General features: G+C 48.0%; 2 pseudogenes; one reads left to right on the forward strand and one right to left on the reverse strand.

Annotated features, from left to right (window-relative positions):
* LOC149299237 (alanine--tRNA ligase, cytoplasmic-like) overlaps positions 1-16 on the reverse strand; it is a 5,279-nt pseudogene extending 5,263 nt beyond the window's left edge.
* Positions 17-10,441: 10,425 nt separating this feature from the next.
* Positions 10,442-55,078, forward strand: LOC149299238 (neural-cadherin-like; annotated as a pseudogene).
* The last annotated feature ends 17,011 nt before the right edge of the window (positions 55,079-72,089 follow it).

The following is a 72,089-nucleotide window of genomic DNA, read 5'->3' on the forward strand; positions in this document are numbered from 1 at the left end:
GCATACCCAGGGCCATGCGTCCGGTGCACATAAATGCGCGCCGACCCGCTGCCCCTGCGCGCCTCCCCGCGGACCTGCTGCCCCTGCCCGCAGACCCGCTGCCATTGCGCGCCTGCCCGTGTACCCGCTGCCCCTGTGTGCCAACCTGCTGCCCATGGACCCGCTGCCCCGGTGCGCCAACCTGCTGCCCATGGACCCGCTGCCCCGGTGTGCCTACGCGCGGCCCCGCTGCGCCTACGCCGAGAGAGCTCAGCCTGGGACTGGATGGTGTTTGAGAACTGATAGGTCGCTCTGGGAAAGGAGGTTCAGGTGTTGGGTGGCATTCCCTTCGGCTTTTCCCCCCATCTGAAGCAGAGTGGAATAGAATGGGCGCCTGGTTAGCTCAGCACCCAGTGTCCCTCTCTTCCGTACCACGTGGTGTTCCGCATGGTCTGGAATCTGGGATGGATTCAAAGAGTTGTGAACGTTCTGTGGTGCACATTGCCGGTGGATCCATATGTGGCCGGTCGATCCTGGCTCATGTTTAATACAATCAAGTTACTAGTTTTGGAAACCCTTATGTGTCATTGCAGAGGACGTTACCGATTGTTATCTTGTTAGACGTTAGCCGCAGAATACACACAGCAGGGATCCTTATTTATGGGTAATGGTTTTTGCATACATATCTTTAAGTGCGATTGATGACATCATCTTTATGAGGCCAGCCCAAAAAATAATTGCAGATGATAGAGACAGATAAGAGCTACATAGTCATTCTACGTTCCAAGCCTCATGTTCTGGGTAGCAGAACGCCTTTGACGTGCATGTTAAATTTCACGCACTGTATTAACCTCTATAATTGGGATGTCTGTAGATACAAAGTTAGGGTTTTCCTTTTCTTGTTTGGGTGAATTTGTGACATTGCTGTCTGCGATTGGCCCTTCTTGGTGATTGCGCTGAAAGGTGGTGCTTCTTGGTGATTGCACTGGAAGGTGGCGCCTCTTGGTGATTACGCTGGAAGGTGGCGCTTCTTGGTGATTGCGCTGGAAGGTGGCGCTTCTTGGTGATTGCACTGGAAGGTGGCACTTGGTGATTCTGCTGAAAGGTGGCGCTTCTTGTTGATTACGCTGGAAGGTGGCGCTCCTTGGTGATTGCGCTCCTTGGTGATTGCGCCAGAAGGTGGGGATTTTTGGAGATTGCGCTTGCATGTGATTCTATAGCAGATGAATCCGAGATCCATTTCTCTTGGTTTCAGTATTTGCTGTATGTGAGCCTGAGCTGGTCCATCTCTGAAAGTATTTAGAGTAACATTTCACATCCCTTTCCCAAATGTAACAAGATAGTATGTCGCATAAATAACTGACGGGAAGACGGGGGTATCCAAGAGGGTCCTAAATTAAGCTACAGGCCATCCATGCGTTGATGATTGTCTCTGATGCTCTTCTCCCTGCTCGATAGTAAACTGTCTATGAGAGCCGTTTCTATTGACTTTAGGAGAGCCATTAAACAACAAACTATGTACTTGGCAGCAGTGGAACGCGCCTGCTTACTTCATGGATCATACTCCAATGATGCTCCAGCTCAAGGCCTGCTTCCCTGCTGCCCTCACCATAATAGATTAGCGACCTACTCGCATTTAAACGCGACAAACCCATGACTGCTTAAACCCATAGCAAGGTGAACAAACAAGAAGAACCAAATACCCCACCCAAACCCCAGAAATAATGATACTAGACACCATTGAGTGGGATAGGGCATTTGGCCACAGCTTTTATTAAACCATTCCCCAGGCCAGCGGAAACAAACATTACACCTGAAAACAACCTGCCAGCTGCTGAGCGCTAGGCCCAACAGGCAGTTAAATTACCACCGATTGTACCAAGAGTCCCAGCCCTGCGGGTGCCATGAGCCGCCCGCAGGACTCGCCTCCCCAAGCCCGCTATGGGCAAATGATCCAGGTTGCCTGAAATTACCGCGCTGCCCAGGGGACCCAGACCGCTGCTGTGACAATGAAGAAAACAAACAGGAAAGAAAAAACAAAGCAATACACATAATACAACACAATTATACATGACCAAAAAGGGGGCGGGCGGGAGGGGAACGTCTGGAAGCTGCTGTTGGTACAGGAAAAAGAGGTAAGAGTCACCTCTTCACCTTCCTATAAACCCTGATAGCTGCAACATTGTTGCAGCTACCCACCAATGAAAGGAAGCTTACTAAACCACCATGCATGGGCCAGCAGTCATGATCCCCCTTTCCTATAGGTCCAGGGGGCCCCCTTTCTCCACCCGTAATCATCAATTCCTCCTTAATGGTTCCCTGGCACTTTAAATGTAATTTTGGATTATTTTAGCCCCCTACCATCTCATTCCTCAGTTCACTTGAATATATGGGGATTTTTTATGTGCATTAGCCTTCTGCATGAAGTACAGAGCCTCACGGTGTATGCTCTGCGCCTTCTCTCTGAGTAGTATTAATGGCGTAAAGTTTACATTAATTTGTCCCCGTAGTAATAAAAGTCACTTTGTAGCAACGATACCCTGGGATACCAGCATATTTTTGGCTACGGCTTCCCTGTTCTATTTGCATAGTCTAATAGTTAAGATTATTTTTTTTATGTTCTCTCCGTCACAAAGAGAATAAGCACCGCGCACGTTATAAATGAACTCCTATTTCTCCCGCAATCTGTTGGCAATTGTGTAAGATTCATATAATGAGTTACAGAAATACTGCTTCGGTTTCAGAGATGCCCTCAGATGTGCAAAGTCAGAAACCCACTCCAAAAACAAAAAAATTGCCCAGGAGAACCGTTCATCAGCTTGTGTGATCTTAATGGTACAGAGCAAGAGCCAGTGTGATGGAACCTGTTGGCCGCTGGGGTTGTGATGATGTACAAAGAAAAATAGACAAACCCTACGGCTGCTGCGGATCTTCTTTGGAAGCTAAGTTGTCGATGGCAGCTGTAGGGTTCTAAAGGGTTCCTATTGTTCTGAAGCATTTATCCTGTTGGCTGGTGAGACTGTGTGAATGATGCAGACAAACCCTATGGGTGCTGTGGATCTTCTTTGGAAGCTAAGATGTTGATGGCAGCAAAAGGGTATATGTTGGGTTCTAAAGCATTTATCCTGTTGGCTGGTGAGATTATGTAAATGATGTAGACAAACCCTACAGCTGCTGCAGATCTTCTTTGGAAGCTAAGAGGTTGATGGCAGCAGTGGGCTACAAGTTTGGGTTCTTAAGGGTTCCTATTGTTCCACCGCATACATGTTGGGTTCTAAAGCATTTATCCTGCTGGCTGTTGAGTTTGTAATGATGTACCAGACAAACCCTACAGCTGCTGCAGATCTTCTGTGGAAGCTAAGATTTTGATGGCGGCAGTGGACTACAAGTTTGGGTTCTTAAGGGTTCCTATTGTTCCACCGCATACATGTTGGGTTCTAAAGCATTTATCCTGCTGGCTGTTGAGTTTGTAATGATGTACCAGACAAACCCTACAGCTGCTGCAGATCTTCTTTGGAAGCTAAGATGTTGATGGCGGCTGTGGACTACAAGTTGGGTTTCTCAGGATCTGCAGCAGTTAAGTAGGCCCCGGAGACACCACGAAATAGCAGGAGGGGCCCCATGATCCGGCCTTGATTATTGTAAGGGTCAGGCTTGACCTCAGATTGGCCCTAGGCAGATCAAGTGGGCGTGTGGCCACTTGGCTATTTAAGGAAGGCCAGGGGTCGTGGCCTTCCACTTTTTAAAATTTTGGAAGCAGTGAAGAAGTTTTTCTGTTTCCTATTACAAAAAAAAAAAAAAAACTAACAGGAGGCCTATTTTGTTATTACCTGCTCTCTCTTTTCAGTGCCATGGCTGACCTGGATGGGCTGCTGTCTCGGGTCCGGGATCCGGCGGTGCAGTTCGGGACGTCCTGGATCGAGGAGCGTTTGGCCCAGCTGGCGGCGGAAACGGCTCAGCTGTCGGCAGGAGCGACGCAGGATCCGGTGGTGCCGCAGGAGAGGTCTACGAGGACTCGGAGGACTCGTCCGCCGGTGAGGCTGAGCCCGGAGGTGTCGACTGGCCCGAGCAGACGACTTCGATCCCCGCCGTCGGCCGTCGCGGCGAGTGGTGAGCAGGCCTCATCTGAGGCGCGCGAGTCGGCGGTTGAGGTGGGGTCACGTGGCTGGCGTCGTGCCAGCGAGTCGGAGGGACAACGGGACGGCGGGCGTCGTCGGCGTTCGGCTTCGCCGGCGCCTGTGTTCCATGGGCGGCTTGATGCGGCGTCTACCGGTGGCCGGCGGGGGAGTGAACGGCCGGAGGATGTCCCGCGACGGCGGTCCCCGTCTCGGGGATCGCTTTCTTCTGCCGCGGCTTCTAGTCGGGCCCGGGGCCGGGCGCGTGGTCGGACCCCCTCCCCCCCCACCCTTCACGGCGGTCTCGCTCTCGGCGGGGTTCCACCCCCCGTTCTCGGACGGGCGACCGTTATTCCCGGGATCACGGCGATGCGGGCAGCGGTTCCAGACGGCGTAGTAGGGCGCGGTCGTCTCAGCGGTTGTCGGCTACTCCTGCTATCTTCTCTACACCTGCTGCTGGCGATGTGAGCGCGTCTGGAACGGCTGTGCACGGATCTCAAGGCCAGCTCGGTGAGTCTACAGGGGATACTGGTCCCGCAGGGTTATCTCAGGCTTCTCAGCAGTCCATTGCGCATGTGGCTGGGGCTGGGGCGGCTGCACAGGGTCCGGTGGTTCCTCCTGGGGATTGGGGATCTCTGGTTGCAGCTTTTAAAGCGGTTTTAGACAAGTTTCCGGCTGCTTCTGCTGCTGTTCCGTCTGCTACGCTTGGGAGCGTCGCGAGTCCTGAGCGGTGGACTTCGTCTTGAGGATGTGTGTGTGGGTGGTTTCTCATCCGAGGTATAGGAACCGTGTTTATTTGTCACGTTTTGTGGGCGTTTCCCACGGGCACGGTCCCAAGGGAATGAGGAGGCCGTTGTGCTTATGCCACGTGCTGGTGCGGTTTACGGCTCGTGGTTGGGGTGCACGGCAAAAGTTGGTGGCAGCTCCCGGCGGAGGTGGAGCTGTCTGGAAAGGATGTCGGTTTATCCTTAAGGGGTGTGGTAGTAACCTCCATGGGGTGAAGTGTGGTAGTAGGGGTGGAGGGACCCTAAGTCATGGAGGTTACAATGTTACAAAGTTGTGTACGTTTTAAAATTCAAATAAAGTTTTATGTGTCACAGTGATTTTACAATAAATAAAGCTGTGGCCTTTTTCAAAATCCATTTGGTTGTCCGTCTCATTTATTTTATGGTACAATACATTGTTTTAAACCCGTTAGCATGACCCACAAGCTGGCAAGTGCTCGGATCATGAGCTTTACAAAGAGGATGGTTAATGACGGACAGTTCTGCTTGAGTTTGCATGAGCTCTGAGGTCTTTATGGATACCCCACGTTGACCTCGCCGAGTATGATTGTAGATTTCATTGCCGTAGATATCATCGGATCTATTTGCACGCAGAGGAAAGATGAGGGTTATCTAAAGCCTGATTTGTGGTCTAAAAGCTGGCAGCCAATCTCAATGTGTAGCCCATTCGGAGAGGTAATAAACTGTAATGCACCTCAATAAATAGTACTTGAGAATAACCCCCCGGGGTATCATACACCAAAGACTGCATCGTACAAATGACATCGTAAGTGGCTTACGGCTCTACGAGTAAATACGTTTGCCACACATTATTTAGCCGAACGCTCACAGATCTTGCTAAGCTCCTATAGAAACAGATGGGCTTTGTCACTCTTCCTCGGAATCGGTCACACTGACAGTTTTAAGAGCCTGCCTCCAGATCTTTCCTTTGATAATTTTAATGGAAAAAATGTTGTGTCCATTAGGTTTCTGCGTAGAAATATCTGCTAATGTTTCCTAAGGTCACTTGAAGAATAAAAATGTTACTGGGGGGAAAGAATGGTCTTAAAGAAAAAAAAACTTGACGTGTAACATTTTAAAAACGTCCTAGAACGAAAGAAAACGTCTCAAGTTCCCTTTTTCACGTTACAGGCAGAAAAATATTATTTTTTTTGGATGGGTATTTTTTTTAGGTCTCCCCCCAAAATTTTTGATGACTTTCTGGTTTGAGGACGTGTGATAATATCACTGATACGCGTAAATATAGAGAAAGGGGGACATTCTCCGATTTAACCTTGTTAATCCAAGTGGCAAAAAGACCGGCGCTGGCACACCGAGAGTTAACACATCGTATATTGTCCCCAATGGAAAGCTCACTGATTTAATTACTGGATGAATCTCAATTCCGCCGTTCTTTGCCTTGTTCTACGGTAATTCTGAACGTTCTTCGTGCCCCGTCTCACGCATCGCTTAGTATATCAAAGGCTTGTTTTGGTAACTGAAATGCCCCCTCCTCTCCCTTCCCATCACATCCTAGCAGACCCCTTGATGTCTCTGCCACACACAGAGAGCAGGCTTGAAGGTCTCCTCCTCCACCCATAGGTGGTGCCCTAAATGCTTCCAACTTGACCAAATCTCTGGCTTTCTGCATCAAACTACCTTCAGCTCCAGGAGGATCGCAGATGTTGCTGGGTTTTGATACATTGTATCTTCTCGTTTCCATTGAATCCCCTTTTCCTAGCCTGCTGGGGGTGATGAGGACCCGGCTCAGGGGCTGCCTGCTCTGCATCCTCCTTTCCAGGTGGGCTCTGGTGTCTCTGGCCACCTGGACTGATGAAGGACCTAAACTCAGAAGACCTGTCTTCTCTGGGTCAGTGCACGAGAACTGGCCCATAGGGACTAAAGTGAATGGGTTAAACATCCCCCTGAACAGGATCAGCCCCCAGCCTTGGTGCTCCGGGGTAACAGGTCGCCGGCTGCATCTGGAGCTGCTCGGGGTATATTTCCCATTAACTGTGTAATTAAACCATTCACCTGGGTAATGCGGATTAGGAAGTTTATCTGATCTGTCTATCTCGTCACGCGCTGTTCTGTAATCGTAGTAATGAGGAGTACCGCTTCTCCCGAGAGACGGATCGCTAAATATACGTCGGGAAGGATGCAGAGCTGTCCGGTCGAGTCTGTGTAACGCACGGTATTGTCGAGTCGCATCGTAGCTGCTGTCTCCATTCCATCATTTTCAATTCATATCGATCTGATTCCGACTCGGGATTAATGAGTCCTGACGCGGTGAGACCCGACGCAGAGCTCTGATAACCCCGGGAGCTTTAATCCCTTTTGGGTGCAGAACACTAGGAGTGGGCACTAGGGCCGGGAACGAGGAGACGTTAACCCATGAAACGTGAATGTGGCTGAGGAGGGGATTAAAGGGACCCCATCTGAAAATTATAGCATCCTATATGAATGAGTTTTTAAACATATGGATTGTCGAAGTGTCTTGAGGTTGTGTCGGGTTCCGCGCGGGATATATCTGCTGGATGTTTCGGGCTCCGTGCGGAATATATCTGCTGGATGTGTCGGGCTCCGCGCGGAATATATCTGCTGGATGTGTCGGGGGGCCGCGCGTGATATATCTGCGGGTTGTGTCTGGGTCCGCGCGGGATATATCTGCAGGTTGTGTCGGGCTCCGCGCGGGATATATCTGCGGGTTGTGTCGGGGTCCGCACGGGATATATCTGCGGGTTGTGTCGGGGTCCGCGCGGCATATATCTGCGGGTTGTGTCGGGGTCCGCGCGGGATATATCTGCAGGTTGTGTCGGGGTCCGCGCGGGATATATCTGCGGGATGTGTCGGGGTCCGCGCGGGATATATCTGCGGGATGTGTCGGGGTCCGCGCGGGATATATCTGCGGGATGTGTCGGGGTCCGCGCGGGATATATCTGCGGGATGTGTCGGGGTCCGCGCGGGATATATCTGCGGGTTGTGTCGGGGTCCGCGCGGGATATATCTGCAGGTTGTGTCGGGGTCCGCGCGGGATATATCTGCGGGATGTGTCGGGGTCCGCTCGGGATATATCTGCGGGATGTCGGGGTCCGCGCGGGATACATCTGCGGGTTGTGTCGGGGTCCGCGCGGGATACATCTGCGGGATGTGTCGGGGTCCGCGCGGGATACATCTGCGGGATGTGTCGGGGTCCGCGCGGGATACATCTGCGGGATGTGTCGGGGTCCGCGCGGGATACATCTGCGGGATGTGTCGGGGTCCGCGCGGGATACATCTGCGGGATGTGTCGGGGTCCGCGCGGGATACATCTGCGGGATGTGTCGGGGTCCGCGCGGGATACATCTGCGGGATGTGTCGGGGTCCGCGCGGGATACATCTGCGGGATGTGTCGGGGTCCGCGCGGGATACATCTGCGGGATGTGTCGGGGTCCGCGCGGGATACATCTGCGGGATGTGTCGGGGTCCGCGCGGGATACATCTGCGGGATGTGTCGGGGTCCGCGCGGGATACATCTGCGGGATGTGTCGGGGTCCGCGCGGGATACATCTGCGGGATGTGTCGGGGTCCGCGCGGGATACATCTGCGGGATGTGTCGGGGTCCGCGCGGGATACATCTGCGGGATGTGTCGGGGTCCGCGCGGGATACATCTGCGGGATGTGTCGGGGTCCGCGCGGGATACATCTGCGGGATGTGTCGGGGTCCGCGCGGGATACATCTGCGGGATGTGTCGGGGTCCGCGCGGGATACATCTGCGGGATGTGTCGGGGTCCGCGCGGGATACATCTGCGGGATGTGTCGGGGTCCGCGCGGGATACATCTGCGGGATGTGTCGGGGTCCGCGCGGGATACATCTGCGGGATGTGTCGGGGTCCGCGCGGGATACATCTGCGGGATGTGTCGGGGTCCGCGCGGGATACATCTGCGGGATGTGTCGGGGTCCGCGCGGGATACATCTGCGGGATGTGTCGGGGTCCGCGCGGGATACATCTGCGGGATGTGTCGGGGTCCGCGCGGGATACATCTGCGGGATGTGTCGGGGTCCGCGCGGGATACATCTGCGGGATGTGTCGGGGTCCGCGCGGGATACATCTGCGGGATGTGTCGGGGTCCGCGCGGGATACATCTGCGGGATGTGTCGGGGTCCGCGCGGGATACATCTGCGGGATGTGTCGGGGTCCGCGCGGGATACATCTGCGGGATGTGTCGGGGTCCGCGCGGGATACATCTGCGGGATGTGTCGGGGTCCGCGCGGGATACATCTGCGGGATGTGTCGGGGTCCGCGCGGGATACATCTGCGGGATGTGTCGGGGTCCGCGCGGGATACATCTGCGGGATGTGTCGGGGTCCGCGCGGGATGTGTCGGGGTCCGCGCGGGATACATCTGCGGGATGTGTCGGGGTCCGCGCGGGATACATCTGCGGGATGTGTCGGGGTCCGCGCGGGATACATCTGCGGGATGTGTCGGGGTCCGCGCGGGATACATCTGCGGGATGTGTCGGGGTCCGCGCGGGATACATCTGCGGGATGTGTCGGGGTCCGCGCGGGATACATCTGCGGGATGTGTCGGGGTCCGCGCGGGATACATCTGCGGGATGTGTCGGGGTCCGCGCGGGATACATCTGCGGGATGTGTCGGGGTCCGCGCGGGATACATCTGCGGGATGTGTCGGGGTCCGCGCGGGATACATCTGCGGGATGTGTCGGGGTCCGCGCGGGATACATCTGCGGGATGTGTCGGGGTCCGCGCGGGATACATCTGCGGGATGTGTCGGGGTCCGCGCGGGATACATCTGCGGGATGTGTCGGGGTCCGCGCGGGATACATCTGCGGGATGTGTCGGGGTCCGCGCGGGATACATCTGCGGGATGTGTCGGGGTCCGCGCGGGATACATCTGCGGGATGTGTCGGGGTCCGCGCGGGATACATCTGCGGGATGTGTCGGGGTCCGCGCGGGATACATCTGCGGGATGTGTCGGGGTCCGCGCGGGATACATCTGCGGGATGTGTCGGGGTCCGCGCGGGATACATCTGCGGGATGTGTCGGGGTCCGCGCGGGATACATCTGCGGGATGTGTCGGGGTCCGCGCGGGATACATCTGCGGGATGTGTCGGGGTCCGCGCGGGATACATCTGCGGGATGTGTCGGGGTCCGCGCGGGATACATCTGCGGGATGTGTCGGGGTCCGCGCGGGATACATCTGCGGGATGTGTCGGGGTCCGCGCGGGATACATCTGCGGGATGTGTCGGGGTCCGCGCGGGATACATCTGCGGGATGTGTCGGGGTCCGCGCGGGATACATCTGCGGGATGTGTCGGGGTCCGCGCGGGATACATCTGCGGGATGTGTCGGGGTCCGCGCGGGATACATCTGCGGGATGTGTCGGGGTCCGCGCGGGATACATCTGCGGGATGTGTCGGGGTCCGCGCGGGATACATCTGCGGGATGTGTCGGGGTCCGCGCGGGATGTATCTGCGGGATGTGTCGGGGTCCGCGCGGGATGTATCTGCGGGATGTGTCGGGGTCCGCGCGGGATGTATCTGCGGGATGTGTCGGGGTCCGCGCGGGATGTATCTGCGGGATGTATCTGCGGGATGTATCTGCGGGATGTATCTGCGGGATGTATCTGCGGGATGTATCTGCGGGATGTATCTGCGGGATGTATCTGCGGGATGTATCTGCGGGATGTATCTGCGGGATGTATCTGCGGGATGTATCTGCGGGATGTGTCGGGGTCCGCGCGGGATACATCTGCGGGATGTGTCGGGGTCCGGGCTCATGCGGTATACGTCCGGGTTCATGCAGACCAGCATAAGACCTTGCTGAGAGAATGAAGATACTAACATGTTCTTTTATATGGTCGCTAGCAGCGTGTGTCTCGCGCAGGTAATTGTTCAGCTGACCGTCCTTTCTCAGGTTGGTGGAAGCAGATATCCTAACGAAGGCGAATCAAGAGAGGTCCGGAAACCCTCTAGGAAGAGATTCCCGGTGCATTGGCTTTTAGTCTCATGTTAGACCCTCACCCAGTTTATCAGATACTTCATACCATCCTCAACTATAACGTGTCGCGGGATCGCCCCAGACACAGAGACAGCACATTGTGTGGCCCTTGTCAGAGCGCCTAACCCCATGCATCAGATTGTGTGGCCCTTGTCAGAGCCCCTAACCCCATGCATCAGATTGTGTGGCCCTTGTCAGAGCCCCTAACCCCATGCATCAGATTGTGTGGCCCTTGTCAGAGCCCCTAACCCCCCGCATCAGATTGTGTGGCCCTTGTCAGAGCCCCTAACCCCCCGCATCGCCCGCGGTGTGATTTTCCGCTGGAGACGTTTGCGCAGAAATCGGCTAATTTAAAAGGGAAAGGACGGCTGGATCCGTAGCCCGAGGGCAATGTGATTTTCTAGATGCATGTAGCCGGAGCCATAGGCGGAAGGCGCCTGTCTGAGCGCAGCACGCCTCGGGCCCCCGCACACCGCTTGTCTGATCTCGTGAACAACAATAATAATAATTATTCTAGGAATAGTAGGAACTACACTGATGTTTTGTAACCAAATTCTTCCCTTCGGAACTCAGCCAGGAGCGGCTCTGTACCTCGTTCACCTGGACCTGACCGTAGTGGACGTTAATGACCAGAGCCCAGAGTGGACAATGGAGCCCTCGCCTTTCCTGGCTGCGGTGTTACCTTCTGCTGGCCCGGGAACACGCGTGTATAAGCTACATGCTATGGATAAAGACGAAGGCATGAGCGGAGAAGTGGAGTATTTCTTATTGGAAGGTAATAATTCCAGAAACAGCATACGAAATGCACAATGTATATGATCCCGATGCGTTCCTCTCTCAGATGTGTGCCATTTCTGGTGGGTATCCCAGAACCTTTTTTGCAAGCCCCCTGTAGGGCTTTTAACTTGGCATTGGGGCGAGAGTGTTCTTGCTTGAAGGTTTGCTCTCGATGTACAGTTTTATGACATCTGTTGGTTTTCCAGGTGGAGAAGACAGATTTGTCGTTGACCACAGCACAGGTTGGATACGGACAACTAACCAGAGTCTACAGGAAGGTCAGGAGTATCTGCTCAACGTGCAGGCCGCTGATAAGCTTGGGATGAGAGGTTCCCCGGCTGTCGTGTCTGTGATCGCCGGTGTCAGACCCCCACAATTTAAACAAGCTTCGTACACCGTACACGTTCCAGAAAGCGCTGCCCCGGGAAGCACGTAAGTCGCCATTCAACGGTCTCTTTGGTTGTGGAGCCGCTGCCCGCGATGGATTGACCTGTCCTCCGTGTTCTAGGTTGGTGACCGTATCCGCGATATCGCATTAAAGTAATCCCCTGAGCTACAGCATGGTCGCAGGTCCCCAAAGCTTGCTCTCCGTTGACCGGATCACTGGCCAGGTGCGCTCATCAGGGCTGTAGATTTTGAGAGTGACCCTCAACAGTTTCTACTGGGAGTTACCGCTACCGAAAAGCCGACGGACCTGAAGAGCACCGTGCAGGTAGCCCAACAGACGGCGGACAGGGTCTAGGAGTATTTCTCTGTATATGCCGCAATGTACGCTGTTGTGTTGCCCCATATCTCATACATTCATAGCCAGGTAGTCATTATGTTTTAATGAAGTACGAGATCAGGAAACAGAGCTCCTATAATGTTCTTCCATAATGTTCCTATATATTTTAATCAGGGGCGTACCTAGAGTATTTGGCACCTGGGGCGGATCCTGTATGTGGCACCCCCCCCACACACACACTTTAAAACTGCATAGCTTCTACCATTATATACCGGCGCAGACACTGAAGGTGATACAGCATAACACTTACTGTTATCATTATATACTGAGGCAGACATTGACGGTTGTACAGCATAACACCTACCACTATATACTGAGGCAGACAATGACGGTGGTACAACATAACGCCTATCACTATATACTGAGGCACACATTGACGGTGGTACAGCGTAATCCCTATCACTATACATTGAGCCAGACATTGACGATAGTGCAGCATAACTCCTATCACTATATACTAAGCCAAACATTGATGTGGTGTAGGCCTACCACTTCATTAGTAGTAGGGATGCACCGAAACAAATTCTGGACTGAAACCGAAAATGCAGCATTTACCTGGCCGAAACCGAATATGACCCCCCCACGCCATAAAAAAAAATCTAACACTTTTATTTTAAGTAAGTAACACACCAAAATAGAACAAAACAATTAAATAACAATATTAATATATATATATATATATATATATGATTGTTAACAGCAATCACATTCCTGTCATGCCCAGGCATATGCAGATTCCAGGATGTACTCGCAGAGTTGGCATGACTCCCTTTTGTCCTACCTACCCCGTCTCACTCCCTTCTCCCTATCTACCCCCTATCCCCCCGCCTCACTCTCTTCTCCCTATCTACCCCCTCCTAACAATCTACCCTCTCCCCCTTTGAAGTTCACTTACCTTTCAGGAGTCCTGCGGTGGGGGTGCAAGGCCTCTGTCTCCCAGCTCTGCCACTGTATAGAACAGTATAGAGTGATGGGAGTTATGATGTACTAGAGCATAATTATATAATGAAAAATACATTGGAAATGGTACAGCATAACACCCATCACTCTCACACACTTACCAATCCGCACACACACCAATCCACACACACACCAATCCACACACACACCAATCCACACACACACCAATCCACACACACACCAATCCACACACACACCAATCCACACACACACCAATCCACACATACACCAGTGCAGACATACACCAATCCACACACACACCAATCCACACATACACCAATCCACACATACACCAATCCACATATATACCAATCCACACATACCAATCCACACACACCAATCCACACACACCAATCCAGACATTTACCAATTCACACACATACCAATCCACACATATACTAATCCACACATATACTAATCCACATATATACCAATCCACACACATACCAATCCACACACATACCAATCCACACACATACCAATCCACACACATACCAATCCACACACATACCAATCCACACATACCAATCCACACATACACCAATCCACACATACACCAATCCACACATATACCAATCCACACACATACCAATCCACACACATACCAATCCACACACATACCAATCCACACACATACCAATCCACTCTCACTCACTGAATGCTTTCCTACCTTTCCTCTTTTCTCCTTACAGCTTCTTTTCCTCCTCTTCTTCGGTTCTTCTGTCTTCTTCCGGTTCAGTGGGCGCGGCTTCTGTGTTGTCCGCCGGGATCTGACAACAAATCCGGGCGCACAGCAGCTGTTGCCGCGCAGATCGCAAGGGAGCGATATCGGAGGTCTTTAACAGACCTCCGGCTCCCTTGAGTGATTTTAAGCCGGGTTCAAGGGTTGAACCCGGCTTAAAATCACTCAAGGGAGCCGGAGGTCTGTTAACCCCTTCGGTACCGGGACATACCTGGTACTTCCTGGTTAACAGTCACTGGTAGACCGGGACGTACCAGGTACGTCTCCTCCAAAAAACGCCCCCGCATCACCACAATCGCGGTGATCGTGGGGGCGCTGCTGCTGCTGTCTGCCCAGGACTCCTGGGCAGACAGCACAGCCTGTCTAAGACCGCCCCCAAGCCTACGATCGCTCCCACGGAGTGATTTTGTAGGCAGAGACAGCGATTGCAGAAAAATCTGCAATCGCGGTTTCAGCTGCCACAGGCAGCTTCAGGGAAGGGGGGGGTGTTGAATGGGTCCCCGCACAAGTGTGGGGACCTGATCCAACACCCCCCTGCTGCCTGATCGCCCCATGAGAGCGTCAGTGCAGCGTTAACCCCTTCAATGCCGCAATGGTTAATTCCCGTTTTGTAGGGGGCTCTGCTGCTGGTGGTCTGCCTGGAAGCCCAGGCAGACCAGCAACAGCAAAAACGACCCCCCAGAAGTCCTCTGATCAGTCCTGTAGGACTGATCAGAGAGACTCCTCCCCTACAATCTCCAGTCTATTGGAGATTGTGTCCCAGCTGCCAGAGGCAGCTTCAGGGACAGGGAGCCGGGTTCTTTGGTCTCATGTGGAGACCAGACCCCCCCACCCTTCCTCAGTTAACCCCTACCCCACCTCTTCCTCAATTAACCCCTTCAATGCTGCGATTGTGTATGACCCCCATCGCAGCATTGCAGGGGTTAATATTAGTCCCCACAAGCTTGTGGGGACTAAATATCAGTCAATGCTGTGCTTCAATGGAGCATCAGCATTGAAAGAGTTAAAAAAAAATGTAAAAAAAATTAATAATAATTAAAAAAAAAATGTAAAAAAATTAATAAAATAATAATAATAATAAAAAAAAAAAAAAATAACAGCACTGACCTGAAAGTCCAGGGTGCTTCCAGGTCAAATGCTGGGCTGATCAGATCGCTCCTGGCCAATAGGAGTGATCGGATCATTGTGGCAGCCCACGGATGACCCTGCTCTACAAAGAGAGAGGGGTCATCTAGGGTAATTATGAAAAAACACAAATTAATAAATGAAAAAATCATAATTATTACCTGATCACTTGTCGGTGACATTTTAAGTCGCTGATTATTGATCGGTCTCCCTGATTGATGTCAGCGGCCTAAACCTGTCACTTACAAGTAATCTGATGAAAAAAAATATTTAAAAAAATGTAAATGCACATGTTCCAGTTTTGCCCTGATAGCGTCCTCAAAAAGTGCATGAACCATGCATGTGAGGTCTTGTTGGAATCAGGGGATCTTGGTGAACAAAATGTGGTGTCTTCCACTGTTGCACTTATGGTGTGCAAGAAATTCAGTGCAACATTGAAATGTATGCGTTAAAAAAGCAGTAAAATAATTTCCCTTTGAAGTTTGGCAGACATAAGTGAAGAAATGGCTAGCTGAAAACTGTCAAAACTACCCTAGTTGAACACCTTGACTTGTCTACTGTTCATAAATATATACTTTTATGGGGTAATTTACAGTGGGGGGGCTTCCAAAATGTCCCAAATGGGATATGGGCCCAGGAAACCAATTTCTGAAAATTCCAAATGTGAAAATGAAAATGCGCATGTTCCAGTTTTGCCCTCATATGTTCCTCAAAAAATGCATGAACCATGCATGTGAGGCCTTGTTGGAACCGGGGGATGTTGGTGAACACAATTTGGTGTTGTTTTCTGCAGTTGCACATATTCTATACAAAATATAATAGGAAATCTAAAGCAACATTGCAACATATGCAAAAAAAACAAAAAAATATAAAAATACCTCAAAATTTGGCAGCAATTGGCGATAAAATCCCTGTTTGAAAAGTGTCAAAATGACCCTAGTTGTACACCTTGACTTATCTACTTTTCATAAACATATAATTTTGGGGGGATAATCAGTATCTGTGACAACTATTGCAGTTATTAGACTACCATGCCAAATTTGAAAAAAATTACATTTCAAAAACGTGATGCATGCTTTGCAATATTTGCCCTATACTGGTCAAAATAGATAAAAATCCTGGCCATGTTGGGTGGTTTCCAAATCAGGACAACTTAATGAATATATTTGGGATAATTTTTTCCCATTGGTTCAATGTGTGTACAATTTGTATGTATACAAAACTGTAAAAAAATGCGTTTTTTTTCATTTTTTCCCCACTTTTTCCAGTTTATTTCAAACAAAACAATGTACTACCCAGCTTAATATGGTTTCAAATGAAAGCCCTACTTGTGCTGAAAAAAACAATATATGATTTGTGTGGGTGCACCAATTGATAAGAGAGAAATTACAGTTGAAGAAAGACATGGCAAAAACACAAAAACGGCTCCGGTCCTTTAGCGACACGTTAGTATCAAAATCCCGGTCCTGAAGGGGTTAAAGACCTCCGATACCGCTCCCTTGCGAGCCTGCTCCTCCAGCGGCGGACATTACTGTCCGTCTCTGGAGGGGTGCCGGGTGCCGCAAGTTGGCACCCCCTGATGAGCGGCACCCGGTGCGGACCGCCCACCCCGCCCCCCGCCAGGTACGCTACTGATTTTAATTAAAGTGCTGCACAGAGAGGCTCGCTAATGCCTGCACAGATGGTGGGAGACTCTTTCTAGCCCAAAAGGAGATAAAATAGTGGAATTTATGCATCAGAAAGATGTCGGCTCGTGTGCCGGGACGTGCAGCGCTTACGCACGAGTTTGGGGAGAACGCACCCCGGCAGGAGTTGTTTAGTGGCTTGAGATGTCTTCGCGCGCATGATATATATTTGGATGCGTTGCTATGTTATGCAGATTGAATATTTTTCTCATTGAATATCTTGCAGGTGGCGGTTGGAATCACAGATGTTAATGACTGCAAGCCAGAATTTCAGCAGCGAATCTATAGCAAGGATAACGTACCTGAAACAGTGCCTGCGGCAGCCGCTCTCTTACAAGGTTAATGTGATAGTCCTTGCTGGCGTGGGGGTCTTATAGCTCTCTACCCGTACGCCCCACGAGATAGAATGCACTTTTCAGGTGATAACTCTCACTTCTTGGTATATTAGGAGATAGCGGCTGAGAAGAGGATCTATTTGTTAATTACTGAAGAGGTAGAATTTTAATTTTTTAAGACTTTGTCATATTTCTATAGTATAATATATAGTATAGTATATGGTATAATATATAGTATAATATAGCTTCCTGCATCAGTCTGAAAGATGTCACCCCTGCGGTGAGATACTCTGTGCTCTATTTCTATAATGCTCCTACTTCCAGAAGTGGAATTAGCAGAGTATGTATATATGTGTGTGTGTATATATATTTATGTATGTATGTGTGCATGTGTATGTATATATGGATGTATGTGTGTGTATGTATGTGTGTATATATTTATGTATGTATGTGTGTGTGTGTATAAGTGTATAAATGTATTGGGTAAAATGTAATTTTCCCTTTAAGCCTTCAAAATAATTTTCACTAGACTTGCGCATTCGTCTTCGGGCGAACATGAAAACGAGCACGAAGAGGCCGTTTTTTTGTTCGTTCCGAAGACACGCCGAAGAGAATACAGTGCCGGCAAACCGTAGGCGAAGACGAAGACTCACAATCACGAAGAATCGAAGATTCTTCGTGATCGTCTTCGTTTTTGCCGCGCAGTCGCCAAAATTTCAAACAGGAGTGAGCTGATCTCGTCTGTCCAATCAGCTCACTCTTGTGACGTCACGCTAAGGGTCTCGTCCAATGCCTGTGCTGCTGTTTTTTGAATTCTGAAGGCGCCTTTATAAGACCAGAGCTTGCCTGAGAGATCCATTCATTTTTCGCTGTGACTGCTTTGGCAACACTGCTGTGCTGCATCCGAGCGTTACAGAGAGATTGTTCTGTTCTGTGTGAGACTGGTAAGCCTTAGCCTGCCATTTCTCACAGTGTACTTCATCCTCACTTCAGTGCTACTTAATATAATTAATAATAATAATAATTTGATTAATTTAATTTTTTTTATTTAATTTGTCATCAACTGTAGTTTAAGTGCTGTTGAGTTGACAGTGCACCCAGTGCCTCAGTGGCACTGGGGTGCCCTTGCCCTGGGCTGGCAGTAGTGCCTATTGCCTGTCCTGCTTAAATAAATTAAATAGAATTTATAAATAATAATTTAATAGAATCTATAATTTAATAGTTCATTTATTATATATATATATATTTGTCAGTCATATATATATATATATTCTATAGTATACTAGTGTAGCGTGTACTGTAGACATTCATCTACTAGTGTCTAATTTAAAATCAGTAATATTAATTAATATAATTAATAATTGAATTCATTATAAACTTATATATATATTTGTCAGTTATAGTTAGTAATAGTATACTAGTGTAGAGTGTACTGTAGACATTCAAGACATCTACTAGTGTCTAATCTAAAATCAGTAATATCAATAATTCTATAATTCTTTCTTGTCTTAATAGTTAATTAAATTAGCTATAAATAAAAGTAATAATATTAATTAATTACTACTAGCGTATAGTTCAGCTAATCTTATTAGTACTGGTGCTGCAGCTCTATAGTTTGTGCTTTGTTTTAGCAACAGTAAGAGACCAAGTCAATTTTTCTTAATTAATCTTTCATTTTATTTCATTTGTTTTGCTCACCTCAGTCCATCAGTGAAGTGAACTTGTTGGGCTAGTGAGTGCAGCCGCATAAGTGCTGTGTTTTTTTTTGATCAGCAAGCAGTGACGTTAACTGTTTTGCAAAGATTTTCTCATTTATTTTACATTTTATTTCAATTTTATTAAAAGTACCCTTAGTGTTTTGCTCACCTCAGTCCATCAGTGAAGTGAACTTGTTGGGCTAGTGAGTGCAGCAAGCAGTGAAGCTAACTGTTTTGCTGTGACAGTTTATTTTATTTCTAATTCTTTTCAAGAAAAATTGACTGTGACGAGCTGTACTAAGCAAAGCTTCAAGCTACTAGCTGTAGTACTAAAATAATTCTAATCTTCTTTAATCTTAATCTATAATATATTATAAATAATAATATTCTAATTCATAATCTATAATATAAGTAATTCTAATTCTAAATTCTAATTCATAATCTATATTCTTCTATCTATAATACATAATATATAAGTAAATTAGTTCTAATCTATTAATATTAATTAATAAATCATATACTGAATCTGATTTAACCTCACTTTAGCTTAGTGGGTTTGAGAGCGTCTGCCTAGAGGTAGACTTATAGTAAGGAAATATAGCTTTAGGCTAGCATAGTAGTAGGCTAAGCTCTTAGGCCCGTGTAAATTCAAATTAAAAATAAAATACTGCTAGTTATTAAATAGTTAATCTTGAGTTAATAATTTAAATAACTTTAGGATTTTGGCAGATTGCACACAGCACAGTGCAGTAGTGCATAGTTTTACTTTTTAAGCAGTAGCACTGAAGAGAACTTCCTCTAATTTTTTTGTCTTTAATTCGTTTTTCCTTTTTTTTATTTTTATTTTTTTATTTTTTTTTTTTATAGTTTTTTAAACACTACACTATACTACACTACACTACACTACACACACAACACAAAATTTGAAATGGATCCTCCTTTTGGGACTAAGGAGGGACAAGCTCCATCTACCACCACCACCACCAGCACCACCACCAGCACCACCACCAGTTCTAAGATGCAGCCTTTGCGTCAGTCTAGTCGGCCAAGTAGGCCAAGCTCTCGCTTATCATTTGGGGAAGCATTGCTTGAAGGATCATCAAGTAAAGGAAAGGCACCAAAAGCAGGCAGTAGTAGTGCGGCTAGGCCCACAAGCTCTATGGTTTTTTACGGAAAGCCTAAAGCACCAGAAGCACGTTCAAAGTTAAAGGGTAGCACAAGTAGTACCAGCCCAGTGACTAAAAAGAAGTGCCTTTTGCCCCAAGCAGCATCTTCCCCATCCACCAGCAGCATGCAAGGTACCAAGCAGAGCCAAATTAGCAGCAAGACTCAGAGGGGTCCCAAACCAAAGCGATCTCATTCCTTTGTAGGGAAAACCACCACCACCACCCCCACCTCTACCGCCTCTACCACCACTAGTGCTGCGCCTACTGTTCCCACTGGTACCGCCACGCCATGTCCTCCTAGTACCTCTAGCAAGCCACCAAGTCCTTACAAAATTTTTGTAAAGACAGTTAGAGAGAGGGCTACACATAGTGGAACTCCACCTAGCGAGGTAGCAGAGGAGCCTGAGACTGAGAGGCCAAGTGCAGAGTCTATTCTTCCTGCTCGCACTACTACTAGTCACGAGTCTCACGACGATATCAGTCTTAGCTCCAGCCTAGCAGGAATTCCATTCGATCTGGCTAATGAAGAGCTAGACTATGAGCCAGAGGAAGTAGAGGAGATGAGTGGTCAGGAATCAGATTCCTCAGGGAGCAGTGTCCAAATGACTAGTGCACAATTTTCCCCTGAGCCTCCACCTTCTCCGCTACGATCATCACCATCACCACCACCAGCAGCAGCAGCAGCAAAACCTAGCAAATCTAAAGCAATTAGCAGTCCCACTATGGCCAGTACTGTTACCACCAGTCCCACCACCACTAGTTCTGCCTCTGTTCATCCACCCCGAGCAGTAAGAGCAGCACCCAAGGCACACTCCAAGGCTATGCACGCCCCAATTTGGGAGCACTTTGAAAATGTTGAAGAAGGGCGCTATGGAAAGTGCAAACATTGTGGGAAGCTAATAAGCAGAGGGAAAGTGTCTGGCCATTTTACCAGTGCTAGCATGAAGCATCACCTCAGCACTCAACACAACGCTGTGCTATTGGGGAAAGATGCAGAGGTAAAACTTAGTGCAGGCAGCATAGCTGGTGGCCGTGGAAAAACCCCAACAGCTTCTTCTTCTGAGCCAATAGCAGCAGCAGCAGCAGCAGCAGCAACTAGTGCTGGCAGCCAGAGACCAAGGCAGGTTGGAGCACTGCATGTCCAGCCCACCCTGGAACAATTTGTGGCATTCCAATCCAAAAGGTCAATGCCCAAACAGCAGTCCAATAAAGTAACGCGACTGATTGGTCAGTTCATTGCTGTTGGAGGGGCATCCTTCTCTATGATCGAAGGGGAGCCTTTCAAACAATTGATGGCGGCTGTGGCTCCACAATATACAGTTCCGTCACGTTCCACTTTCAGCAGGAACATTGTCCCCTCATTGTATCGGTCCTGTGTTGCAGCAGTGAAAGAGGAGCTTTCCAAGGCTGCTGGTCAGTCTGTTCATTTCACTACAGATTTGTGGAGTGCACCTAGCGGCCAGCATGCCTTTCTTTCTTTGACAGCACACTGGTGGCAGCCCGGTGTGTCTAAGGAAGCTGCTGCAGCAGGCTACCGATCTTTCCTTCTCCATGCAGAAGTGATGGATGAAAAGCACACTTCCCAAAACATTCTGCATGCGATGAGGAAAATGTTTAGCCTTTGAGTGGGAGCAGAGGCGGGCACCAATGTTGAAGTTGGTTTTGTGGTAACTGACGGAGGTGCCAATATGGTGAAAGTGCTGCGAGATGGTCATATTGTTGGTGTGCGCTGTGCAGCCCACATCATCCATCTTGTAGTGAAGGCAGCAATGTCAGAAGGAACTAATGTGGCAGCAGTAGTTCTGTCTCGCTGCAGAAAGATCGCTGGGCACTTTCACCATAGTGTTAAGGCTAGCCAACTTTTGAGGGAAGAGCAAGAGAGGTCAGGTCTTCCCGTACACTGCCTACGTCAGGATGTCAGTACACGGTGGAACTCCACGTTAGACATGCTCGAGAGGATTTTGGAGCAGCAGAGGGCAATCCATAATCTTGCCTCAGAGCACAATATTGGGATTACCTCTCCATTGAATAGGGAGGATTGGACAGTGATCGCCCAGCTAGTGGCAGTCCTTAAACCATTCAGGGATGCCACAGAAAATTTAAGCTCAAACACTGCCAGTCTGGCCCAGGTAATCCCAGTGTTCTCCCATCTAGGCAGCAAGATGGATGTGTTCCTTGGAAACCGTGAGGCTGTTCAAGGTGGCACTCTACATCCTGACGTAGCAGCCATAGTCAGGAAGCTGAAGGATCTGCTAAAAGTACACCTTCGCAAACGAATGGAAGAGAGTCCCGAAATGATGCTAGCGTGCCTTTGCGATCCAAGAATTAAGGGAAAGCTAGCTTTGAAATTTAATGTTCTCAGTAGCTACCGGGAGCAATTGGTCAACAAGGTGCGTGACTGGCAGCGTAAAATGGGAATGCTGTCCGAGGAGGGAGAGGTGCAGGAGGAGGAAGAGATGATGTGGTCTGCTACTCCTAGCAGCAGCATCAGCAGCAGTGCCACAAGCAGCACAACACAGCTGAGTGGAGCAGCTGCGTTTTGGGAAGAGGCACTTGGGAGTATAGTTGGACCATGTGACAGCGCTAGCAGCAGAAAGGAGAGTAGTGCTGCTGAAATGGTCAAACTTTACCTCTGTGAAGTTCCTTCTGTGCCTAATGTTGATCCTCTTAGCTACTGGGATGAAAAGAAGAGTGTGTGGCCTGCACTCTCATGGGTTGCGCAGCAGCTACTATCATGTCCGCCAACCACTGTTCAAAGTGAGCGCGTGTTTTCTATGACTGGAAACATACTGAGTCCACAGCGCTCACGCATGGCACCTCATCTGATGGAGCAGATTGCCTTCCTTAAATTCAATCTGCCCAAGTTGGGTTACCCAGCTCTTAGCTTGGAAAGTTAATTTTTGTTATCTGTAATGTTTAAGGTAGTTTCTCCCCCTGGTTGCACGTGTTTGCGGTGTGGCAACGTCTGCTACCTCCGCCGGTGTAGCCAATTTACGCTAGGGCCTAGTGTCTGAGTTCTGGAAGTCCACTCCCAAACGCCATGGACTGACAGACTTTCATGCTTTGCCCTGGGGTGAAACAGGTGAGCGGGTCGTCAATTGCCCACTCATTCACCTTTTTCCTTTTCCAACGGTGCTGCTGGTGGTGGTGCCAGCATCTTTTGCCAGTTCGCTTCCTGGCTGAAATCATGCCTCAAATGTCCCTAATGGAGAGGGTAGTTTCTCCCCCTGGTTGCACTTGCTGCGGTGTGGCAATGCCTGCTACCTCCGCCGGTGTAGCCAATTTACGCTAGGGCCTAGTGTCTGAGTTCTGGAAGTCTGCTCCCAAACGCCAAGGACTGACAGTCTTTGGATGCTTTGCCCTTGGGTGAAACAGGTGAGCGGGTCGTCAATTGCCCACTCATTTGCCTTTTCCAATGCTGCTGCTGCTGCTGCTGCTGGTGGTGGTGCCAGCGTCTCTTCTCTGCCAGTTCGCTTCCTGGCTAGTGTCATGCCTCAAATGTCCCTAATGGAGAGGGTAGTTTCTCCCCCCTGGTTGCACTTGCTGCGGTGTGGCAACGCCTGCTACCTCCGCCAATGTAGCCAGCTTAGGCTAGGGCCTTGTGTCTGAGTTCTGGAAGTCTGCTCCCAAACGCCAAGGACTGACAGTCTTTGGATGCTTTGCCCTGGGGTGGAACAGGTGAGCGGGTCGTCAATTGCCCACTCATTCGCCTTTCCCAATTCTGCTGCTGGTGGTGGTGCCAGCGTCTCTTCTCTGCCAGTTCGCTTCCTGGCTAGTGTCATGCCTGAAATGTCCCTAATGGAGAGGGTAGTTTCTCCCCCCTGGTTGCACTTGCTGCGGTGTGGCAACGCCTGCTACCTCCGCCGGTGTAGCCAGCTTACGCTAGGGCCTTGTGTCTGAGTTCTGGAAGTCCGCTCCCAAACGCCAAGGACTGACAGTGTTTGGATGCTTTGCTCTGGGGTGGAACAGGTGAGTGGGTCGTCAATTGCCCACTCATTCGCCTTTCCCAATTCTGCTGCTGCTGGTGGTGGTGCCAGCGTCTCTTCTCTGCCAGTTCGCTTCCTGGCTAGTGTCATGCCTCAAATGTCCCTAATGGTAAGGGCAGTTTCTCCCCCCTGGTTGCACTTGCTGCGGTGTGGCAACGCCTGCTACCTCCGCCAATGTAGCCAGCTTACGCTAGGGCCTTGTGTCTCAGCTCTGGAAGTCCGCTCCCAAACGCCAAGGACTGACAGTGTTTGGATGCTTTGCTCTGGGGTGGAACAGGTGAGTGGGTCGCCAATTGCCCACTCATTCGCCTTTCCCAATTCTTTTGCTGCTGGTGGTGGTGCCAGCGTCTCTTCTCTGCCAGTTCGCTTCCTGGCTAGTGTCATGCCTCAAATGTCCCTAATGGTAAGGGCAGTTTCTCCCCCCTGGTTGCACTTGCTGCGGTGTGGCAACGCCTGCTACCTCCGCCAATGTAGCCAGCTTACGCTAGGGCCTTGTGTCTCAGCTCTGGAAGTCCGCTCCCAAACGCCAAGGACTGACAGTGTTTGGATGCTTTGCTCTGGGGTGGAACAGGTGAGTGGGTCGCCAATTGCCCACTCATTCGCCTTTCCCAATTCTGCTGCTGCTGGTGGTGGTGCCAGCGTCTCTTCTCTGCCAGTTCGCTTCCTGGCTAGTGTCATGCCTCAAATGTCCCTAATGGTAAGGGCAGTTTCTCCCCCCTGGTTGCACTTGCTGCGGTGTGGCAACGCCTGCTACCTCCGCCAATGTAGCCAGCTTACGCTAGGGCCTTGTGTCTCAGCTCTGGAAGTCCGCTCCCAAACGCCAAGGACTGACAGTGTTTGGGTGCTTTGCTCTGGGGTGGAACAGGTGAGTGGGTTGCCAATTGCCCACTCATTCGCCTTTCCGAATTCTGCTGCTGCTGCTGGTGCCAGTGTCTCTTCAATGCCAGTTTGCTTCCTGGCTAGTGTCATGCCTCAATTGTCCCTAATGGTAAGGGCAGTTTCTCCCCCCTGGCTGCCTCTGTCTGCGGTGTGGCAACGCCTGCTACCTCCGCCGGAGTGGCCAGCTTACGCTAGGGCCTAGTGTCTGAGCTCTGGAAGTCTGCTGCCAAACGTCTAAGACTGACAGTGTTTGGGTGCTTTGCCCTGGGGTGAAACAGGTGAGTGGGTCGCCAATTGCCCACTCATTCGCCTTTCCCAATTCTGCTGCTGCTGGTGGTGGTGCCAGTGTCTCTTCGATGCCAGTTCGCTTCCTGGCTAGTGTCATGCCTCAAATGTCCCTAATGGTAAGGGCAGTTTCTCCCCCCTGGCTGCCTCTGTCTGCGGTGTGGCAACGCCTGCTACCTCCGCCGGAGTGGCCAGCTTACGCTAGGGCCTAGTGTCTGAGCTCTGGAAGTCTGCTGCCAAACGTCTAAGACTGACAGTGTTTGGGTGCTTTGCCCTGGGGTGAAACAGGTGAGTGGGTCGCCAATTGCCCACTCATTCGCCTTTCCCAATTCTGCTGCTGCTGCTGGTGGTAGTGCCAGTGTCTCTTCTCTGCCAGTTCGCTTCCTGGCTAGTGTCATGAATCAAATGTCCTTAATGGTAAGGGCAGTTTCTCCCCCCTGGCTGCCTCTGTCTGCGGTGTGGCAACGCCTGCTACCTCCGCCGGAGTGGCCAGCTTACGCTAGGGCCTAGTGTCTGAGCTCTGGAAGTCCGCTGCCAAACGTCTAGGACTGACAGTGTTTGGGTGGTTTGCCCTGGGGTGAAACAGGTGAGTGGGTCGCCAATTGCCCACTCATTCGCCTTTCCCAATTCTGCTGCTGCTGGTGGTGGTGCCAGTGTCTCTTCGATGCCAGTTCGCTTCCTGGCTAGCGTCATGAATCAAATGTCCCTAATGGTAAGGGCAGTTTCTCCCCCCTGGCTGCCTCTGTCTGCGGTGTGGCAACGCCTGCTACCTCCGCCGGAGTGGCCAGCTTACGCTAGGGCCTTGTGTCTGAGCTCTGGAAGTCTGCTGCCAAACGTCTAGGACTGACAGTGTTTGGGTGCTTTGCCCTGGGGTGAAACAGGTGAGTGGGTCGCCAATTGCCCACTCATTCGCCTTTCCCATTTTTCAATGCTGCTGCTGGTGGTGGTGGTGCCAGCATCTCTTCTCTGCCAGTTCGCTTCCTGGCTAGAGTCATGCCCAAAATGTCCCTGGTGGTAAGGGCAGTTTCTCCCCTCTGGCTGCGTCTGTTTGCGGTGTGGCAACGCCTGCTACCTCCGCCGGAGTGGCCAGCTTACGCTAGGGCCTTGTGTCTGAGCTCTGGAAGTCTGCTGCCAAACGTCTAAGACTGACAGTGTTTGGATGCTTTGCTCTGGGGTGAAACAGGTGAGTGGGTCGCCAATTGCCCACTCATTCGCCTTTTCCATTTCCTTTTCCATTTACATTTCATTATTTTCCTTCTGATACACAACCAACCAACCAAACATAACACACACAATAACACAAATAACACAGTGACATAACACATAACACACAACACATATAACACAGTGACATAACACATAACACACAACACATATAACACAGTGACAAGTGACAACACACATAACACACATAACACATACACGTACAATGCACAAATCACAAGGACCTTTCCTCTTGTTATTTGTCCTGGCCTTCATTTCTACACTCACTAGCATTAACGCTATAACTCACACTTCATACTATAACATTTTTCCATCCACATACCTGCCAACAGACCCAACTTTTTCAGGGACAGTCCTGCTTTTTTCCAGTCCTGTCCCATCTAATTTAGCTAAACTAGGTATGCAAATACATGTTGGTAGTTATAGCTCGGTAGGTAGCACTAGTATAAACATTAAATAAATATAATAAAGTACTAAATAATAAATCTAACTTTAAAATACATTTAAATAAACCCCTAATTTTTTTTTTAAAAACCATTAAAATTAAAATTAAATTATTATTTAGACATAATACATCTTTAACCAAAGCAGTGCACTGCTACTAATCTTAAACATAACCGTACATTAACCCTAAGCTATTTTTTAGTTCTTGTCCAACATTTTTCCATCCGCATACCTGCCAACACACCCAAGATTTTGGTGGACAGTCCTGCTTTTTTCCAGTCCTGTCCAGTAAAAGTTGGGTTGTTGCAAAGTATGCCATTGTAAATACCGTATTTGCTCGATTATAAGACGACCCTGATTATAAGACGACCCCCCAAATCTGAACATTAATTTAGGAAAAAAAGAAAAAGCCTGAATATAAGACGACCCTAAAGGAAAAAAGTTTTACCAGTAAATGTTAATTCATGTAAACTATTTTTTTTAATAAAAGCTATGATTGAGAAAAATATTTTTTTTGTTTTTATTTCTTGTATTTTCCAACCTGTCCCCCAGTTACGCACATCTGCCCCCAGGCTTGCCACTCCAATATGGCACTGTGGCCCATGATATGCCTTTTAACCCTCTATATGCCACTGTGCCCCATGGTATGCCTTTTGACCCCCTATGTGCCACTCTGCCTCCAGAAATGCCTTATACCCCTATATCCCATTCTGGCATTTAGGGGGTTAAAATGCATATTATGGGGCAGAGTGGCATATAGGGAGGTTTAAGGCATTTTAGGAGGCAGAGTGGCATTAAGGGAGTTAAAAGGCATTGTATAGAGCACTCTGCCTCCAGAAATGCCTTATATCCCTATATGCCACTCTGGCATTTAGGGGGTTAAAAGGCATATTATGGGGCAGAGTGGCATATAGGGAGGTATAAGGCATTTCAGGAGGCAGAGTGCCCCCTTAACGCCACTCCAGAAATGCCCTATGCCCCCATTTAACACACACACACACCCTATACCCCCATTTAACTAACACACACACACACACACACACCCTATACCCCCATTTAACTAACACCCACACACACACACACACACTCTCCCCCCCCTTCTCTCCCCTCTCAGCCCTCTCTTACCGGTGCTTCCAGCCGGGGCAGCGGGTTGACGTCGCCTTCCGCTGCAGCCGGAAGGAGGTGGAGTTGGCAGCGGGGGTTTGTATGCGTCCGTCGCGTATACTTTCCCCCGCTGTCAGAGATCAGAGTTCCCCGCACCTGTGCGGCACCGGTGCGGGGAACTCTGATCTCTGACAGTCGGGGAAGGTCTACGCGACGGACGCAGACAACCCCCGCTGCTAGCCACACCTCCTTCCGGCTGCAGCGGACGTTGTCTACGCTGATCGCGTAGACGTCAACCCGCTGCCCCGGCAATACAGCAGGAAGCACCGGTAAGTGTGTGTATGATGGGGGGGGGGGTGAGACAGGAGGATCCAGGTCCCCTGCAGCGGTGCGGGGGATCTGGATCTTAGTCTCCTACTCAGACTCTATTTGAGGTCTGATTAGAAGACGACCCCGATTAGAAGACGAGGGGTATTTTTCTGAAAAAAACCTCGTCTTATAATCGAGCAAATACGGTAGGTAGCAAATGTTAGGCATGTATTACAAGTGGTCCAAAATCAATTTAAAAATGTAAAATAATCCCTATTCTTTTATTAAACATCTATGGATGTGTGATTGTGTATGAAAAACGGAGGCCAAGTTCCTTGGAGCATTTGTCTCTAGGTCATTTTGTGTACAGTACACATCAGTACGTGTGTGCAACTCTATTGGTCGTTTCGGCAGGGGGCTGGCCTGCCATCAACGCATGAAGTGCGTTCTGCAATTCACTAGTTGATGCCAGACCAGCCCCCTGCCGAAACGACCAATAGAGTTGCACACACGTTCCTTCACGGCAGCTGCTGCTGCTCCGATGTGTTGTTAACCCCGTATTAACCCCTGCTAGGCAACCGGGAAGGAAACGAAGATTAAACGAGCACGAAGAATGTCCGCGAATATTCGCCCGAAGAGAAGACAGGAACGGGCGAATATTCGCGGAATACGAAGGTTTTTTTTCCCCCGAAGACGAGCACGAAGACGAACACGAAGAGCCCCCTGGTGCCCAAGTCTAATTTTCACCCAGTGATATCTGGGAAACAAAGAAAGTGAACGTCGAGCGATCAGCAGCAGGCTCAATTACAGCCGTAATCCCCAAGTCCCCACGATTGTCCTACTATAGGGCTGTTTCAGCTGCCAGCTGTATTGATGTGTAATGATATGGTATGATATGTATCAGAGCGCCACGCATGCTTATTGTTGTTATGTTTGCTTCTAACCAGTGACAGCCACCGACTGTGACTCCAGTTTGAATGGCGAGGTTTCCTATTATTCTTTGAGCCCCGATTTTGGCATCTCCGAGGAGGGCGTTATCAGCCCCGTCCGGGAGTTGGATTACGAGAGGCCCAACCATCTTTACGAGTTTGTGGTTCTGGCGATAGACCACGGAGAAGACCCAAACACCGGGACAGCCACCATCCGCATCCGTGTCTCCAACGTGAACGATGAAGCTCTGGAGTTCTCTCAAACCATGTAGGTGCAGCTCACGAGACTCTTCTTAGTTAGGGTAGTGCCGACATGTAGGTGGCAAACCTTTCCCCTTCACAGCGTGGAAGTAATGGATCCAAAACAGATTCAAACTTGAGAGTTTTGGGCAACCTTTCCCAAAGATTAATTGTCAAACTTTGGGCAATTTTCTAAGCTTCGCTTCCAAAGGGGAGGGCAATACAATGCTAGGTGATCATTTTAGAAGAGGGATAGTGTTGTCAGGTAATTAACAGCCACTCTGAATGTCATTCCCGTTCAGCAATGTGTGATCTATACTGCCCCCCGCAGGCCGGGGTAATGGTGCACGCGCTCCGCGAGGCGTATGAAATGCCGTTTCTGTTGTCCTGTATGTTGCACTCGCTCTACTCGGGGTGCCGTGTATAGCCCGGATTGTCAGAATGATTGCAGGGCCATTAGTCAGTTTATTGAGCGTGAGATGGTCGTTTAAAGAGAGGCGTCTCGAGGGGCCAAAGTTTGTTTTGTTTTGTCCATTAACGCATCTCGGTGTATTGCCGGAATCCTTTCTTCTCTCCCTTCTTCTCCCCCATCACAAACTTGCACCTTCTGTAACTGATACATTGTTGCCCTACTTTTATTCTTTAAAGCCTCCTTTGTCTTGCGAGACCTTCCCGCGAAATATTCCAAACTCCCATCTCTCTCCCCCTCGTCACTTTATAGCTTTAAAACTGTCAAAGCTAAAATCAATTTGCTCGTTAGACCGGAGGCAAAGACAGGGGCCTTGGGCTATAATTTGTTGCCGAGCGGCGTTAGCGTCCCTCCAGCTGGTGCATCAAACGAGGGATTCACAAATAATCTCCTCTCCAGGGGCCCCCCTGGACGGTTAGGAAGGGGGAACATGACTGCTGGCCCTTTGACCGGGGGGTCAGTAGTTCATGGTCCGGTCACAGGTGTGGGTAGTAACATTGTTGCTATAATGTTCTTTGGGGAATAAGGGTGGGCTTACCTGAGCAGAGTTTCAGTCAATCCTGACACTCTGTACGAGCTTCACCATGTCGTCTGAGCAATTGGAAATGGCCCTAGTGGCGTTTCTTCAGAAAAATGACAGACCCTCGCTGATGAGGCTTGTTGAAAAGGCTCAAGCTGCTCCGACTCACCTCCATCCAGTTCCTGTCCAGGCGGATGCTGCTGAAGGGAGAAGCAGGCGTTCCCGACCTCCTTCACGTTTAAGCCCTAGTCCTCTGAGGGGCGGAGGGCGAAGACCGGTACCTGCATCCCAGAATCCGAGGCCTGCACGACCCAGAAGACGACTGCAGCGTTCAACGCGACTCGAGCAGCGGCAGGAGACGTGTCGAACTTCCCCCGCCGCATTAGCTGATCCGGGTGACGGACCGTCTGGTGAGCGTAGCAGAAGCCCTCGCTCGCCGTCCAGCCGACGGGGAGGGACGGTGACAGCAGCGCCAGCGGTTCCGGTGCGTGGACGGCAGCGGCGGCACGATCGCGTCTCGGCCGGTCGACGGGAGATTGACATCGGCGTGACGACTCCTCGTGAAGGGGGGAGGCAGGCTCCTGCGGCAGCCTCTCGCAATCACCCTGCTCCTGCTGTAACACGAGATCGGAATGCAGCCAGAAGTCTGCGTGAGGACTCTCCAGCATCGACCGCGTCAGGGAGCCGATCCATCTCATCAGGATTCGATGATCTCCACCCCACTATTCCATCTGCGGACAGTGTTGATGGTGAGTGCTTGGGCCAGATGGTCTGGGGCACAGAGGTTGGGGGTTTACGGGACACACAGCATGTGAGGGAGGGTTCTGGGGCTGACCTGGCAAGGGTCCTCAAAGACTTACTGGGTAGACTTGATGATACTGGGGGTGCTACAGCCGACCCCTTCCCCAATGTTGGGAGGTCTCAGTTAGCTTCCGTTATGGGTTCTCCCCCTCTACCGGCTGTGCCTAATTTGTGTGAGGTTGCGCCGTTAAGCATGCACATTTCCTCGGAGGTTAGAGAAAAGATTTGTAGGTTAGAATTTGTGGATTTGTTGTCATTGGTCCCTGCGGACAAGGAGACCGTGGATAGGCCACGTAGGTCAGAGCAGAGTGATTCAGAAAAAGGAAAACAAATTCCGCGTACGTTTGGTAATTGGCTTCAAGGGTTTTCTGTTTTTGCCAGCATACTATGCGAGCGCTTTTCTGACAAAGGTCCATAATTTTTTGCTTATCTAGATCTTATCTGGGGTGCTTATAAAATCTATGGCGGTCAGTGTTGGTTTAAATATGATCAGCAGTTTCGTAAGAAGATGGCTGTACGTCCTAGCATGCGTTTTGATATGCAGGACGGCAATCTGTGGTTATTATTGATGACACCAAACAGACCCCTTCCCTTTCATGGGGGGGCCGCCGCATCAGCCCCTGGAGCGGCGGCAGGTGCAAAAAAGGGTGTCTGCTGGCTCTACAATGAGAGACATTGCAGGTGGTACAGCTCCTGCCGTTTCTGCCACGAGTGCTCCCATTGTGGAGGACCGCACCCTGCAGTTAAATGTTTTAGGAAGAACCGAGCCGGTGGAACCAAGTCTGGAGGGAAGGAGGACGCCAGCCGGGGCGAGGACGCCAGTGAGCGTTCAAAAGATGCTCCCCTGGTTAAAGCAGTACAGCAATAGACGTGAGGCCTTATTGCTCATGGATGGTTTTAGTAGAGGGTTCTGGATTCCTTTTGAATACTCGGATACTCCTTCCATGGCGAATAATCTTAAATCAGTGTCATTGAATGAGGATTTGGTTGCAGCTAAATTGCAGAAAGAGGTAGATTGTGGCCGTATGGTGGGCCCCTTTTCTTCCCCTCCTTTTCACAATCTGAGAGTATCCCCACTAGGTCTGGTTCCTAAGAAGGAGCCTGGCAGCTTCAGGATGATCCATCATCTCTCATATCCCGTAGGTTATTCCGTCAATGATGGCATTTCTCCTGAGGAGAGCCGGGTTCATTATACTTCGTTTGATAGGGCATTGAAGTTGGTTCGGATGGCGGGCCCCAACTGTTTGTTGGCTAAGGCTGATATCGTTTTCATCCCGAATGCTTTCATTTGCTCGGCTGCTTCTTTCAGGGATCATATTATGTTGATATGTGCTTGCCCATGGGCTGCGCGATTTCTTGTAGTTACTTTGAATCGTTTTCTTCCTTTCTGGAGTGGGTGGTTATTAAAGTATCTGGTCTCTCCACCTTACTTCATTATCTTGACAATTTTTTTTTTGTTGGCCCTGTTAATTCTGACTGCTGTTCCCTTTTGTTGAATGTTTTTCGGAAGATTTCTGGTGAATTTGGTGTTCCTTTGTCTGAAGAAAAAACGGTGGGTCCGGTTACGTGCTTGTCTTTTTTAGGAATCGAAATTGATTCTTCCGCCATGGTATTCCGTCTTCCTCAGGCTAAGTTGATGTCTTTGTCTCAGCAGCTTGATAGGGTTCGGTGTTCAAAAAAGGTTGATCTCAAGCAGGTTCAGGCTTTGTTGGGGCTGTTGGCCTTTGCTTTTCGGGTCATGCCGATGGGGCGTGCCTTTTCTAGAAGATTGTCTTTAGCTACGGCAGGCGTTCGAGTTCCATCTGATTTTGTGAGAATCACGCGGTCCATTCGCGCTGATCTTGAAGTCTGGGTGACCTTTCTCCACAAATATAATGGTCATACCTGCTGGCAGCAGGCCGAATGTTCTAATGTTGACCTTGAGTTGTTTACAGATTCGTCTGGTTCGGTAGGGATGGGTGCATATTTTGAAGGTGAATGGTGTTCTCAGCCTTGGCCTGATGATTGGTTAGGGTCTGACTTGTGTCGCAATCTCGTATTCTTGGTTTCAGTGGAGCTATGGGGTCCAAGCTTGACTGGTAAACGTGTAGTCTTCCGTACAGACAATATGGGCGTTGTTCACTTGATTAATCATTCAACCTCTCATTCCCCTCCTGTTTTGGCCTTGTTGAGGCACTTAGTCTTGCGTTGCTTGGAGTTTAACATCTGGGTTCGGGCGCAACATGTTCCTGGGGAGGCAAATGTAATCGCTGACGCATTATCTCGCCTACAGTTTCAGCGCTTCAGGGAGGCCGCGCCGGAGGCTGCAGTTACGGGTCTGCTTTTTCCACACTCTTTATGGAGCCTCGCATCTCCAACCTAGTGACTGCTCCGGAATTCATTGTCATCAAGTACGTGGAGAGCCTACATTCGGGTGTGGAGAGCCTGGCTTTCGCTGGCTGAAGTTGAGGGTGATCTTAGGTCTGAGGATTTCCGGAGTCGGGTAACGTTGTTGTATCTGTCAAGCTTAAGAGATTCCGGTGCTTCTGGTTCCACAGCGGAACGGAATATGACAGCCCTATCCTTTCTGTTTAAATTGATGGGCTGGCAGGAGCTGGGTGCCAAGTTTGTTGCTTCCAAAATTGTTAAAGGTTGGAAGAAACATGTGGTTCCTGATAAGAGGAATTGCATCGCATTTTGGATGTCCTGTCACAAATCTGTTTTGACAGGTATGAAACGCTGCTGTTTCGCGTGGCTTTCTCCTTATCCTTTTATGGTGCATTGCGGGTTGGTGAGGTTGTGGCTCCTAGGGCCGGTTCCGTTTCCCCTCTTACTGCTCAGGATATTGTTTTTCAGCCAGGGTTGGTTCAGGTGTTTATTCAGCGGTCCAAGACTGACCAGGTGGGTCGAGGTGCTATGGTCAGTATTCGTGCTACCGATTTGGATTGGTGCCCTGTTAGAATTATTCTTTCCTTCTCTGCTATACGTCCGTCTGGTTGGGTCTCCTTTCTAATTCATTCATCTGGCTCATCCTTGACGAGATTTCAGTTTTCTAAAATTTTTCGTTCCTGCTTACTTCGTTGTGGTGTGTGCCCACTTTACTTCTCCCCTCACTCTTTTAGGATTGGGGCCGCCACTGAGGCTGCTAGGGCCGACATCTGACATTTAACGCTTGGGTCGTTGGAAATCCAAGAGGTTTCGCTTATACATTTGTCCTCAGTTACTGTAATTATTCTTTCAGGTTCATCACCTACACTGGTCTGGATACTGGGTCACTCCTTTATCTTCTGGGCGGCTCGTCGGGCGGAGCGTCGGGTGTATGGCAGGAACTTGGGTTTTCCATACGACAAGGTCAGAATTCGTTGGCGTGGTATTTGTGGCCTACGCTGGGTTCAGATGTATCCGGAGTTTTGTTCATTAAGTAGGTTTGTTCCGTCTTCTATTATTTTGGTCGTACACGCGGGTGGCAACGATTTAGGCTCGGTTCTTACCATCGATCTTATTCACCGAATCAAGGGGGATCTTTTGCGTTGTTTTGCCCTTTTTAAAAGTGTTATTTTAATCTGGTCGGAAGTTGTTCCTCGACCTGTTTGGTCACTTGGGTCGGGTGCTAGAGCCTTAGAAAAATGTCGCAGAAAATTGAATGTTGCCGTGTCTCGCTTTGTTACCTCCCTGGGTGGTGTGGCTATACGGCATCGTGAGTTAGAGGGCGATAACAAGGATTTCGTTCGGCAAGACAGAGTACATTTAAATGACATTGGCCTCGATATTTTTAATCTTGGTTTGCAGTCCGGGATCGAAAAGACACTGGCCTTGGTGGGGGCGCAGCCATAGCTCAGGCGAGTCTGAGTTGGCTGCGGTGGCGGGAAGTCACGGCCAGCCCCTTTTATGTGAATATCCAGTGGATGGAGGAGGCTTGGGGAGACGAGTTCTGTGGAGGCTGACGGTACCCAGAACGAGAACTCTTGGTAAAGTGTTGGGTTATCTGCCTGTCGGTTAACACGACAGCTGGCAGGATGGTTATGTTTATGTATGGTTATGATGTGCTGGTTTATGACGTTAATAAAGCTGTGGCCAAAGCCCTTACCCACAATTGTTGTGTTGTGTATTTCTTGGGTAGGATGGGTTTTTTGTGCCATAAGTAGGCTCCGTTGTCTTGGTCTAGCAGTCACGTCTCCTTCAATTTGCAGCCGTATGATCCGGACAGAACGGACATCTCTGCGTAATGGCCGTTGGTAAACAGGCTAACTCATCAGGGTTTTCTCATTTCATATTTCTTCCGCTTGCACAAATTCATGCAATTTTTTTTTCTTTTTTAACCTATTATTAACGATGACATGTCTGTAACTGCCGCGATTCTTTGGAGCGCGATACGTTTTAAAGCCGGGCATAGAACGTCTATTACGTCTCTGCCGGGGAGAAGGTCACGGTTCGGTCTTTTTTCTTTATGGCGTAAAATATTGTAGCTTCACTCTCATAACCTAATACATTGTAATACATTGCGGTTCATCGGGTCTCTCCCAACGAAGGCTCGAGAGTTTGTCCCAATACGATCCATAAATGAAAGGCGACTGCATAGACTTCATTCTATAACTTCTTTGCCAGGGCCCGATGAGGCTGGGATGAGTTTTTAGGTTCAGAAGACCAGTAGGTTTGGTGTTGGCCGAGCCTCGGGGTAGGAGGTAGCACTGAATGGGTCTCTTGGCAGCATTTCTCTGCGGAGGAACTTGATTATGTACTCCGTTTTCCAGATACAGAACGTTTGTATCGGAGGAAGCTGCTCCCAACACCCTGGTTGCCACCGTACATGCCTTTGATCCAGATGGAGATCATGTGACTTACAGCATTTCGGAAGGAAATAAAGAAGGGAGCTTTATTATTGATTCCGAGAAAGGTACGTAGAGCTATATTTTGTATACATCCATAACTAACCCCCCCCCAATACCACCAATGCTTTTTACAAATACCTGACGATTTCTCGCATATTCTGCTACATAAAGAAGAAAATTAGTCATCGAGATGAAATTGAGTTCCTCACCAGAATTCCGTCACAGTAACTATAACTTGAAGTTCCTAAATAGTTGAGTAGGGGGTATCACTTACCCTGGGTTAAGGATTTGTAACAATGGGACTGATTTATCCTCAAACCATTTAACAGGAATAATCCGTTTTGGCTCTAACCTGCTTCCAAAGCATCATGGAGCCGAGTATGTTCTGTATGTGACCGCCACAGATGACAACGCTTCGGGGGGTCCTCACAGCCTCACCAGCACGACTACGGTTGTAGTGACAGTCGATGACATCAACCAGAACAAGCCTGTCTTCCATCAGGTACCTCATACATTAAGTCAAACTCCAGAAAACTGCTTAGGAGAATAATCCCTTACTGAACGCCAATGAACTAAAGCCGCGTTAGAACTGTCCTTGGCTCCAAGATGTAGCCAGATCCTAAAAGAAATGTGTGGATTTAACATTATTTCCAGTGTGCCCAGTACCGTCACCACACCGTAGTCCTGGAGAACCAGCCCCCAGGAACGTTTGTGCTGCAGGTGGAGGCAAAAGACGCAGACGCTGGTGTCAACTAGACTTGCGCATTCGTCTTCGGGCGAACATGAAAACGAGCACGAAGAGGCCGTTTTTTTGTTCGTTCCGAAGACTTCGCCGGCAAAACGTAGGCGAAGACAAAGACTCACAACCACGAAGAATCGAAGATTCTTCGTGATCGTCTTCGTTTTTGCCGCGCAGCCGCCAAAATTTCAAACAGGAGTGAGCTGATCTCGTCTGTCCAATCAGCTCACTCTTGTGACGTCATGCTAAGGGTCTCGTCCAATGCCTGTGCTGCTGTTTTTTTAATTCTGAAGGCGCCTTTATAAGACCAGAGCTTGCCTGAGAGATCCATTCATTTTTCGCTGTGACTGCTTTGGCAACACTGCTGTGCTGCATCCGAGCATTACAGAGGGATTGTTCTGTTCTGTGTGAGACTGGTAAGCCTTAGCCTGCCATTTCTCACAGTGAATTGAAGGGGTTAATTCCCGTTTTTTAGGGGGTTCTGCAAACCAGCAACAGCAAAAACGAGCCCCCAGAAGTCCTCTGATCAGTCCTGTAGGACTGATCAGAGAGACTCCTCCCCTACAATCTCCAGTCTATTGGAGATTGTGTCCCAGCTGCCAGAGGCAGCTTCAGGGACAGGGAGACAGGGTTCTTTGGTCTCCACATGAGTGTGGAGACCAGACCCCCCCACCCCCACCCTTCCTCAGTTAACCCCTACCCCCCTCTTCCTCAATTAACCCCTTCAATGCTGCGATTGTGTATGACCCCCATCGCAGCATTGCAGGGTTTAATATTAGTCCCCACAAGCTTGTGGGGACTAAATATCAATCAATGCTGTGCTTCAATGGAGCATCAGCATTGAAAGAGTTAAAAAAAAAATAATGTAAAAAATAATAATAATAAAAAAATTTTTTTAAAAAAAAATTAAATAAAAAAAATAATAATAATAATAATAATTAAAAAAAAATAACAGCACTGACCTGAAAGTCCAGGGTGCTTCCAGGTCAAATGCTGGGCTGATCAGATCGCTCCTGGCCAATAGGAGTGATCGGATCATTGTGGCAGCCCACGGATGACCCTGCTCTACAAAGAGAGAGGGGTCATCTAGGGTAATTATGAAAAAACACAAATTAATAAATGAAAAAATCATAATTATTACCTGATCACTTGTCGGTGACATTTTAAGTCGCTGATTATTGATCGGTCTCCCTGATTGATGTCAGCGGCCTAAACCTGTCACTTACAAGTAATCTGATGAAAAAAAATATTTAAAAAAATGTAAATGCACATGTTCCAGTTTTGCCCTCATAGCTTCCTCAAAAAATACATGAACCATGCATGTGAGGCCTTGTTCGAACCGGGGGTGTTGGTGAACAAAATGTGGTGGTTTTTTTCCAGTGTTACACATATGCTGTGCAAGAAGTAAATTGCAACATTGAAATGTATGCGTTAAAAACGCAATAAAATAATTTCCCTGTGAAGTTTGGCAGACATCAGTGAAGAAATGGCTGGCTGAAAACTGTCAAAACTACCCTAGTTGAACACCTTGACTCGTCTACTGTTCATAAATATATACTTTTATGGGGTAATTTACAGTGGGGGGCTTCCAAAATGTCCCAAATGGGATATGGGCCCAGGAAACCAATTTCTGAAAACTTGCGCATGTTCCAGTTATGGCCTCATGGCTTCCTCAAAAAATGCATGAACCATGCATGTGAGGCCTTGTTGGAACCGGGGGTGTTGGTGAACAAAATGTGGTGCTTTCTTTCACTGTTGCACATATGCTGTGCAAGAAATAAATTTTAACATTGAAATGTATTTGTTAAAAACGCAATAAAATAAATTTTCCGTGAACTTTGGCAGACATCAGTGAAGAAAAGGCTAGCTGAAAACTGTCAAAACTACCCTAGTTGAACACCTTGACTTGTCTACTGTTCATAAATATATACTTTTATGGGGTAATTTACAGCAGGGGGCTTCCAAAATGTCCCAAATGGGATATGGGCCCAGGAAACCAATTTCTGAAAATTCCAAATGTGAAAACGAAAATGCGCATGTTCCAGTTTTGCCCTCATAGCTTCCTCAAAAAATGCATGAACCATGCATGTGAGGCCTTGTTGGAACCGGGGGATGTTGGTGAACACAATTTGGTGTTTTCTTCTGCAGTTGCACATATTCTATACAAAATATAATATAAAATCTAAAGCAACATTGCAACATATGCAAAAAAACCCCAAAAAATATAAAAATACCTCAAAATTTGGCAGCAATTGGCGATAAAATCCCTGTTTGAAAAGTGTCAAAATGACCCTAGTTGTACACCTTGACTTATCTACTGTTCATAAACATATAATTCTGGGGGGGTAATCAGTATCTGTGACAACTATTGCAGTTATTAGACTACCATGCCAAATTTGAAAAAAATTACATTTCGAAAACGTGATGCATGCCTTGCAATATTTGCCCTATACTGGTCAAAATAGATAAAAATCCTGGCCATGTTGGGTGGTTTCCAAATCAGGACAAGTTAATGAATATATTTGGGATAATTTTTTCCCATTGGTTTAATGTGTGTACAATTTGTATGTATACAAAACTGTAAAAAAATGCGTTTTTTTTTCATTTTTTCCCCACTTTTTCCAGTTTTTTTCAAACAAAACAATGTACTACCCAGCTTACTACGGTTTCAAATGAAAGCCCTACTTGTGCTGAAAAAAACAATATATGATTTGTGTGGGTGCACCAATTGATAAGAGAGAAATTACAGTTGAAGAAAGACATGGCAAAAACACAAAAACGGCTCCGGTCCTTTAGCGACACGTTAGTATCAAAATCCCGGTCCTGAAGGGGTTAAGGTAGTTTCTCCCCCTGGTTGCACGTGTTTGTGGTGTGGCAACGTCTGCTACCTCCGCCGGTGTAGCCAATTTACGCTAGGGCCTAGTGTCTGAGTTCTGGAAGTCCGCTCCCAAACGCCAAGGACTGACAGTCTTCGGATGCTTTGCCCTGGGGTGAAACAGGTGAGCGGGTCGTCAATTGCCCACTCATTCACCTTTTTCCGTTTCCAACGCTGCTGCTGGTGGTGGTGCCAGTATCTTTTGCCAGTTCGCTTCCTGGCTGAAATCATGCCTCAAATGTCCCTAATGGAGAGGGTAGTTTCTCCCCCTGGTTGCACTTGCTGCGGTGTGGCAATGCCTGCTACCTCCGCCGGTGTAGCCAATTTACGCTAGGGCCTTGTGTCTGAGTTCTGGAAGTCTGCTCCCAAATGCCATGGACTGACAGACTTTCATGCTTTGCCCTGGGGTGAAACAGGTGAGCGGGTCGTCAATTGCCCACTCATTCACCTTTTTCCTTTTCCAACGCTGCTGCTGCTGGTGGTGGTGCCAGCATCTTTTGCCAGTTCGCTTCCTGGCTGAAATCATGCCTCAAATGTCCCTAATGGAGAGGGTAGTTTCTCCCCCTGGTTGCACTTGCTGCGGTGTGGCAATGCATTCTACCTCCGCCGGTGTAGCCAGCTTACGCTAGGGCCTTGTGTCTGAGTTCTGGAAGTCCGCTCCCAAACGCCAAGGACTGACAGTCTTTGGATGCTTTGCCCTTGGGTGAAACAGGTGAGCGGGTCGTCAATTGCCCACTCATTCGCCTTTTCCAATGCTGCTGCTGCTGGTGGTGCCAGCGTCTCTTCTCTGCCCGTTCGCTTCCTGGCTAGTGTCATGCCTTAAATGTCCCTAATGGAGAGGGTAGTTTCTCCCCCCTGGCTGCGTCTGTTTGCGGTGTGGCAACGCCTGCTACCTCCGCTGGTGTAGCCAGCTTACGCTAGGGCCTTGTGTCTGAGTTCTGGAAGTCCGCTCCCAAACGCCAAGGACTGACAGTGTTTGGATGCTTTGCCCTGGGGTGAAACAGGTGAGCGGGTCGTCAATTGCCCACTCATTCGCCTTTTCCAATGCTGCTGCTGCTGGTGGTGCCAGCTGGGTACCCCTGTTTGAGGGCTGAGGAATCACCAGTCAGTCCCTCATACGGATAGCACTCAGCTATCCACGGATCATCCAGACCACCATTCGTAGTAAACCAAGAAGAACTCTCTTTATTACAAACACACAGAACTTTATACAATCTCAATGCAATGTGTACCGAACCCAACCCCCAATCCCATCAGCCACATCCCATCACAAATCCCATCAGTATACAGGGGATGTATCAGGTGAGGGGATTACAGAATACAATGGGTTCCCCCACCTGTGTTATCCCCCCTGTAGTGCGGGTGCCGTCTGGGCAGACAGGGCTGTGTTGGCTGATTAAGAGCCCCAGCCAGATTATAGGATCGTCTCTTTGAAGGCTGGGGCTGAATCCACATCAGTCTCTGGGCCGGTTACACAATAATACACAATATAATATATTACCGGGTCACGGTATACAGAACCGGACACAAAAGTGCTCTGTGATCCGGCTAAACTTCATATGACACATGAGCCAGCTAGCCTGGCCCTGTCACAGATCTCCCCCTTGACCAACGGTCCGGCAGACCAGGCAGATCCTCACGGGTCTGCTGCAGGCTGTCCGAGTGGACAAAGTTCAAAGGTGCAGGCCTTAGTTCATGGCCCCCTTTGTCAGAATCATCCATTGAAGGTGGGCCAGGGCCCTGGTTGCCCAAAAGGATAGTCAGTAGTCCTCTGTGAATTGGAGGACGGTCCCAGCTCAGCCGGGGGCACATGGCTATCCCCCTCACCGGGGTAACAGGGGCACGTGGAGACTCTTGCTCCCTAGTCTTTGGAACTGAGTCTGGGGCAGCTGCCAGGCCAGGGTGGTTGCATGGAAGGAAAACCCTGCTGATCGGGCCGGGGGCACTCGGGGAACCAGGGAAACACGTAGGGGTAGTAAGAGGGGCCTCTACCGGGACACTGGAGTGACCTAGGGGACACTCTGGGACAGGAACGGGTGTCCTTATGGGGTTATTGGGCGAGCTAAGCAGCTCTGCGGCGTACTCAGGGGACCCAGGGGAATACTCCGGGGCAGGGACAGGTGCCAATACTGGACCACCGGGAGGGTTAAGCAGACCCTCGATCTTCCTCTCTGGGACAGGTGCCTCTGCCTGGGCACGGAGAGAGTCAGAGGAACACTCTGGGACAGTGACCTGAGCTTCTAGTAGACTTGTGCATTCGTCTTCGGGCGAACATGAAAACGAACACGAAGAGTGCGTTTTCGTGTTCGTTCCGAAGACATGAAGAAGAGAAGACAGTGCAGGTAAAACGTAGGCGAAGACGAAGACTCACACACGAAGAATCTTCGCCTTCGTCTACTAATCTACCCGGTCCCTCCCCCATCTAATTTACCTTATCTTCACAGCATCGCGGGAGTTGACTGAAGTGGAAATCAGAAGGTTCGTCGTCAGGGGTTACAGGGCAGTGTGAGTGAGCCTATTGGTCACCTGCAGGGTCTTCCTCTGGCATCAAACAATTGGTTGATGCCAGAGGAAGACCCTGCAGGTGACCAATAGGCTCACTTGCACAGCCTTTTTAATTCCTGATTTCCGCTCCCGTTAACCCCTGCAATGCTGCGTTGGATAATGGGAGCAGAAATCTGTAGGGTAAAGGGCTGTGCAAGCGACCAATAGGCTCACTCGCACGGCCCCTTACCACTAGTTGCTAGGCAGAAAAAAAAAGCAACCTGGGACCCTGCTGCACCAGTTAACTTAAAAGTCCGTGCCAGTGACCAACAAAGTCACTGGTACGGACATTTAACTGACACAGCAGGGACACCAGTGGTCTCCCCACTGTGTCAGTTAAATGTCAGTGCCAGCGACCAACAAAGTCGCCGGTACGGACATTTAACTTAGTATAAATAGCTTACTATAACTTCGGACAGAATGCTGCCCTCTGTTGGTTTTACATTAAGTAGCATATGCTTGAAATCCAAAGTTATTCTGCTACTCAACGTAAAACCAACAGAGGGCAGCATTCTGTCCGAAGATATATTAGCCATATGTGGCAATGTGTTCATTTTCATTTATTAATTATTTAAATAAAATATATTTCCATGATCCGCTGGTCTCCCCGCTGCAACAGTTAAATGTCCGCACTTGCGGACATTAATTTTGTCGAACTTCCAAACTCTTTTTTTCTATTTATTTTGGGTTTTTTTTGTATTAAACTGTTAGACGAAAGGATCATGGGAATAAATGCAAATGAGCACACGGCCCCATATGGCTTATATATCTTTGGACAGAATGCTGCCCTCTGTTGGTTTTACATTAAGTAGCATATGTTTGAAATCCAAAGTTATTCTGCTACTCGACGTAAAACCAACAGAGGGCAGCATTCTGTCCAAAGATATATTAGCCATAGTCTAACAGTTTAATACAAAAAAACCCCTAAATAAATAGAAAAAAAGAGTTTGGAAGTTCGACAAAATTAATGTCCGCAAGTGCGGACATTTAACTGTTGCAGCGGGGAGACCAGCGGATCATGGAAATATATTTTATTTAAATAATTAATAAATGAAAATGAACACATTGCCACATATGGCTAATATATCTTCGGACAGAATGCTGCCCTCTGTTGGTTTTACGTTGAGTAGCAGAATAACTTTGGATTTCAAACATATGCTACTTAATGTAAAACCAACAGAGGGCAGCATTCTGTCCAAAGATATATAAGCCATATGGGGCCGTGTGCTCATTTGCATTTATTCCCATGATCCTTTCGTCTAACAGTTTAATACAAAAAAACCCAAAATAAATAGAAAAAAAGAGTTTGTAAATTCGACAAAATTAATGTCCGTGAGTGCGGACATTTAACTGTTGCAGTGGGGAGACCAGCGGATCATGGAAATATATTTTATTTAAATAATTAATAAATGAAAATTAACACACTGCCACATATGGCTAATATAGCATCGGACAGAATGCTGCCCTCTGTTGGTTTTACACTGAGTAGCAGAATATTCTGCCCGAGAATATATTAGCTATATATGGTACTGTGATCATTGGTCGACAGCAGGAGGCCCCCTGCTGGCGACCAATGGAGTTGCTGATACACACATTTAAAGTACTGGCGCCAGAGCTGCGTTAACCCCGTATTAACCCCTTAACCGGAAAAACGAAGAAAAAACGAATATTCGCCCGAAGAGAAGACAGGAACGGGCGAATATTCGCGGAATACGAAGATTTTTTTTTCCCCGAAGACGAGCACGAAGACGAACACGAAGAGCCCCCTGGTGCCCAAGTCTAGCTTCTAGGAGGACACGTGGGGAACCAGGGATCACTTCGGAGAACACAGGGATAGGAACCAGGGCCTGCGCCAGGCTACTGAGAGGACCCAGGGAACTCGGCAGCCCCTCTGGCGTCCTCGCTAGGTTAGGGAATGGTGCCTCTACTGGGTCACCGGGGACTTCGGTGGGAACCTCTGGGGCAGTGACCCGGGCTTCTCCCAGGACACTCGGGAAATCAGGGGGCCAGTCTGGGGCACTGGCTTCTACGGGAATAGCTAGGGGTTTGGTGAGGGGGATTGTGCCACTTACTCGGGCGGTGGGGACAGTCATCTCTTCTGCCGGGGTAGAGCAGCCAGGGTTGTTGGTGAGGACTTGGGTCGGAGCTTTTGGCTTCCTCCTCCGCTTCTTCTTGCTGGCGAGGACCTCGGTTCTTCTCGCCAGGGCAGGGGCCGCGGAGTAGGTGAAGAGGACCTCGGTCCCACTCCTGCAAGTAGTAGTACCATGCTCCGAGTCTCCTTGTAACTCCTGGAGCTCCACTCTCCGCAGAAATTCTTTATAGTCCCTCTCGAGCTGCCATTCCTCTTGGACCAGGCAATCCATAACAGCCTCCAGCTCGGGGGGAATAGCATAAACCAGGACTTCTGCACGGTTGCCCCAGATTGTATCCCTGCGGTACTGGCACGGGCTTCCGAAGGACGAGTCAAATTGGAAGGCATCATATATCAGTCCTGGGTCGACGGGGCTATACAGCATCAGAGGGTCGCTGTGGTCTTCACCTGCTAACTGCTGGGAGAATCCCTGGTAGCGGCTCTGGAGGTCGAGCTCTGCATATATGAGACCCCTCAATTCGTCTTCCCACTCCGGTAACGGGTTCTCCCCCAGGAGTGGAACTCGTAGATCCCACATTGTCCAGTACTGTCCCCAGTACGTTTCAAAGTGGGGATGGGAGAAATCATCCCTCCAGTCTGCAGGCGCCGACTCTAACTGCCATTGCTGGTGTTCCAGCTCACACACCTCGGCTGTAACCCGGTCTGTCTCATCCTCGGGTTCTCGGAAGGATTGGATATCCTGGTGCAATATTTTGGTGTTCTGTTCCCCTAGTCTGGGAGATACAGACCCACTCTGGCTCAGTTCCTGGTGACACATTTCAATCACCGTCATCACTTGCTCCGATGTAGCCCCTCCTGGGTACAGGGATAAGTGCCATAGAATGTTCTTTTGTAGAGCACTCAGTCCGAGGCTCTCCTCTGGGGCATCCTGGTGCCGGTCCATCTCTCTGCAGTCCGCAGTCAGAGTAGCCTTTCCTTTGCTACAAACCTCCAGGAGCTCTCTTGGTGTCTCTCGTCTGCAATCCCAGTTGGTGGTTTGGATTTCACCCAAGTTGTGGGATTCTTCCCACCGCTGCCAACCAATGTTACAGGGTCACCGTACCCAAGGCTGGGTACCCCTGTTTGAGGGCTGAGGAATCACCAGTCAGTCCCTCATACGGATAGCACTCAGCTATCCACGGATCATCCAGACCACCATTCGTAGTAAACCAAGAAGAACTCTCTTTATTACAAACACACAGAACTTTATACAATCTCAATGCAATGTGTACCGAACCCAACCCCCAATCCCATCAGCCACATCCCATCACAAATCCCATCAGTATACAGGGGATGTATCAGGTGAGGGGATTACAGAATACAATGGGTTCCCCCACCTGTGTTATCCCCCCTGTAGTGCGGGTGCCGTCTGGGCAGACAGGGCTGTGTTGGCTGATTAAGAGCCCCAGCCAGATTATAGGATCGTCTCTTTGAAGGCTGGGGCTGAATCCACATCAGTCTCTGGGCCGGTTACACAATAATACACAATATAATATATTACCGGGTCACGGTATACAGAACCGGACACAAAAGTGCTCCGTGACCCGGCTAAACTTCATATGACACATGAGCCAGCTAGCCTGGCCCTGTCACACCAGCGTCTCTTCTCTGCCAGTTCGCTTCCTGGCTAGTGTCATGCCTTAAATGTCCCTAATGGAGAGGGTAGTTTCTCCCCCCTGGTTGCACTTGCTGCGGTGTGGCAATGCCCGCTACCTCCGCCAATGTAGCCAGCTTACGCTAGGGCCTTGTGTCTGAGTTCTGGAAGTCTTCTGCCAAACGTCTAAGACTGACAGTGTTTGGGTGCTTTGCCCTGGGGTGAAACAGGTGAGTGGGTCGCCAATTGCCCACTCATTCGCCTTTCCCAATTCTGCTGCTGCTGCTGGTGGTGCCAGCGTCTCTTCAATGCCAGTTCGCTTCCTGGCTAGTGTCATGCCTCAAATGTCCCTAATGGTAAGGGCAGTTTCTCCCCCCTGGTTGCACTTGCTGCGGTGTGGCAACGCCTGCTACCTCCGCCAATGTAGCCAGCTTACGCTAGGGCCTTGTGTCTGAGTTCTGGAAGTCTGCTGCCAAACGTCTAAGACTGACAGTGTTTGGGTGCTTTGCCCTGGGGTGAAACAGGTGAGTGGGTCGCCAATTGCCCACTCATTTGCCTTTCCCATTTTTCAATGCTGCTGCTGGTGGTGGTGGTGGTTGTGGTGGTGGTGCCAGCATCTCTTCTGTGCCAGTTCGCTTCCTGGCTAGAGTCATGCCCAAAATGTCCCTAATGGTAAGGGCAGTTTCTCCCCCCTGGCTGCGTCTGTTTGCGGTGTGGCAACGCCTGCTACGTCCGCCAGAGTGGCCAGCTTACGCTAGGGCCTTGTGTCTGAGCTCTGGAAGTCTGCTGCCAAACGTCTAGGACTGACAGTGTTTGGATGCTTTGCTCTGGGGTGAAACAGGTGAGTGGGTCGCCAATTGCCCACTCATTCGCCTTTTCCATTTCCTTTTCCATTTCCATTTCATTATTTTCCTTCTGATACACAACCAACCAACCAAACATAACACACACAATAACACAAATAACACAGTGACATAACACATAACACACAACACATATAACACACAGTGACAACACACATAACACACATAACACATACACGTACAATGCACAAATCACAAGGACCTTTCCTCTTGTTATTTGTCCTGGCCTTCACTTCTACACTCACTAGCATTAACGCTATAACTCACACTTCATACTATAACATTTTTCCATCCACATACCTGCCAACAGACCCAACTTTTTCAGGGACAGTCCTGCTTTTTTCCAGTCCTGTCCCATCTAATTTAGCTAAACTAGGTATGCAAATACATGTTGGTAGTTATAGCTCGGTAGGTAGCACTAGTATAAACATTAAATAAATATAATAAAGTACTAAATAATAAATCTAACTTTAAAATACATTTAAATAAACCCCTAATTTTTTTTTTAAAACCCATTAAAATTTAAATGAAATTATTATTTAGACATAATACACCTTTAACCAAACCAGTGCACTGCTACTAATCTTAAACATAACCGTACATTAACCCTAAGCTATTTTTTAGTTCTTGTCCAACATTTTTCCATCCGCATACCTGCCAACACACCCAAGATTTTGGTGGACAGTCCTGCTTTTTTCCAGTCCTGTCCAGTAAAAGTTGGGTTGTTGCAAAGTATGCCATTGTGAATAGGTAGCAAATGTTAGGCATGTATTACAAGTGGTCCAAAATCAATTTAAAAATGTAAAATAATCCCTATTCTTTTATTAAACATCTATGGATGTGTGATTGTGTATGATAAACGGAGGCCACGTTCCTTGGAGCATTTGTCTCTAGGTCATTTTGTGTACAGTACACCTCAGTACGTGTGTGCAACTCTATTGGTCGTTTCGGCAGGGGGCTGGCCTGCCATCAACGAATGAAGTGCGTTCTGCAATTCACTCGTTGATGCCAGACCAGCCCCCTGCCGAAACGACCAATAGAGTTGCACACACGTTCCTTCACGGCAGCTGCTGCTGCTCCGATGTGTTGTTAACCCCGTATTAAACCCTGCTAGGCAACCGGGAAGGAAACGAAGATTAAACGAGCACGAAGAATGTCCGCGAATATTCGCCCGAAGAGAAGACAGGAACGGGCGAATATTCGCGGAATACGAAGGTTTTTTTTCCCCCGAAGACGAGCACGAAGACGAACACGAAGAGCCCCCTGGTGCCCAAGTCTAGTGTCAACGGTCAAGTGAAGTACGGGATCGTTCATCGCGAGGGCTCTCTTCCTGCATTCAGCATCCATCCGGACACAGGTGCCACCGCCTCCTATACCTTAAAGCCCTTTAAACATTGTATGGAGAGACGGGCTGCGGCACGGTGACCGAGGACACACTTTCTAGTATTTGTGTTCTAGGTTTTTAATATGCTTTTTGCTGGATTGGTGTATACACTTCTACCCTTCTACCCCAGAGTCAACAGCCAGAGGTGACATCATGGAGCTTCATTTGATTCTGTTAAAACCAGTGGGTCAGATAGGCTCGGTGATGCAGGTTTTAACCATGGTTGTAGGTCAGGTTAATCAGCCAAGCTTTTTTTCTCAAAAGCTTATGAGAAAATGTTCTTCACGTGTTATAGCAGGAATTGCAAGTCACATCGCCTCCGTGCTTTCTTTAACACGTTTCCCACGCAGGAGTCCTGACAACCCTTCAGAGCTTTGAACGGGAGAAGCAGAAAGAGTTCCCCGTCACCATCAAAGCCACAGACCAGACGGCCGAGCCTCTCATAGGGCTGTGCCAGATCAACATACAGATCCAGGACCAAAATGACAACGACCCCAGCTTTGAGAACAACCACTACGTATGTAATTGAGTCTCCGTGGGTAAAGTTGAGATCTCTACAAGCACCAAGTCCCCATCATGTTCTTCTGTCCTCTTCTAATTATAGCTTTAAGTGGAATTCAGCGTTAAGAGTCTTCCTAGATCTGCTGGTCCACAAGAGCTTGGCCAGCTCACCCTTGGGGTATTTGGGACCCCAGTGGACAACATAGAATTCAAATGTTTTCATTCTTGTCCCAGATTTCCTGAGAGAAGATGCTGCCGTGGGAACCAGCTTCCTCCGCGTTGCGGCCCGTGATGACGATTATGGCATGAATGGAACGATCACGTACTCCGTGTCTGGAGAGGAACCAGTGGCCTTCAGCATTAACACTTCTACGGGGTGGCTTTATGTTCGCCAGCCAATATCTCGGGTAACGTAGCAAGCGTTTACATGCCTTGTTTAGAGAACCAACTTACATTTCAACAAGTGATAGTACTCTTAAATGAAAATATCGCGGGGTCACCTTCTGACCCCAGACCCCTTTATACAATATGACTTATAGTAGGATTGTAAGCCACTATATATATAATGCAATAATAAGATATGGCGCACTTGTATCTCTCTTTTGTTCCTAATATTAAGTAACCGGTTTAATGTACATATTGCAAAACTACAATGTATCTCTTATGACAGCGAGTAGCTTTGTGTTTGGATATTTCAACTTTATGCTTTGCAAACACAGCTGGTGGCTTTTTAAATGGGGACGTAATGGGGCTTTTTGGATAGTTTTAAGGCATTGTCAAGCTGTCATGTTTGCTTTTTCTGAAATCAAAAGTCTCTACGGCCAGACGATGACATCTGGACACTGATTGGAAGGCCCCCGTGTGAGTCCCCGAGGTTACCGCTAAATGAGACTCTCCATTGCAGAATGCCAGCTGTTTGCTGGGAATCGTCCACTGTCTTTTTTTTTTTCTTGTTTGTTTGTTTTTTTTTTGATACGTGCCTCTGGGTAGCTCTGTAATTGGAAATCGGTTGGGCGATAGAATGAAAAACCCTCTAGGACAAGTACCATACAACTAATTAACGCTTTGAGTGCCAGAGTATGTGAGTGGTGCATGAAACTCCTCAACCATCTGTCACTCACAGCTTTTAAATCAATTGGGAGAGCATTTTTGGGTTTGTTTTTTTTGTCGGGGAGGTTGCTGAATGGAGAAGGTTTAAGTGAATGTAATTAATTTTTTTGTCTTAACCTTTTTTCCCCATCAGAAACCATTAATAACACTAGAGGCCGCGGACGGAGGAAATAGAAGCACGCAGGTGGAAGTAGCCGTTCGAATCACAGATGCTCAGAATCAGCCTCCGGTCTGGGAAAAAGAAAGATATGACCTGGTGATTCCGGAAAATACCATGAGAGATGCGCCTGTTGTGGTATGACTTGACCTCTGACCTGGAAACCAGTGGAATTTTTCCACCCGTCGGTGGGAACTGTACAATGCTTCCAGCCATTGGTTAGGCACCTTACAATGCTTCCAGCCATTGGTAGGAGTCATAGAAGGATTTCGCCCATTGGTGTATGATCTCATCTGAATATGGATTTCTTCTTCATGCCTGGCTACCAGGGATCGTACCCATCTAGACATCTGCTTCCGGTTAGGCCTGATATGAAACTAGTGAGAGGGAACGAGGTATGGAGACATCACCGCCTTAATCACCCTTCTAATGTCTGTCATTTCCGAGTGGACTTCCTGCTGTTGAGGGCTTCTTTTTACTGTAATTTACTGTTAATTACACAATGTTCTGCCATTCCTACAGACCGTTAAAGCTTCCTCACTGCTGGGAGACCCTCGTGTGACGTACAATTTAGAGGAAGGATTGGTCCCGGAGACTAACATGCCCGTTCGTTTCTACCCGACGGTAAATCGAGAAGAAGGCTCTGCCTCCGTTCTTGTAGCTGAACCTTTAGATTATGAAATAACCAGGACTTTTATCCTGAAGATCCGAGCTCAGACCGTTGCTGCTGTGCCATTGGCTGCCTTCACTACGGTGTACATTAACATTACAGGTAGAATCTCCGGATATCAATTCTGTGCCTGCGCTGCTAGAACAGCAAATGTGAAGCAGGACTTGTTTATATTGCAGATGTGAATGACAATGTGCCATTCTTTACGTCCTCCATATATGAGGCCACCGTTACAGAAGGCCTTGAATTGGGAACATTTGTGCTCCAGGTGTCTGCATCTGACCAAGATCTCGGACTGAATAGAGAGGTGAGTTCATACGTGAAACCTCATCACACGCACACTCTGACTCCTATAGCTCTGTGTTCCTAGGTATACTAAATGCGGTACCAACTTATAAAATCTGCACCCATTGACGCATGTTCTTCAGATATCCCTGGTCCTTCTAGCCATAGCATATATTCCTGTAATTTGCACATGTAAAACAAAGTGCTTTATGACCATATCAATCCGTAGGACAGGGCCATACCAATCCGTAGGACAGGGCCATACCAATCCGTAGGACAGGGCCATACCAAGCCGTAGGACAGGGCCATACCAAGCCGTAGGACAGGGCCATACCAAGCCGTAGGACAGGGCCATACCAAGCCGTAGGACAGGGCCATACCAAGCCGTAGGACAGTGCCATACCAATCCGTAGGACAGGGCCATACCAATCCGTAGGACAGGGGCATACCAATCCGTAGGACAGGGGCATACCAATCCGTAGGACAGGGGCATACCAATCCGTAAAACAGGGGCATATCTATCCGTAAAACAGGGCCATACCAATCCGTAAAACAGGGCCATACCAATCCTTAAAACAGGGCCATACCAATCTGTAGGACAGGGGCATATCAATCTGTAAGGCAGGGCCATACCAATCTGTAAAACAGGACCATACCAATCCGTAGGACAGGGCCATACCAATCCGTATGACAGGGCCATACCAATCCGTAGGACAGGGGCATATCAATCCGTAGGACAGGGGCATATCAATCCGTAGGACAGGGGCATATCAATCCGTAGGACAGGGGCATACCAATCTGTAAAACAGGGCCATACCAATCCGTAAAACAGGGCCATACCAATCCGTAAAACAGGGCCATACCAATCTGTAGGACAGGGACATATCAATCTGTAAGACAGGGCCATATCAATCTGTAAGACAGGGCCATACCAATCCGTAAAACAGGACCATACCAGTCTGTAAGACAGGGCCATACCAATCTGTAGGACAGGGCCATACCAATCTGTAGGACAGGGCCATACCAATCTGTAGGACAGGGCCATACCAATCTGTAGGACAGGGCTATACCAATCAGCAGGACAGGGCCATACCGATCCATGGGACAAGGCCATACCAGTTCATAGGACAGGACCATAACATTTCATAGCATAGGGCCATACCTATCAAGAGGACAGGGGTGCATACCAGTTTGTAGCACAGGGCAATACTGATTCATAGGATAGGGCCATACTGGTTCAAAGGACAGGGGTGTATACCAATTCATAGCACAGGACCATACCGATCCATAGGAGAGGGGTGTATACCAGTTCATAGTACAGGGCCATACTGATCCGTGGGACACGGCCATACCAATATCTACACTAGACAAGGGGGTCAGCACGTTAATTAGAGTTACTGATGCCACATAGGGGGGTTTTCTCGCCTGATAACACTGTCTGGTATTAGGGCCAGATTGTTGATTGTTGAGGGGTCACGTGTCAGTTAAAGCCGCAAATAAATAATAAAGAGAAATTAAATTGGTTCGCGGCAGAGCAGACAGACCTTTTGCTCATCGGATCGCAGCATTTCCTGCGCACCGGCATTACTGTTGCGTTAATAATATATGTAGTCCTGGCAGAACATGTTCAGTAAAAGCTTCCAGGCCTTTGTAACAAAGAGCATTAGTGATTTTCCATCAGTTCCACCTTATATCAGCAAAGTGTTTTCAGGCCAGCCTGCGCTAACTGTGGTCTGATTGTCTTGCTCCAGATCACCTATTCTATTTTAGAAGATCGCAGCGGAGACCATGCTCTGTTCCACATCGATCCCCAGACGGGAGTCATTTACACAGCTGCCGTGTTTGACCGGGAGACCAAGGGCTCGTATCTCCTAGAAGTTATGTCGTCAGATGAATCAGAGTCTGCTCGACCTGGAAAACATGGGCAACCCAATTCAGGTGAGGATAATATGGGGTTTATTTTGGGACAGTGGCCTTACTGCTCAACCAAAATGCAGCATACATCCCAAGATCTATTCCTAAATAGTTTCCCACAACCCTCCCCACCCCAAGGTCCTGCCGAGATACCCATTGCCCTCCCTACCCCAAGGTCTGATCCTGCTGAGATACCCATGCCACTCCGTACCCCAAGGTCTGTTCCTGCTAAGTTGCCCACAAACCACCCCAATGTATGTTCACAAAGCAGTGCCCATAGCCCATAAAACCCCAATGTCTGATCCTGCTGAGATGCCCATAGCCCTCCATACCCCAACGTCTGATCCTGCTGAGATACCCATACCCCTCCATACCCCAAGGTCTGATACGGCTGAGATACCCATACCCCTCCATACCCCAAGGTCTGATCCTGCTGAGATACCCATGCCCCTCTTTACCCCAACATCTGATCCTGCTGAGATACCCATACCCCTCCACACCCCAACATCTGATCCTGCTAAAATACCCCAAAGTCTGATCCTGCTGCAGTGCCAGAGGGAGGGTCAATTGTTACGTTGGTAACTCTCAGCCCTGTTACCTCCTCACCTTTTAAATATTTAGGGTTGGGCACACCTGTCAACATGTAAAGAAACCCAGGGATTAACTCATGCAGTTCTGTTCGTATAAAATGACTTTAAGCTGCCAGAAGCTTATGCAAATCATGTAACTTTTTGTGTATTTAAATTAAGTTATGCACAAAAAATGAAATGTATTCTTTTATGCAATGCTAATGAAAACTATTCTAGAAGCAGCTTCAGGCTTCACAAACGGCTTAATATCGTGAATTTATAATGGTGTTCAGAAGGATCTACGTCCTAACGCTCCTCTGAAGAGCAGCGCGGTTTGCAAATGAGAACAAATTAACCCCAATAAAATGCGTTATTGGGGCAATTGGGCCAGAAATAAAAATTTTTTTAAATGAGCCATTGACATGGGGCATCAGTTATACTCGTGTTATCCATTGAAACAAATTCCCGTCCACATTCATCTCATCTTCAAGAGCTTTGGAATAACGCGGCTGTATTAATTGTTTCCGAGCCGCAGGGTCTGTCCGCGGATTGTCTGCATATTAGTTTTCCGTGAAGAGACAGACACTTACTTTCTTCTTATTGAAGTTGAAGATGGCAGAGGAATGAGTTCCACCGGTACGGCAACTATTCATGTTCTAGATATCAACGATCACGCTCCGGTGCTACCGTCTGGGAGACAAGTGAAATCAACTCTAACGTCCTTCAGGTGGTGGCAGTAGATGAAGATGACGGAGAAAACGCTTTATTGTCATTTAGCATCGTTGGAGGAGACCCAGGCCACGCATTCACTATTGAAAGCAACCAAAAGGAGAAACACGCGATAATTAAACTTAATAAGAAGCTGGATTATGAGATCCCTCAGGAACGGAGATTTAACCTTACCATCGAGGTCCGGGACTGTGATTTTTCTTCAGTTTCCCACTGCCTGATCGAGTTACAGGACTGCAACGACCACGCTCCAGTTTTCATTCCATCTGTTTTGCAAGTGCCCCCTTTCTTGGAAAATATAACCGTGGGCTCTACCGTTATGCATGTCACAGCTTCTGACGCCGACTCCGAATTAAATGGACAGTTTGCTTATGGCATTCACGTGGAGTCTGATATCTTCGGTCAGTTTTATGTTGACCAAAAAGGGGCTGTCAAAGTGGTGAAAGCCCTAGACCGGGAGGTGACTTCCCAATACCACCTGGTCATTGTAGCCTCAGACCGGGGTATCCCAGTTCAAACAGGAAGCGCAACTGTCATTCTAGACCTTTCTGGATGTTAACGACAACGGGCCAGCATTGGCTGCTCCGTCAACGAGACATCGGATGTTTTGTATGCTGTGAATCTTGATATTGCAGAGAACGGAGCCCCGTTTACTTTTACTTTGCCAAATGACCATCAGAATTCTTCAACATTCATGCTGATTGACCACAGAAACAGCACGGCCTCTGTTGAGACTCTGAGGCCCTTCGATCGAGAGATAGAGAGGGCTTTTTTATCTTCCAGTTATAATTACGGATAGCGGAAACCCGCCTTGGGCCACCACAAGCATAACTATTGGTGATCAAAATGATAACCCTGTTAGGGATATTAATGAGACAAAATAGGCAAAACCAATATTTTATCACACACGCAAAATAACGACGCTACCAAATATTGTAGGACCACATCCACAATAATAATTTAAGGAGATACCCTATATTTTGTCTCCGATCGTAAATCCTTTCAGATCGCCGAAAATTATAATTCAAATTAGATATATATTATCACAATAATCAATCAAAAATATTATTTATTGTAAACACAATTTATAAAATATATATATGAGTCATACAGTGCATGATATAAAACAGAAAATTCTTAAAACATGTCAAATTGAATCAGTTCCAAATACAGTATATAATCGAAAGTATCAATATGAATTACTACTTTATGAGTCTAACACACACAATTAATTTCCAGTCCACTCAGCAACGAACAATGATAATCAGGGCGGTAATAAAAATATCACTTACTCACTTTATATATTAGTTCAACTAATATGACATAATAGGAGTATTAGTGAAGTTCTTAATAGATGCAAATGATGTCAAACTTCATCTACAGGTAAAAATACCTTTTCATTATTGTCATTATCACGGGTTATAAGCTGCAGTCTCACAAGCCGTCGTATACGCTTATAATGCAATATATTATTTCCCAGAAACAGGGAATTCTATACGAAGAAGACAAAATTCATCTCTATTAGAATAATAAAACAATTATATTTACCACCACTTGTTGCTGTTGTCCAACTGGTCCTTGCAGAAGTTAATCCAGGTTCAGTGGCAAGAAATTAAGTGGGCAGAAATATAACTTTCTAAAAGTTATATAGGTTAGGACTCAAAATAAAAAATAAATGCTGATCGTATATTGTACAGTTCCTGACAGCAGAATGTAGGACAAATGATTAAAAATACAGATGGGCACGAATGCAGACGTACTTATGAATGTCTTACCATTTTTTTCTTGTTTAAAACAGCCGGGTGGTCATCAGCAGAGATTGGGAAGGTCGCTGTGCTGGATGAAGATGAATGGGATACAAAACACTATTCCGCCGTCTCTCAAATACCCAGGTGAGTTCCATGGCTCGAATAACACACGCATTTCATGGTCATTAATGCACTTCACTATTGACACGCAATGGGTTATAGGTTGACCATGTCGGCCGGTGGCTGACCAGTTGCTTAAAGAGGTCTCAGAGAAGTTGATGGATATTTATTCATCAATCCAGAGGTAAATTGGAATACTCTATGTCATGACAAGTGTTTGAGATGTCAGACTTTGATCATTCAGGTGGATCACTGCTAAGGTAGGACGATCTTTAGTGCCGTTCTATAAGGTGTATGAAGGAATTGGATGACAAGTCTGGTGTATGAAGGATTGAGCAGACGTGTCTGGTGTATGAGGGAGATAGATGTGTCTGATAAATGACGGAGTGAGAGGACATGTTGTATAAGAGAGGAAGTAGACGTGTCTGGTGTATAAGAGAGGGAGAAGACGTGTCTGGTGTATGAGGGAGAGAAAAGACGTGTCTGGTGTATGAGGGAGAGAAAAGATGTGTCTGGTGTATGAGGGAGAGAGAAGACATCTCTGGTGTATGAGGGAATGGGATGACATGTCTGGTGTATGACGGAGCAAGAAGACATGTCTAGTGTATGAGGGAGAGAGAAGACACGTCTGGTGTATGAGGGAGATAGATGTGTCTGATGAATGACAGAGTGAGAGGACATGTCAGTTGTATAAGAGAGGTAGTTGACGTGTGGTGTATAAGAGAGGGAGAAGACATGTCTGGTGTATGAGGGAGAGAAGAGATGTGTCTGGTGTATGAGGGAGAGAAGAGATGTGTCTGGTGTATGAGGGAGAGAGAAGACGTGTATGAGGGAGAGAGAAGACATGTCTGGTGTATGAGGGAGAGAGACACGAAGTGTCTGTTGTATGAGGACGAGAGAAGATGTGTCTGGTGTATGAGGGAAGATGTGTCTGGTGTATGAGAGAAGACGTGTCTGGTGTATGAGGAAGCAAGAAGACATGTCTGGTGTATTAGGGTGAGAGAAGACGTGTCTTTTGTATGATAAAGAGAGAAGATGTGTCTGGTGTATGAGAGAAGATGTGTCTGGTGTATGAGGGAACAAACAGACGTGTCTGGTGTATGAGGGAGAGAGACGACATGTCAGGTGTATGAGGGAGTGAGCAGACGTGTCTCTTGTATAAGAGAGGGAGAATACATGTCTGATATATGAGGGAGAGAGAAGACGTGTCTGGTGTATGAGGGAGAGAGAAGACGTGTCTGGTGTATGAGTGAACGAACAGACGTGTCTGGTGTATTAGTGAACGAACAGACGTGTCTGGTGTATGAGTGAACGAACAGACGTGTCTGGTGTATGAGGGAACAAACAGACATGTCTGGTGCATGAGGGAGAGAGACGACATGTCTGGTGTAGGAGGGAGAGAGACAACATGTCTGGTGTATGAGGGAGTGAGCAGACATGTCTGTTGTATAAGAGAGGGAGAATACATGTCTGATATATGAGGGAGAGAGCTGAAGTGTCTGGTGTATGCAGAGCCGGCCTTAGGTATTCTGGCGCCCTGTACAGACTACTCTTCTAGCGCCACCCCCATCCCCTTCTCACTGCCCCTCCCCCCATTCTGCCCCTTCTCACTGACCCCCCCCTCTTCCCCTTCTCACTGCCCCCTCCTCTGCCCCTTCTCCCTATCTTTAGTTACCTCGTTGCCGAAGTCCGTCTTCCCGATCTGCCGCTGAGTGCCGGAATATTAAGAGTGAGGGGCGCCGAGCGGTCGCTGAAAACGTCACGAGCGACCGCTCGGCGCCCCTGCCCGGGACTTAAATTGAAACATCGGGGTTTTTTTGTTTGTTTTAAGTTTATATAACATCATCCATGTTAAATAAAGTTAAAAAATACTTTATTTAACATGGAGGTGTGACAGGGCCAGGCTAGCTGGCTCATGTGTCATATGAAGTTTAGCCGGGTCATGGAGCACTTTTGTGTCCGGTTCTGTATACCGTGACCCGGTAATATATTATATTGTGTTTATTGTGTAACCGGCCCAGAGACTGATGTGGATTCAGCCCCAGCCTTCAAAGAGACGATCCTATAATCTGGCTGGGGCTCTTAATCAGCCAACACAGCCCTGTCTGCCCAGACGGCACCCGCACTACAGGGGGGATAACACAGGTGGGGGAACCCATTCTATTCTGTAATCCCCTCACCTGATACATCCCCTGTATACTGATGGGATTTGTGATGGGATGTGGCTGATGGGATTGGGGGTTGGGTTCGGTACACATTGCATTGAGATTGTATATAAGTTCTGTGTGTTTGTAATAAAGAGAGTTCTTCTTGGTTTACTGCGAATGGTGGTCTGGATGATCCGTGGATAGCTGAGTGCTATCCGTATGAGGGACTGACTGGTGATTCCTCAGCCCTCAAACAGGGGTACCCAGCCTTGGGTACGGTGACCCTGTAACAGGAGGATGTTAAATAAAGAAAAAAAAAAAAAAAAAAAACAGAAAAACGATGCTTTAATTTAAGTCCCGGGCAGGCCCCCCTGTCGCACACCCCTAAGGCCGGCCCTGGGTGTATGAAGGAGAGAGAAGACGTGTCTGGTGTATGAGGGACACAGAAGACGTGTCTGGTGTATGAGGGAGAGAGAAGACGTGTCTGGTGTATGTGGGAGTTAGAAGGCGTGTCTGAGGAAGATAACATTGCATTGACAGTTTGTTTTCTGTAGGTATCTTTGGTTGAACCAAAACAACGCGACAATCCTAATGACCGAGAGACCTCCGCAGGGAACGTACGACCTCAATATTACGGTTTCTGATGGTGTGTGGCCAGATACCTTCTCTACTATCAAAATTTATGTACAAGAGATTGGAAGCGACGCCTTCCGCAGCTCGGTGTCTCTGAGACTCACAAGTAAGTCGTGCGGAGCGGTCTCAGGTAGATTCTTGTAGGACTCCGCTGGGACATTTGATGGGAAGAATGCCTGGTTTGACCATCATAGAGTTTGCACTAGATAAAGAAGTGATGTACAGGTCACCCTAGCTACATATATATGTAACCATTTCCCTGGACTCCTGTACATTGTACCATAAAGACATTAAAATGATGTAGTATCCCTGCATAGGGATAGAAGGAAATGGTGGGACAGGAACGCTCTTGGCATTAAGTGACCCCTGTTCTACTCAGTGCGTAACCCCAATTCCCTTCCCCGCTCCTATCTGGGTAAATACGTTACTATCTCTGCTTCTCAGTCACAACTTTTTAACCCGCATTTTAGGCATTACAGCAGAGGAATTCATAGAGAAGGATGAGTTGGGAGTCAGCAGACGTGACCAGCTCCAGGTCGTCCTGGCAGACGTGGCAGCTGCCCATCCCAGCCATATCCACATCTTCAGTGTGGTGAATGCAGAGGATAACGCGACCGACGTGACATTTTCAGTATGCGGAGCTGCCTCCTGCCACAAACCCGAGATCTTACAGAGCTTATTGACAGCCCAGAGAGAGAAGGTATGGACAGAGTGTTTATGGCGTTATTACTGAGTAAGAATAACGCTGGCTGTCTCTTAAAATTAATGATATTACAAAACGTAGAATATTTATCAGTCTCATGATATCTAGATGTATCCTGTTTGTCTTTCAGAGTGTTGTGGAAATAATTCCCTTGATTTTGAATCTCTGAGGGTACAGCTGGGGGTTTATTACTTTATAGAAAAAGTAACGATCTAAGAGCTATGCGTTTTAATCATCTTTATCTGCATTTGTTGTGGGAGGGAGCTGGTCCTGGGGTGCCTAATGGCAACAGAACTGTGATGGTGTCTAGATAAGTTTTTGATGCCGTCTTAACTGAGTTTTTTTGTATTCTTCTCAATGACAGATCCGATCAGTTCTGAAGGAAAGGAATTCCCAAGTATCCATGGCGCAGTCAGCAGTTCCACACCTCTCGTGGATGGAGGTAGCGCATCTTTAGTCTCAATTCCCCAAGTCGGAAACGTATCCAGCAGAGGTCCGGTACAGAAAATTTTTTACCAGAACTGTTATTCTCTGCCCCAAAACCCTTGCCTGAATGGTGGGACTTGCATGTCGACTCTCACCGGCTACAGGTAGGCAGATTCTCTGTACTATGTTCCCGTGTGACTTATCCCTTACATCACCAACGTCAGACAGTCTACCTTTGAAACTAAAATATTTCCGTTTGTCTTTCTAGGTGTCACTGTTTGACTTCGTTCCTTGGGCCATGCTGCCAGCAGACTCAGAACATTTCACAGTAACGGCTATGCATGGATTCATCCTATCGGCCACTGCTCGGACAGCCATCTATCGCTGGAGTTCGTAAGCGACAGAACAGATGGATTATATTACTACACAGCTGAGCGGCAAGAGACAGTAAGAACTTCATCGCAGTTGGTGAGTATCAGGAATGAGCATAGGGTGGAGGCGCATCGGGTGGAGAGCAGAGGCAGAGCTCCTTCTCTCCTTTATATTATATATGGTTATTAAATAGTTATTATATACCCTCTATGGTTCCCTTTGAGCTTCTTCAGGAGTTTATCTTGTATGTTTCTTTCTGTGCTTTAATTGATTCAAACTGAGAAGAAATTGAGAACTAAACCACTTTTATTGAATGTCTACACAGTACAATACAGAGAGTCAAATCACAAGTACAATGCAAAGAGTAACAAATCACAAGTAACAAGTCAGAGTAACAAGTACAGTGCAATGAGTTACAAATCACAATGCAAAGAATCACAAGTACAGTACAATGAGTTACAAGTCACAAAGCATAGAGTTACAGATACAATTATGAAGTCATGAGTAACATGAAATGAAAGTAATAGTAAGTCTACATTGACAATAATCACAGTTGAATTACATTCTTAGTCTGCTCCGGGTCCAGCCGCACTGCTGTTAATGGGGTTTTGTTTCCATTCCCAAAGAGATTACGAGGGGCCGGCTCCTTCTCCTCTTCAGACAAGACCTGACCACGCTGAGGCTTGGCTATCCAGAGCAGGTGAACGTTACAGACGGAGAACAGCATCGGATAGACCTGCGCGTAAAAGACAAAGTTAATTATCACATCGTGAGCCAGACATGTAATTAATGCAGCCACAGGAAAGCTTAAATATTCTCCTTTACTCACAGAAGTAGAATGAAGGTGAATCTCTAAGAGCAGACACAGAGCTGTATTATACTCAACTAAATGACCCTCAGCTAACTCTACATGGAACATATAACCAAGACAAGTCACGCCAAATACACAACGACTCGAGTCGCATGCAGTCAAATTTACTTAAGGAAAATGTCAACGTCGGGCAGTCAGGGAAGATGAATTACTGACTTCATTTACTTCGGTGCAGGGAGTCAGCCTGACTCTGGATCGCTGCCACACGGCTTTGATAAATGAGACAGAGGGGATCGGAGGAAAGCTACTTACAGAGGATCGAACGAGTTGTGAAGTCCACGGAGTCATCATGCAGGACAGAAAGTACGGAGCACACGGAGGGCTTGGGCTGGAGATCATGGCTGACTTTACTGCAGTCACAAACGATAAGCTGGGATTAATGCCTAAGGGCTGCTCCACTGGGTTTGCAGTCTGCGTGGATGAAGAGAAAGGAAGTGTTGAAGAGCCATGACAATTTTTATGCATGTTTATTATCTGCAGTAGTAAAGCCCCACACCACGTGTTACTGTGACCTGTGTCTGATATGCATGCCATTCTCTGCAGGTTTTGGGAGCCGGATACCGTTCTGCAGCTCGGAGGTGTTAAGCAGTCATCTACTCGTTCCCACAATCTCCTTCCGCACAAACCCTTTAAAGGCCGTCTCCGCAACGTCGTTCTTAATAAGCAGGTAATGACTTTCTATCACGCAGAGTATCGCTTACCTCTTACTGCAGATGGCCGCTCTGTAGTGGACGTGGCAGCTGCGGATGCATCCGGTAAACTGGATCAGCTCCGGTACTTTGGGGGTCTCTGAGCAGAGGGACGCAGTATAACCAGGTGGGTTAGCAGGATAGTCGTGGCCGGTATCACGTAGGACAGAGGTTGGTAATGATTCCTATAAGACATGAATAAATTAGAAAGCTCTTTGATTAGTAATGTGTATTAACATTCAGTAGCAGATGGGGGGCTCCTTCTGGTTGGACGCGGTAGAATTTGACAACTTGAATTCAACAACCATCTCGACAAATGCGATGAAGAGCAATAAAAAAAAACTCGCAGATATGCAGCCAAACTATGAGGAGCCGGCTCAATAGACATTCTAAGGGTAACAAAGGGTAACTGAACCGTAAGAACGTAACCGGTAGCGGGGTCCGTATCAAAGCTTTCCCCCCCGAGTTATCCGAGCTACTTTGTGCTGATCCTGCAGAATGATATCTAATTTTCGTTATGGGGTGTGTGTTTCCTTTAACAGGTGTATGATATAGCAGCCCCGCTGGAGGCCGTTAATAGCTCCCCAGGCTGTGCAAGGAAGGGTACAGCTTGCTCATCACCCGTACCCTGCGACTCTCCTTGCATCAGTGACCCCCGGACCCCCAGCTGTGATTGCCCACCCGCTCACCAGGACTGCGGAAAAGGTACAGGCTTGGCTTACACCGATGCGCTCACCGGTAATAACTCTACAAGAACATTAAAAAGAGACAAACATGAATGAATGGTTCCACCACCTCGCTGATCAGAATGTCTCCCAATATACAAATGTGTTTTATATTAAGCCATTTAGAAGAAGTGCTATTTTTCATGCCAATATTTGTTATATTAAAGAGACTCACCTGAACCGGGACATCTTTGTGAATGCCCAGAGTATAGTGTAGATTATTGGAAAATGGGGAGTCGAGGTGCGATCATCAAGGAATCCATTCAAATGTTTGTGGCCAAAGCTCCGCCAGAAAGGACTCTTCATACATCACATCTGAACGCTCTGCCACCGCCTGGTGCTCTGCTGGGCGATCATTTCTGTATCATAGTGAATAGCGTAATCTGCATTATATACTCATCCTTTTGCAGCTGTCCACGAACACTTCTTCCATCCTGGAGGCCACATCCGGTACCTGCTCCCTCATGCTCTCCATCCGTAGCGGACATTTTCAGGAAACGTTAAGAACACGCAACGCCGACAGCATCATCCTGCGTTTGTCTTCTAAGGACCGGAGCGAATCCATCCACCTGCAGGTACCAAACACAGCATGAAGTCCATACCGTGACACGCGCCATGCTGCACGTTGGGTAGAGTCGCGTCCACATCTGAAGCTCCCGATTCAGAGCAGCCTGTAGATGGGACAGCTTTAGGGTCATTGTATTTCAGCGTTCCCTGCGAGAGCCCACAGTGCTCCACTGTTAGGTGGTCTGGGTCCGCAGCAATGGCGAGCAGCCTGTAGATCATAGCAAAGCTTCGGCACGATGGTTCAGCATGACCCGGGGATCTAATGGCACTGTTTGTTTTGTCGAGGTGAGGCATGGGCTTCTAACCGTCTCCTACAATCTCGGAGTGGAACAAAGTTGGCTTGAAAAGGATGCAGAATGAGTTCACGCTTCGCTTTAATGGAGGAGGGGAGCACAGAGAGAGACGACAGCAGCTCACGGGACCTACAAAGAAATTAAAGTCGTTCCGAGATGCGCGACTCTGGGAAGCATCAACCAATCGAGTTATCAAGGTAAAAAAGAATTGTTACAGATAGTAAGCGTTTACGCTTTCACAATGGGCTTTAATAAAACTGTAAAAGCATTTCTAGTGAATGTAAGATTAGAAGCCATCTGTATATCCATGGGGTATAAAGACTCTCCCTGCCCGTCATTACCTGGAATACACCGTACGATGCTGAATTCTCACTGTCCCCATCATGGGCTGATCTCCAATTCCTTCTGTGTAATCAGGATGCATAAAGAACGCGAGACTGAACGGCTACCGCCTGCCCATGGAGTACACGACGGCCTCACCGGTGTCCGATATAAGCCGGGAAGGAGTGACCGAAGGCTGCGTCTAAGACGTCTGTAGCAGCAGCCCCTGCAGCCACGGCTTTGTCTGCGTTGATCTATGGATGAGCCACGAATGCAGGTATCACCCAACGCGTGCTGGGGTCACAAGACTTCAGAAGAGATTAGAGCTTTGGGGTCTTACCTTGTGCTTTCTAAGCATTCCCAGTTAAGCTGCACTCCATACACCGCATTCACTCCTCTCGATTGTTAAACCACCACTCCCATGTGTCGATGAGAATCGTTGTCCTGTATGAAAGAGGAAGAAACATTTTGAAACACTTTACATGATTTAGTTTTACTGGCTTAAAATGTATCTGATCTTCCACTGTTATGATAGATTTAACCCCTTCTCTCCCTCTTTACCACAGGTGCCCCCGAGGATACCGGCTTACAGAGAACAGCACAGAGGCTCACTGTGTCTACACGGTATGTGCCAGCCACCCCTGCAAACACGGCACGTGCCACGCTCGCCAGCCGAATCCACCTGCCTCTGCGCAGAGGGGTACGGCGGGAGCGGATGTCACGTCTTCAGCCCCGGACTCTGGTTCAGCAATCCTTATATCATCTTGATTTGCCTCCTGACAGTCATAAGTAAACTTTTACACATTGTCTCCCTCATTAGCTCCCATATAAGCCAGGGGGTGGGGGGCGCTCAGCGGATCTGTCATTCATTAACCCATCGGCGCTGGAATTCCTACCAAGGGTGGATCCAGCAAGATAAGATTGGTAACAACCCTGTTATTCATGATGGATCAAGAAAAAGCAATATAAAAAATATTCAGTACCTCGCATGCTTCAAGAGGATAATTCTTGTGTCTCCATTCACAGCGCTGATCGCCGGAATTCTGTTGTGGTCTCGCTGCAAGAGGAGGAAGACCATAAACCAAAGAGTTAATCACGGATCTGGGCATAGCCAGGACCTTGAGGACACCAGAAAAAACATCTTCCATTACAACGAAGAAGGCGGCGGCACGAAGACCACGTGAGTAAAGAGTTTGTGGGATACAATGTTACATTTTTTATACGTAGTTTGTAGCAAGTTTAAGACTTTGGTCCACTCACCAACTAATACCAACCATGGACAATTGCAGGCCGATAACAGGTGGGAGCTGCTGCTGATCCTGGAATTCTGATACAATCCGTACTCCATACGCCTTAAGCCGCTTCATACACAGCTGAAAAGTTAAAGGGATAAAGGCCTTGTGTAACGAGATGGAATGTTTTAATTACTCAAAATACATTTATGGGGGGGGGGGAGAGTAGGCAAGCACAGATTTGGTGCAGGACGGGGTAAATTGGCTGAATGCTCGTTTGGCAACTTGCTGAGACGAACGAACCAATCTGTTTTAATTCGAGTGAATGTTCTCTGCAGGACGCATTCAATGCGACAGAGCTCCAGCTGTGTGATCGGAGCAGTGCCGCGCACGCTTTCTGCAGGAAGACTGGAGCGCTTCATGGAAACGGTCCCTTAAGCTGCGATTCCGAGACGTCTGTTAGCCTGAAGGAGCCGTCAAAGTTCCCCGCGTCGGAGCGGAGCCGTTTTACCAGCGGAGATGTCGGCCGATACTTCTACGACGCGTTCCAAGAAGCTGCCTACATCCAGCAAGCGCTTTCATGCGACAGCTTAAAGGTCTATCACGTGGAAGGAGACGGCTCCCCGGCGGGCAGCCTCAGCACGCTGGCGTCGTCCGGAGCCGAGGGGGACGTGGAGTACGAGGAGGAGATGAGACGGTGGGGGCCAAAGTTTGTGACTCTCTCTAAACTCTACTCTTACACGGCCGCCGAGGATCTGCAGTGAAAGAGCGATGATTGGGAAAGACATCCTATGCTTTTGGCAGAGACTTGCGGTGATAACCGAGGATTGTGCACCCAAAGCAACAATGGTTTGATCTGGAGAAGCTGCAGAAATAAAGGAGAGAACGCAGACCAAAGAGCTTACAGTCTAACCAGTGGTATCCCCTCACTCACCTTGGGACAGAGTCCGTCGAGTCTGAAGATGTCCAGAACAGCAGCAAACAGGTCTGCAAACCTAGAGCCGGGACAAGAAGCTTGCATTAGTTCTCTAGTTACCCTTTATACCCCCGCGTGACTCCAATTAACATCTAATCACCGCACCCCTATCAAAGCTTTAACGAGCTCCATTTAACGAGCTCCACCCCGGACTGGGATTCCATTTCCTTACGAGGGCCCAATAAGGATACAGGATTTATTTCATTTTAACATTACGGGGCTCACTCGGCCCACCCACGTGACCCCCCCCTGTCCATGCCTCACCGCCGGCATGCATTCACCTGTGCCAAAGCCCCAGCTCCCTCTTCTGTTTTCACCCTTTAAAGTTTGAAATAAACCCAGTAAAACGATTTGGCTCTTTGTCCTCAGTTTGTAGTAAAACAGTATAACACATACATGCTGCAGCCACGGCTCGCTGAGTGTAACCCCGTGGCTGCAGCATGTATGTGTTATAACGGCTCGCTGAGTGTCACCCCGTGGCTGCAGCATGTATGTGTTATAACCCGAATGAGCTCGTCCCTAAAAAATACTTATACTCAAACTCACAAAACATAACATACACCGAGACAGATGCTCTAATGAGATTAGAACCTGTAACTTTCCGCACGGCGAGTAACACAATTTACCTGCGCGCTACACTTCCGATGAACGGATCTGCTCGTCCGTAATACAAATACTCAAATTCGCCCAATCTGAAAACATAATTTTTACGCACAGGGCGCAACGGGATTAGAGCCAGAACCAACCTACATGGGATGTAACAAACACTGCCGCTGCGCCACCCTTGCAACAGACAAAGTTGCTCGTCCGTAATACAAATACTCAAATTCGCGCCCCCCCCCCCCCCCCCGAAACCATAATTCTACACACTAAGCAGTTAGACACACTAAGCAATAGGCAGTGCACCTTTTAGATTGTGTGCATTATGTTAGATGGTATAAGTATTGGTGCATCACACGCAGGCGTCATATGTTCATGGCGGCGAAGAGCCTTCAATCATCCGATGGCGTAATGGTTAGGTGCCCTGCCTGCCATATGTTGCGTTCCCGGTTCGATTCCCTGTAGCTCCGTGGGGAGCATCCAGCCATGCGGTGGTTTGAAGGTTCGGTGTGTTGCGTACTCGATGCTGCGGTCCCAGTCTGGTTTCGCTTGAAGGTTCGGTGTGTTGCCTATGAGATGATGCGCTGATAGCTCGCTTCCGTGTGGCTCGGTACAGCTACTGACAATGTCTCTGTGCGTACAGCGGTCTTACCCTGAAAAAAAAAAACCTGCGCTGCTGTATTATTATTATTTTTTTTAGCATTTATAGAAAAAAGCATAAAAGGTGTTGTGTACTACCGACTGGCTCTTACCCCCAATCATCCTGACCCGCACATACGCACTTTCACACACCACCGAACATACTCATACGTCTTACACACCGCACCGAACATACTCATACGCCTTACACACCGCACCGACCATACCGCACCGCAACCACTCGCCAGGCCTCACGAGGATTAGAACCAGAAACCAAACCGCTTGGTAAGTAAGTACACTTGACACCTGCGCCACCCTTGTGGCAGACCGAATTTGCTCGTCCGTAATACTTATACTCAAATTCACAGAGTCTAAAAACATAACTTAACGTTTTTAGTCACAGGACTTCCTGGGACTCGAACCCGGAACTCACGGCACAGTGTGTGATACACGCATCACACGCGCCACCTTCGAGATGGAGAAGAGCTGCTCATCCCTAATACAAATACACAAATTCCCCCACTGGAAAAACATAATTTCTCAAATATCCACCCTAACACGCAGGCCGCACAGGGATTAGAACCAGGTGCCTCACGCATGGTGAGCGATACACCTAACACACGTGCCACACACACGGCTGGATGGCCGCCCTCGTCCCATCCACATATACTCAAATTTACCTACTCCAAAAAACATAAAATCATGCGTTATACAGGAATCACAGAGATTAGAACCAGGGGCCAGGAGCACGGTGATGAACACAGCTAAGACATGCGCCACCAGTACCATGGGGCAAAAAGGCCTTGTCTGTTATACAAATACTCAGATTCACCGACTCTGAAAACATAACATTAGTTTATATACAGGATACGTGGAGAATAGAACCAGCAACCTCTTGTACGGGTGGGTAACGCACCAAACACCTAGACCACCATCTCAACTGGGTCATGGGGTTTGCCAGTTCCACAAATACTCTGATGTACCCGCTCTAAAAGATTAAGAATAAGTTCATACAGCAGACCGACGGGTGAGAACCAGCAGCCAACCACACGTTACACAATTCACTTACCCATCACGCCATTCCACCACACGAGATGGGCGCCCACCGGCTCCACATATACTAATATCTCCCGACTCTAAAAACATTAGAAATAAATTGGCCATGAAGCAAAGTGGGTTAGAAGCACTATACAGTTACCTACGGGAGCGAAGCGGGTTTGAACCATAAACCAGTCGCAGTTTAGGCGATACACCTAACCGTTACGCCACACCACGACATGGCGTCGGCCGCCCACCTGCTCTACATTTACTCATACGGACCCCCTCTAAAAACATAAGAAGAACATGCAGACGCGCTACACACGTAGATCCAGCTTTCATGGAGATTAGAACCAAAATACTTTTATATGGTTAGTAATGCATACGATGTCTGCCTGCTCCACATATAATCATATGCACCAAGTATAAAATGATACAAATACACAGATCCACTATAACAATCAACACAACCGCACCACACATTCACAGGGACTAAAATTATCATTCACAACATGGATAACGCACCCAACCTTTACGCCACCACATGAACGGGAGCTCGCCGGCTGCCTGATACACATACATGCACCAAATATAAAATAAGTCACACGCACGCACTATAACACTCACTATAACACAGCCACACTATACACAGCGAGTTCACCTGTTGTATTACAGGTAATACACGCAGCCACTACACCACACCACACCATGGCATGATAAACATATACTTAGATTCACACGCTCTAAAAACATTTAAAAAAAAACACATTCACCAGACGTTTGTTTACTGAGATCACGGGGTTGGAGCCAACAAAGCGCTGCATGGTAGATAATGCACCAAACACCTAACCTACCACTGCGGCTGGTTATGACTTGACTGATTGTCCCCCAAATACTCTTATGTACCCCACTCTAAACACTTAAGAAAAAAAACATTCAAGCCAACATCAAGTTACCGACAGGAGTTAAGGGGGTTAGAACCAACAACAAGAGAAATGGTAGGCGACGCACCTAACCGTTACACCACGCTGCAGCACGGCTCCTGATCTTCCCCTGCCCCACATATACTCATATATACCCCTCTAAACACATTAAAAGAAAACACACGGACATGTTGCACACATAAACAGGGGTTTCACGGAGACTAGAACCGGTAGCGTTTTGGGTGGTGGGTAACGCACCTAACATCTACACCACCAGCGCAAATTGATCTTTGCTGGCTGCTGTTTCCACAGCACAATACTCTCATGTACCCGCTCTAAAAGATTAGAAATCAGCTCATACAGCAGACCGACGGGTGAGAACCAGCAGCCAGCCACACGTGACACAATTCACTTAACCATCACGCCATTCCATTACAGGAGATGGGCGCCCACCGGCTCCACATATACTAATATCTCCCGACTCTAAAAACATTAGAAATAAATTAGCCACGAAGCTAAGGGGGTTAGAAGCACTATACAGTTACCTACGGGAGCAAAGCGGGTTTGAACCAGAAACCAGTCACAGTCTTGGCGATACACCTAACCGTTACGCCACACCACGGTGTTGGCCCGCCCACCTGCTCTACATTTACTCATATGGACCCCCTCTAAAAACATAAGAAGAACATGCAGACGCGCTACACACGTAGATCCAGCTTTCATGGAGATTAGAACCAAAATACTTTTATATGGTTAGCAATGCATACGATGTCTGCCTGCTCCACATATAATCATATGCACCAAGTATAAAATGATACAAATACACAGAACCACTGTAACGATCAGACTTGGGCACCAGGGAGCTCTTCGTGTTCGTCTTCAGGGGGGAAAAAATCTTCGTAAGGCTAGGTTTCCACTTGGGTTTTTGTCCTGCGTTTTTTTCTTGATGAAAAACGCCAGGAAAAACGCCAAGAAAACTGCCACTGCATTTACCTGCGTTTTGGCGTTTTTTCTGCAGTTTTTTCTGGCGTTTTAGCTTTTCTGTGGAAATTGCTTTTTTTGACCTTAGGCAGTTTTTCCAGCCTTTACAAGTTAGAAGTTTCACCCAGCTAAAAGGGATTAGGATAAATGGCAAGTATCTGCCCTCTCCTGATGTCATTTACTTGGTAGACCCTTTTGTCTCTTTTCTGTGGTTTGTAAGGCATGCTTTATTTCGAATGTCTGCTCCTCTGGGAAGATTGGCCCCAAATGATGGTGCAAATTGTTTGCTGTTGCTTTTGGCACGCAGGATCCAGTTGATGCGTCGGGTATGTTTGTTTGTAATGGTATGTTTGTTCCAAATGGTGTAAAATTCAATATGAACCAGTCCAGGACTTTGTTTTGTGTGAAACTGTTTGTTTTCAGCCTATTTCTCGTAGGACACACAGATACTGGGTCTATCCTCTGCATTGTAACTGTGGAAAAAACGCCATAAAAAACGCCAAGGCAATAAACCCACATGGCTTTTTCATGGCGTTTTTTCTCTCCCATAGACTTCTATTGGAGAAAAACGCCAAGATTTCCTTGAAAAAACGCCAGAGTGTCAACATGCTGCGATTTTGAAAAACTGCCACAGAGCCCAAAAAAGCAGAAAAACGCCAAAGAGGACTGAAAAAACGCCAAACAGAAAAACGCCAAGTGGAAATGGCATTTTGCGATTTCCTATTGAAGAACAGCTTACATCTGGCTGCAGCGTTTTTTCACTAAAAAAACGCCAGGTGGCGCTATTGGCGTTTTTAGAAAAAAAAAACCAAGTGGAAACCTAGCCTAACCCCTGCTACGCAGCCGGGAGAAAACGAAGATGAAACGAGCACGAAGAATTTCCACGAATATTCGCCCGAAAAGAAGACAGGAACGGGCGAATATTCGCGGACATTCTTCGTGCTCGTTTCATCTTCGTTTTCTCCTGGCTGCGTAACAGGGGTTAATACGGGGTTAAGAACACATCGGAGCCGCAGCAGCAGATGCGTTCGCGCCGTGAAGGTACGTGTGTGCGACTCTATTGGTCGCTGGAAGGGGGCTGGTCTGGCATCAACAAATGAATTATTTAATTTTATTTTAAAGTTATATTTATTGTTTACTTTATTATATTTATTTAACGTTGTAGTGCTACCCTACCCAGCTATACCTACCTACGTGCACTAGTATACCTAGTTTAGCTAAATTTGATGGGACAGAACTGGAAAAAAGCAGGACTGTCCACAAAAATGTTGGGTGTGTTGGCAGGTATGCGAATGGAAAAATGTGGGACAAGAACTAAAAAATAGCTTAGGGTTAATGTACGGTTATGTTTAAGATTATTAGCAGTGCACTGTTTTGGTTAAAGATGTATTACGTCTAAATAAGAAGCTTGCATTAGTTCTCTAGTTACCCTTTATACCCCCGCGTGACTCCAATTAACGTCTAATCACCGCACCCCTATCAAAGCTTTAACGACTCCATTTAACGAATTGAATGACAGCTGACCCCAATCAAAGTTGGGTTCCGCCCCCTGTTTGAAGGTTACGCTTAGAATGTTCAGGCTCCCCGTGCAGACGATTACTCTGGCTCTGCCGCCCCACACAAGCGTAAGGAAAACATCTTGTAACAAACAACTACCGATAGTTTTAATAAGGGATTGTTTATGTGCAAGCGCAAACAAATACAGTAATATATTAAACACCGGTAACAGAGCAATGTTTGTAACAAAACTTGGGCCTTCCACACCCCCTAGCATGCAATCACTCCCTCTGCTCCCGCAACTCAAAATAAAATATTTGCCACACTAGCTGAGTGAAGACTGAGAGTTAATGCAGTCTTCCATCGTTCTGACCATACTGTAACGTTGGGAGGT

This window comes from Sceloporus occidentalis, unplaced genomic scaffold, assembly GCF_023333645.1.
Source record: "Sceloporus occidentalis isolate IW3139 unplaced genomic scaffold, rSceOcc1.0.p SCAF_29, whole genome shotgun sequence".
Taxonomy (NCBI): Eukaryota; Metazoa; Chordata; class Lepidosauria; order Squamata; family Phrynosomatidae; genus Sceloporus; species Sceloporus occidentalis.